At 37.8% G+C, this 72,089-nt stretch overlaps 3 protein-coding genes across 4 annotated transcripts; 1 reads left to right on the top strand and 2 right to left on the bottom strand.

Moving 5' to 3' along the window:
• The first annotated feature begins 3,159 nt into the window (after nucleotides 1-3,159).
• LOC139317778 (tubulin alpha-3 chain) lies at nucleotides 3,160-6,403 on the top strand. The gene is made up of 4 exons (XM_070944832.1): nucleotides 3,160-3,371; nucleotides 4,028-4,176; nucleotides 4,510-5,190; nucleotides 6,107-6,403. Exons 1-4 carry the CDS (start codon nucleotides 3,251-3,253, stop codon nucleotides 6,401-6,403), a joined length of 1,248 nt encoding a protein of 415 aa, XP_070800933.1. The 5' UTR covers nucleotides 3,160-3,250.
• A 2,335-nt stretch (nucleotides 6,404-8,738) lies between these two features.
• On the bottom strand, nucleotides 8,739-22,801 carry LOC139318089 (integral membrane protein 2C-like). Its single transcript, XM_070945351.1, has 6 exons — nucleotides 22,615-22,801; nucleotides 16,455-16,622; nucleotides 13,800-13,988; nucleotides 11,294-11,404; nucleotides 10,654-10,804; nucleotides 8,739-9,622 (listed from the first exon to the last, which is right to left on the bottom strand). The coding sequence occupies exons 1-6, from the start codon at nucleotides 22,726-22,728 to the stop codon at nucleotides 9,531-9,533; spliced, it is 825 nt and encodes a 274-aa protein (XP_070801452.1). The 5' UTR covers nucleotides 22,729-22,801; the 3' UTR covers nucleotides 8,739-9,530.
• A 6,783-nt stretch (nucleotides 22,802-29,584) lies between these two features.
• CAB39 (calcium binding protein 39) lies at nucleotides 29,585-65,783 on the bottom strand. Of its 2 annotated transcripts, none has more exons than XM_070945766.1 (9): nucleotides 65,548-65,783; nucleotides 52,916-53,074; nucleotides 48,170-48,334; nucleotides 39,738-39,856; nucleotides 35,339-35,507; nucleotides 34,421-34,480; nucleotides 33,741-33,806; nucleotides 33,019-33,162; nucleotides 29,585-32,301 (listed from the first exon to the last, which is right to left on the bottom strand). In XM_070945766.1, exons 2-9 carry the CDS (start codon nucleotides 53,027-53,029, stop codon nucleotides 32,113-32,115), a joined length of 1,026 nt encoding a protein of 341 aa, XP_070801867.1. In that variant the 5' UTR covers nucleotides 53,030-53,074; nucleotides 65,548-65,783; the 3' UTR covers nucleotides 29,585-32,112. The 2 variants fall into 2 exon arrangements, with proteins under 2 accessions (XP_070801867.1, XP_070801868.1); XM_070945767.1 differs by having other exon boundaries at nucleotides 65,552-65,783.
• Nucleotides 65,784-72,089: the final 6,306 nt, after the last annotated feature.

Here is a 72,089-nt window from a genome sequence, read left to right as displayed (position 1 = left end):
AACTTTGAAAGAAATATGTATATATTCTAAACAAAATCTGCTAAAGATATGGATACATCCATATATGAGTGTGAACACAAATTTCAGCTGAATTGTAATATTATATAAATGCCTATATAATATAGATCAGGTTCTTTGGAAAACATGGGACAAATATTTTAGATCTGATCTTAGTGAATCAATTTGAAACTGTTTATCAAACAAAATTCCATTTAACTTTTTTTTAACATTTCATAAAAATGGACCATAATACAACCACCTTTTAAATTAATATTATATTGATCAACATTTTTCTACATTGTTGGTACTCAACTATTTTCGATGGTAATTACTATAAAAACAAATGTTTTTAACTTAGTTGAAAAACAAGTCAAGAATATTTTGTAATTCATTCTACTCTTTAATTTATTTTTTCTGGTAACAGTCATATTCACATCTTTATTAGAAACAGTAGTATTTAAAAATATAGGAAATAACATATATGTAATATTACCTACTGGCCAGTAGGAGCTGTCTTTGTCTTCAGATTAAGCATAAAGCCCAGAGCAATAAAAATCAGAAAATTCGATACATGACAGTATATTCAAAAAGGAACGTATTGTGTAGCTTCTAAAATAAGTCATAAAAATAAAAAATAAAAAAAACCTGGAAAAAACCTTCAATGAATGAAGGTTTTATTCACATTTCTTATAAACAGAGTTAAAAGATACCACTGAGATCATCCACTAAAACACTATTCAGTGATCACCCTTTTTAAATTTAATTTAATGTTTAATTAGTCTAATTCTAGACTAATTCCTAAGAGATTGTTCCTCCGTAAAATATTTTCCTGGGCAAAAAATTTGAATATGTATATTTAAAAGTATATTTTTTCTTTAAAATTATGTTATTACCAAATAATTTTTGTGGATTTTTTTACATTGTTTTTTTAAAAATTATTTCATTTTTCTTATCTTCAATGTTTAACAAATTCTTCATAAAAATACATAAAATGTTGAAATGACATGTAGGAGTAACGTTATCCACATCCTCCCAAAACAAAAGCCTAGTATAGTGAAGGAATGAGAATTTCTGCTTATATCATTACTGTTTCTTAAACAATGAAGTTATTTCTTTATGCAATTTACAGTTTACACCTGAGCTATATTTATTTTCAGTGAAAATTATTCATTTTTTCATTTTATAATGTACAATTCTGCCTTGTGTTTAACAGCATTGCATAATTTATGGGTTCCAAAAATATGATACATGAATCCAACACATTTTGTCAGTTGGGCCACAAGTAAAAGTAAATCTAAGTAAATAAATAAAAAGTAATTTAAAAGATAATTGTAAAATGTTGATTGGCTGAGAATGACAACATGAAGTTTCCAAACAGTGACTTATAACCATAAACAAATGGAGTTAATTATTTTCTTTTCAGGTGTTAGTGGTTAGTGTAGACAAACTTCCAAGATTGAAAAGCAATGGCATTTAAACATTTAAAGTATTAAAACATTTTAAATGCAAAGACCCAATTCTATTCTGATTGGAATATATAATGCATTGTTACATACAAAAACACACATATCAACAATAACCTTAAAGAATAACAAATATAGTCATATTTACTGATTTTCTACAGAAATTCACCATATACTTGAAAAAGCACCTTTCGGATATTTGACTGAATGTTATTCAGGAAAAAATACTTCTATTTCTCTTTTAACATGCCATTATCTGTCTATTGCCTGCCTATCTATCTATCTATCTATCTATCTATCATCTCTGTCTTTCTCTGTCATTCATTCATTCAGTTACCTATCTACAATATTTATTTTAGTGTTGAGGCTACAGACAGAAGTAGCCTCTCACTAACTACAACATGTGAATTCCGGGTCTCAGGAAACTGTGAAAAATATAACAATGAAATAATATCTCAGAAAGTAGCAAGAATCACACCGCAAGGAATTCCACTTTATTTATTTTTTTAATTGAGGCTTGCGGCAGGAGAATTCATGAAATCTCGATCCTAACAGACGCCAATCTATCCTTCAGCGGAGAACCCATTTCCCGCTCAAAATTCCACCGATCTCCGATTCTTCATCACCAGAGGTTCATCCCAGACTAAAAAAAAAAAAACCCACCTTGTTCAACCAATCAGCTTCCAGGACCTGAACACCCTCCACCAATGGAGAGTAGGGAGTTCGCGGTCGGAAACCGTTGCTCTAACGGTCGACAGTTGAGGCCACCTTCAAACGGGAGTTGAACGTCGAACCTTCGAGGGAAAGCATTGAACCTCGTCATCTTCGTGAGGCACCATGGTGGGAAGTGGGACTTAGGTGGCTGGGCTTTGTTCAGTGGGGAGCTGGGACACGGCAGCTCTTTAAGCCTCTTGGCGTAGTAATGCTATGAGGGAATCGCGAGCGTAGGGTACGAGAATGATATGCTCGTGGAGGAATGTTTGTCGCCTCATGCGAGTTTTCCCGCGCGAGCTTAGCCTCAGTCGAGTCTTCATGCCTCAGAAAGGCGTGATTCGGTCGAGGACATGGGTTGCCTCGCGCTGTATTGTCTTGTATTTGGCTAGGCACGAGGGCTGAAAGGCCCTCCGCTTAGAATTTGCCACGGTGCGAAGCGGAAAAGGGGATGGAGGGTGGGGGGAGAATATAATAGTCTTGGTGCTGAAGAACTGTGAACCAACAAGAAACGAGAGAGAGATCTGTTGCATAGATTTAGAGTCCATTGATTTGGCATTACAAAAGGCCGGTAAAAGAGCTGAATAATAAAGAGTCCAGTGTGAAGTAGTGGCGAAGAGTGAGACATGGGAGGGGTTGAAGTATGAGGTATAGCATAATTAAAGTTGAGACAAAAGAGATTTTATAAAATCGCATAGTAGGTACAGTGTAAGTGGGCTGTAGAGAAAGCGTACTCTTTAGCATTATTAAACAGTTTTCAAAGACCTTTTCTTTTTAACTTGGGTGTCCTAAGGGCAATTGATCATTAAAATAGTGCATATTTTAAAATAGACATTAGAAATCAAATGGGTACATTATCAAAATACAGAACTGGGTCAATATACATTTTTGTGGTGCTTCATTATTAGGCATATACTTTCAAAAATAAGCATTAATCATGCCTTTTTTAAAAAAATACAATTTTTTTTTAATAGCGTGAATGTATCTCTATCCACGTTGGACAAGCTGGAGTTCAGATTGGTAATGCTTGTTGGGAATTGTATTGTCTTGAACATGGAATTCAGCCAGATGGTCAGATGCCCAGTGACAAAACCATAGGAGGTGGAGATGATTCCTTTAACACATTTTTTAGTGAAACCGGTGCTGGCAAGCATGTACCTAGAGCTGTTTTTGTGGACCTTGAGCCAACTGTTGTTGGTATGTATAAGGGCTTGGAAATGTGGGATCAACATGTGGATGATCAGAAATAATTTACATTTATAAAATATTTGTTTTCATTATTTAGAAGTGATAAAAGTAGGGTTTTTTCCTACATAAACTTGAATTTTGATGAAAGCAATTGTAAAATAATCCCCCACTAAGTTAAGATTGCCTTTACACATTATGAAATGAAATCCAATTGTTATTTCATTTATCCTCTCGTAAGAATAATAGGATAGAAGTACACAGTTTACTGTTTTATAACAGTTCTTTTCTTAACAAGAAAAAACACCTTGATGTAGCCATATAGTCATCAGAAGTGAACTAACACATCTTTTCATGCTGAGAGTCCTCTGTCTGTCTATGGTTTATTTTAATTCCTGCAAAAAGAAATCCTATCTTTTGTTCAGAAATATTAGCCAGAATTGATCTCATAAGTATCTGAAGTATTCTCAAGTTTGTAATGTTTTTGGATAATGTAAAAACATAATACATATGCTTAACAATAATTAGAACAGCTGAATCCCTTCCAACTCTGTTATTCTATTAAATACATTATTTCTGAGTTTGTGGAATATTATTAGAAATAATAAAACAATGGATTTTGAATTAGAATTAATCAAAGTTTTGGGGGTTTTTTTTAATCTTCAAAGATGAGGTGCGTACAGGTACTTACAGACAGTTATTTCATCCTGAGCAACTCATTACTGGAAAAGAAGATGCTGCTAACAATTATGCTAGAGGCCATTATACCATAGGAAAAGAGATTGTGGATCTAGTCCTGGATCGCATTCGAAAATTGGTGAGTCATTATAAGATGTGAATTAGAAAATACTTGCAAATAAAACTGAAATTTTAAAATTTACCATTTTAAAGTCATACAAATTCTAGTTTTTTATTCAAAAGTACCATGTTTAAAAAATATTTGATCTATTTAAGTAAGGAATGCATTTTTAGAACTATGTATACTATACTGACTTTTTAAATTTAATTTTAATTGACTGAAGGGTATTGCAAATATTTTAATTGAATATAGTAGCAAAATAATATCTGCATGTTAAATTTATACTGTTGAAATTAAGTATTCTGTTCAATGACCTCACTTTTTATTGGGTTTTGGGGGTTGTCTTTGTAGGCTGATCTGTGTACTGGTCTACAGGGTTTCCTTATTTTCCATAGTTTTGGTGGAGGTACTGGCTCTGGATTTGCATCTTTGCTAATGGAAAGGCTCTCAGTTGACTATGGGAAAAAATCCAAACTGGAATTTGCAATATACCCAGCTCCACAAGTATCTACTGCTGTGGTGGAGCCTTACAATTCTATCCTTACCACACATACCACATTGGAACATTCTGACTGTGCATTCATGGTGGATAATGAAGCTATTTATGATATATGTCGACGCAATCTTGACATTGAACGTCCTACTTACACCAACCTCAATCGTCTCATTGGTCAAATTGTATCTTCTATCACAGCTTCACTACGTTTTGATGGTGCTCTGAATGTAGATTTGACAGAATTTCAAACAAATCTTGTTCCTTACCCACGAATCCATTTCCCCTTGGCAACGTATGCTCCTGTCATTTCAGCTGAAAAGGCATACCATGAGCAGTTGTCAGTGGCTGAAATTACTAATGCTTGTTTTGAGCCAGCTAATCAGATGGTAAAATGTGATCCTCGGCATGGTAAATATATGGCATGTTGCATGCTATACAGAGGTGATGTAGTGCCAAAAGATGTCAATGCAGCTATTGCAACAATCAAGACAAAACGCACAATTCAGTTTGTGGATTGGTGTCCAACTGGATTCAAGGTACTATATTGTCGAATGTAAATAAACATGGGGTAAATCTTAGTGAATTCCAATGATTTGGGTGGAAACTTCCTAATATAAAAGTAATAAAAGCAGGATAAAAATATAATCTAATAATATATGAATAAGATTGCATTTACCTGATAACTGTTTCCAAATGGAGGGATTTTGTGGCAGATGTGAATACAGCAGTAATATTTTTCTTGCCCAGATCAGATGATATATTTCGCAATTCTGAAAATGTTGATCAGCATTTATTTTATTAATGTTTGTGGTGCCAAATTTAGAGTTTCCTATGATACTTGAGTCGACTTTTTAAATTCTTTTATGATTTTTAAAATAACTGGAGGTGGCAAACATGTGAGAGAGTGACTAACCAAAATCATCCAGCTGGCTTTCGGTGAAGTAAATCATATCCTTACATGAAGAGTCATTTCATTATGAGATGGGTGGCCAATAAATTCAATAAATAAGTGCTACACACCAAATTGCCTTTTTTCAGTTATTAGGCTGGTACAATCATACAGGATAAATAAATAATCTATTCTAAATGAAAGCTAGTCTGCTTATTAGAGCTTTAGTATATTTAAGAGAATTAAACCTTAATTCCATTTATTATATATAAATTATGTATAAATTCCATTTATTAATTCCATTTATTATGTATCTCATGATAAAAGTGAGGCAATTTGCATAGATTAGGGGTTTTCTTTTTCTTTATGAGGTATATGTGAATACATTCTCTGTCTCCAGCTCCCATTCTGATTCAAAGATTCATGTCTAATTTTTTGTTTCCCATTATGCTTTTATTCACAAAATTCTTGGGGAGGAGGAAAGGCAGGGAGAGAAAAAGTTCGGATTTGAAAATTCCTTGCACTATTGAGGGAAATGTAATGAATTTTTTGCCTTCTTTTAGGTAGGCATCAATTATCAGCCACCCACTGTGGTACCAGGAGGAGATTTGGCTAAGGTGCAACGTGCTGTATGTATGCTGAGTAACACTACTGCAATTGCAGAAGCTTGGGCTCGCCTTGATCATAAATTTGATTTAATGTATGCTAAGAGAGCCTTCGTGCATTGGTATGTAGGGGAAGGAATGGAAGAAGGAGAATTTTCTGAAGCCCGAGAGGATCTCGCTGCACTTGAAAAAGATTATGAAGAAGTTGGTGTTGATTCTGTGGAAGCTGAAGCTGAAGAAGGAGAAGAATATTAAACTATGATATATATTTCAATATTTTGTACTTTCAGGTTCACTTGTTCAGTTCCAAATAAACATTTAAGTGTTCTAAGAAGTTTAATAGCTATTATTTAAAATAGCTTTAAAATCATCCCTTGAAACAGTTTCTATAAACTTTGAGCAAAGCATAAAATAAAAGTTTTCTGTAAAACTGTCTCAGAAACATATTTATCCATTCTTTATTTCTCCCTTTCATTCTTACAGGATCTTTTAAAAACTTATAAAGTATTCTGAAATAGTCCTTAAAGTTATTGCATCTTAGAATGTATGTACATAATAAAAATGATACTGGGGATGTCATTGATTATGTATATGGAATTTTATGTTAATTAAAGTAATGTGAATAAGAAAATCTTGTTGCAATTTTATCAGTGGATTTTGTCTACTCTGGTTTCATCTTCACTTTTATGTATTGAATTTTTAGAACTGGCTGGAAATAAAATAGTTTGGGAGATTATAAAATGAAGATAGTATTGCAGCTTTACTGATCTTTAGTATGGAAATGAAATGGATGAATATTTTACATAATCAACTAAGCATATTGATCCTAAGATACTAGCACAAACTTGATTTACATTAAAAAACATTTTGGTTCTTACATTCTGCTAGCTGATAAACAGCTTAGTTTATCAGCTAGGTTTAGGTGCTGCAGTAACAAATTTTATGATAAACTCCGCTATATCAGATTTCAAACTTTTCTATCACTAGCTAGTAAAGGCTTGAAAATAGAATAGCATTAAGTGATATCTACTTAATTGAATTATGAAAATGAGATGGATGGGCTTGATCAGTTGCATGGTGTAAAAAAGTAATGTGCATGTGATTATCTTAAATTACAGTAACATAGTTTGACATTTATTGAGAAGCCTATTCAGTTCATTGGCCTTTATTTTCAAATCAAGGAATTGTATTATTTCTGTCCTAGCCCTTCAGATGCAAAAACCTTGATTGCATTATCTCTTATCACTTAAATTATTTTTGAAAACTCAGATCTTGTCCTGCTTTCATTTGAGGTGATGATTTGGAATAGAAAATGTCAACCTTTTAAGTATACTAAAGCAATAAAAGGCTCAGGAAGACTACAGCTGAACTTAATGAAGTGTGCTATATATTCTTGCTAGTCTGATTGCTCTCCCCACCTCCAAATAACCAAGTGAATCAGGGAGGGTCAGTAGAGTTCATAATATCACTTTTCCAGGACTGAAGTAATGTTTCTGTTTATGCAGTGAGGCCTTTGTCAAGCAAATATATTTCTGGAATATTGCCACATAAAGTTATCAGTGATAGCATTCATCTTTTTAATCTGCATATTTTATACATTTAAGGTTTGGTAGACGATCTTTAAACTACTGGAAACTGGAGGGACTGAACAATTAAATAAATATATAGCTGGTTTAATTACATTTGTTCTCAACAAATTGTCATTAGTTCCTCATTAAATTGGAAACTTGAGACATGCTTATCAAATTTGTAGATGAAATTAAATTTGGTGTAATAGGGTAGGGTTTTCACATTCTTTTAGGTTATGGAATTTTTCTAATTCTCTGGAATCCCTGATCAACAGGCAAAGCTTTAGAGATTCAAAATAGGTTATATTTCACTGAATCTTTTCCTCCCTTTAGTCTCAGAATCCTATTAGCTATATATTCCTGATATGATTTTTGAAACTCTTATCGCAATTGTTTTTCCAAGTAACATGCCTGCCCATTCCACAACATTGGTCTGCAAGGGTTGTCATGACAAGTCAGTTTTGCATTTCTTTCAATAGCATAGCTGTATTGTGTCATTTGGAAAATGTGATACTATATATAAATCCTTTATATTATTAATGTGCTTTTCCTGTTAAGGCTATAGCACAGTACTGTATGTTTTAATTTACACTGTTTATCTTTCATGACCTCAAGTTCAGTGCTTTATGTGGCAATAGCTGAATATTCAAACTAAAAAAAAATAAGACTACTAAAGAATGAAAAAAAACCCTCAATTACCACAATTATGTGCCCTCAAGTCTCATCTCTTACCCACCAAATAAATCTCCAAGATGATCTGAGCCAATTTGAGCCTTTTTTTTATATAACTGCACTCATTACTGCTGAGATTGAATCCATCCAGTTTCCTGCTAGCCATTCTTTTCCTCTTTCCTTTCACCTTTTGCAGGGTTATAAACTCAAGAGAACTAGGTCTTTAAATAGTACACCCAAAAATATAATTTGAGGCTGATAACAAGCACACAACTAGGAAAATTGAAAAACATTCCGACATTTGTTTCTATAAAAACTTCAAAATAAAAAAGTCCTCCAGAAAAACAGAATAATTTAGTAAACTATTTTATTCACATTTTTTTGTAGATAAAATAGACACAGCATTAAATGTTTTCTTTCATTCCAGAGCAGCTTTTCCCAACCAGATGTCCATCCTTCAAAAGGCACTTCAATTTGAAAAGCTCCCAAGCAGGTTGGAGATGGCTATCCCACAGTAGTGATGTTTTGACTTAAAATCTACTCCAGATTTTAAAAAAATAAAATAAAACAAAATATAGCATTATCATGGTTTGGGTTTTCCACAATTTATTAAGATTAATGACCAAAGAAAATTACTGGTTTAAGAAAAGTTTGAGTTCTTAAAAGTTTTAACTTGAGATCAAATTAGTAGAAAATAGTATCAAAGCAAGGTTTAAATATTAAGTTAGAAAAAACTTTTTATTAATATTATGCTCTTGCATTTTTTTTATACTCAGCGGATGTCTTTACAAAGAAATAGCTCATACAATATTGTCTGAAAAGGGCCAAAAGACACAAAAACAATCTATGTCGAAGTTTTCTATTCCAGTTTTTCTTGTGTTTTTTTCTTTATCTTCCTGCTCCCAACTCTAGACTTAAAGAACATCATGTACTCTGAAAAGGCTATATTACTATATTATGTTTTATTATCAGTCTACAAAAAATTAATGAGGATTAATATATAAAATATTGATCCAGTATCAAACACCAGTGACGTAACAATTTAGTAATGGATTATGGTAGGCATATTTTTTTTCTTAGAATTTTTTTTTACAAAAAAAAAGAAGCAAAGCCCAGAATAGAAAAAATCTGAGTGGCAGTTCTCACAATGACTGGCAAATTGCTGTGTCAACCACAAAAGTATTTGCAAAATGGCGGATGTGATGACACTTCTCAGTAGCTCGTTGATAGATATCTGGAAAAAAGAACCAGAAAAGAAAGTCAAATTAAGTTTCTTGGATCTTTAAAGACACACCACAAAAAAAATGCAACCATTTAATTTCTAAATTAAAGTACGTAGAAATAAGAGCACAAAAACAATACAAATCACAGAAAGGGACACAAACATTACTGGCATTGTCATGTATTAATAAACCCAACTCTCAAAAGCTGTTTTCTCACCTTAAGTGATTTACATAGAATAAGGTGCTCTGATCCAAAAATACTATCAAAATATAACAATTTATTACAGAAACAGCATCTAGACAAACGTTTGAAATGTTTGTTTTTTTAAACACTAAATTTTAAACTGTCAGTGAAGAACAAATTTCTTTTTCCTTAATCTCTGAACATTTGCAATTTATAGCTGGCTTTATTTAAACAATATAGACAGCTGCCCATCTTACTGAGGTAACTCTAGATGGTGCATACAACAAAATACAAACACTAATTCACCAAGTGCCTGGAGTTGGGGGAAAATATCTACTATCACTAAATAACCGGCCAGCAGAGTTAGAAGCTCGTTTGGATGGTGTGGTCTTGTAGAGGGCCAAGTGGAGCTCATCAGGTCACTGATCTCTTAGAATGCCTGAATGGGAGATTTTTTTCTAATTTCCAAAAGGAAACATTGCTTTCAAGATGGTGTATCTTGGATTGGCTTCAACCTTGTTCAACCCTGGGATGCTATTAGATGGAGGTACAACTATGAGGATAGATATTCAGCAAGTTTTAAATAAGGTACCTTCAAGCCAGGGCAAGGAAGTTGTGTGGATGAGCCAATTATCATATATACAACAATTCATTAATGAGGTATTAATATCATATATGCAAAAACATTAATTTAGAGTTACTGGAGATACTATTTTAAAAATAGCTTCACTCTACCAGTATATTCTTTTGCCAATATCACATGTTGAATTGAAAAATAATAACTGCTGTAAAGTTACAGTCCATTAAAGAATCACAATATAAAATTCAGCAAAAGAAATAAAATGATGTTCCCCTTACGTCCTCTTGCTATCCTATGGCCCAATCTGAAGGTTTCTTTCCCTTGGCAGAGTTTATGAATATAGGAGCCAAACAGATCTGGGTCAGTGGCATGTTGTGTCACCATCCTCTCTTCCTGGATCATGTTGGTTTGTGGCAAATATTCCCCTTTCTGCAATCCAAAAATTTACAATTCACTGACAAATTGCTTGTTTTAACATCTGGAAAGAAACATCTCTTCAACAAGTCCAAAACTATTATTTTCACTGTTCAGGAATTTTTGATCCATGCTTCAGAATATCACTTCAAGCAACAATAAGTCATTTTTCTCATCTCAACCTATACGCTGAAGTAACAATGGTATTAGTGCTACAAAATGATCACTATTTTGTATTTTTCTGATGATAATTTATCGATGCTCTACAATAATTTCTCAATTCATAACATTCATTCAAAAGTCAAAACCTAAATACTACAGAGACTGGGAGTCCTACTTTCTTTTAAGTCAAATATCAGGGTTCCATCAACCTACTACAGCTTTTCAAAGCTGGTTACTATTATTGGAACCACAAGTGAAAGCATTATCAGTTCCAAGGGAGGGTGCAATGGTTATAGAATATAGCTGTAATCAAATATAGAATAAAAAGGATTATTTACTGACCTTTATATTAAGTGTTAACTCCCAGAAATGCTTAAGTGGCATAACAATAGTAGCATTTAGCTCTCCAATGTAGCATTTATTTACTACCCAATCATAATAAGCTGTGAATCCCTGAAATTGCACCAAATAAAATCAGGTTAAAAACAGGTTGAATGCGCTCAAAACAGATTCAAGAACCCTCACAGAAGAATCTGGGATTTGGTAAAGGTGACTGCTTGAATTGGACTGAAAATATAACGTTTCACGTCCCCACTTAATCTCAGTGCTCACTGGGTGATGTATTGTCTCAGGACAAATTAAGGCATCAGGAGTAGACACCCAGAGACCACGAGTTCAAGTTCTGATTTAGGCACAAAGCTAGCTAGGTGACCTTGGTCCAGTTATTCTCTCTCAGCCCAAGGAAGGCAAACCACTTCCAAAAAATTCTACTAAGAAAACTGTAGGAACTAGTCTAGGCAGTTACCAAGAATCAATGCTGACATGAAGATATCCACACACAGCCCACCTTCACAAGTTTATTGTTGCAAATCTTGAATTAGGAGACAAACCAATGTCAGTCACTTTGACACTCAAGAGAAAAGGGTACTAGAATCATATGATTTAACCTTTTATACCCTTTTCATAGGAAGCTGCTTTCCAATTCCAGGCAACTGTCAAGAGCCAGAACAGTATAGGAACACAAACCCCCACAAAAGCGCACACACACACTAAAAGGCTATAAATGAGACTAAACTGATCAAAATTTCTAGTAGCACATATCCAATTGAGGCCAAAAATTAAATAAAATCAAAAAAAGGTTATTAAGGTACATTGTTCTCTTTACAGTACCATCCCATTATATACTTGTGATGGGAGATATCGAACAGGGGATATATAAAAACTAAGAAACTCAGGTTTCACAAACTCACAATGATATACTTCTTTTCACCAGTGGGAGACTAGGTACCCTACTCTATCCCAGTAGTCCCTACAAAGATGCAAATGTCAAGCTAATGTACACCAAGAATAATATATATGACTCCATCGATTTTCATTATTAGTACACTTCTTAATAAAACTATTGAGGTGGCTGATGTGCTGGCTAAACAATTATCTTATCAGGAGGGAATGAAACATACTGTATTTTCTAAATGAAGACAAAGGAGATCCTAAAATATGCTAGCAAGCTATTTGACACACTGTTAAAAGAGTTATGGGGAAAGCTGCAACAGTAATTATTATACATTTAAATCCATACACCTTGCATGATGAACACAAATTCAACTGTACGAATTATGGCTGAGGAGAATGAATAAGGCAGTTCAGACACAAGTTTAGGGAATCAATAAAACTACAGGTAATTTTTTGATTAATGATCTGGCAAGATTATCACCCTCCTAAACATTTCCACATCTCTGATATGGTTCTCAGAAATATGGGCATATTAAGTATTTAAGTCTTAGAATTACAGATGAATTACAGGATTACAAAATTACATTTTCACATTCTTGTTAATAAGGAAGATTGGAAGCAGCAGTCTGTGGACATGTGTGATTGATGTAAAGATACCTGGATATCTTTTATTTGGAAGTTACATAGAACTTTGCATTTTATAGGGTAAGTAAAGAATTTTGTAACAGAGAAACCATTATGTTTGAGATGCCTTATTCATTGAGCATTCCTATTCTGACCAGTCAGTTTGAAAGATTCCACTGATGAGTGATGCCATGGCTATTATCAGTGAATATATGCCCATATTAAAACCACACTACCTCCCAATGAAAGAAGCAGGATCTGGATCAATTTTGTTTGTTTCTCCATGTCTTATAAAACTGTAAGATCATCAAAGGAAAATAAGTTTGATATCATGGCATTCCAACCCATTATATGCCTAGCCCATCAGGTTCTTTAAAATGCTTAGAATTGGTACTAGGGTCTCCAAAATGATTATTTCATATTATTACTGAACTACATTTCAGATACATCACCTCAGAAAGGCAATGTGATCCACTGATGGCCAACGTGAATCACCAGACTATCAAATCTCAAAAGGTAATCCCATGTACTATGTGGTTTAGAATATGGATGTCCAACCTTTTGCCTTGCCTAAACTGCATTGAGCAAAGAGGAATTGTCTTGGGTCACATATAAAATATATAATATAGTTAATATGCATAAATCACATAATAATGTTAAAAGTTTATTATGATCTTGCCAGGTTGCATTACTAGCTGTCCAGGGCTGCATGCGGTTTAGAATGTTAGATGTCAATGTCATCTGGTTTAGAATGTTAGATGTCAGATGGTGAGACACATTCAGTTCCCACTCAACAATAAAATCTCTGGTTGGTTTTGCCCAGTTATCTCTGAAATTTGTTATGAAAATATATTGAAAGAAGAGTATTATATATGATATGAATTCCTGGAAAATGTGCTGAAAGAAATAACTTCCAAAAAAGTATTTTCTATATCTTTCTTTATTTCTGTCTTAGACATTCTTTCAAAGCATGTGCAGCCTAATTTCTTACCTGCTGAAAATCATGGATAATGTCTGCAGGATGCCCAACATTGGGCCTTGGGATGCTGATCTCCTCATAATCCTCTCCAAGGTAAATCTTCACATCCTCATACACTGTCCTGATTTCAGATGAATCATCGAATTCAAAGTAGTCACACTCCAAACCTCCTTCTTCATAATTGTAATACTCCGTCCTTTGCTACAATAGTTTAATAAAAAGTTCTCAAGCATAATTGACTGTTATTACCTCATTTTTAAACTTTTTAAATATACAAATTAATTTTGGATTACAGAATATGAAACAGACTTAAAACTAAGTGATATTTCTTTCCTACTGACCAGTGGGACAGTGTAAGAAATTTGTAACCAAGTATTGATCTTATGTCCTGTTTGGTCTATCATTCTGTCTTCTTTGTATCTATGAAATTGCTAATCTGAGATCACTTCTTTCTGTCTATCTACCCTGGTTCATACTTCTGAGTATACTACCTGGTGGGATGCAGTTAGCTAGGTACTAGGCTTTTCCTAGCTCTGTAATGTATTTCCTCCAAATAAATCTCCCTTTACTGGAGCATGTTCCAAAACCTGCTCCAGTAAACTTCCAGAGAATAATCCATCATTTCTAAGATTTAAAAAAAAACCACAAGATGGTACAATGAGATAACGTTTAACTCATTGCTGAATGTACATATATTTGCAGTCTAAATCTGGTAACTCTAACACACGAGTGGAGTTTTTGTCACAAAAAAGCAGTCTTAATTCTTTTTCTACCAGTTTTTTGTTTTGTTTTGTTTTTGCTGCTTGTTAAAAGCAGTTTTTTCTATCTTTTATTCAGAATTCAGTTTAATCTTTTAGTTAAGGCATCAGAATAGAAACCACGAGACTGTGAGTTCTAAATGTGCCCTTAGGCATGAAAACCAGCTGGCAGCCTTAGATCAGTCACTTTCTCAGTCCAACCTACCTCACAGGGTTGTTGTTGTGGGGAAAACAGGAGGAGGAACTGTGTTGGTTATGTTTGCCACCTTCAGTTACTTATAAAAATAATAAAGGCAGAATAAAAACAAATATTCCCACATATAATTCTTGTAAACATGATTGTAAATAACAACTTGCAATTGGTTGTAATTGTCTAAATAGATCCATATCCCTTCTCAGTGGAGCAGCTTCCTAAAGCAGCTTTTCTGCAATTTTTCCAAAATGCTGATGGGATTCATTACATTTGTACATATCATGCAGATTACAAAAGCCTCATCTGATATTCTGTATACCGTATTTACTCAAAGGGTCAATTATACTTTTTAAGTGACGGGATCATCTTGGGTCCAAATATAGTAACATTGAATGCTTGTTTTTACTGCTAGATTCAAGCATATTTTCCCATTGAGCAAGAAATAGACAAGATAGGGAAGGCATTTTGTTGCTCTCTTATTAAATGAAATTACCATATTTTTCAGAGTATAAGATGCATCTTTTCCCCCCCCCAAAAAAGGGTGAAAAACTGGGTGCGTCTTATACTCCGAATGTAGCCCTGCCCAGATTCTCAAACGGAGGTTTCAGAGGCTGAAAAAAGCATCAGAAAAGAAGCTTCAGAAAAGAAGGCTCCAAACAGAGCTTCAGAGGCTTTTTTTCTGAAGCTCTGATTCGGAGGCTTTCAGAGGCAGGAAAAAAAGTTTTTTCTGAAACAGTGTTTCAGAAGTTGGAAAAAAAGCAAAAAAGAAACAAGGTACAGAGCTCACAACTAAGGAACCTGTTGCTAAAATTCACCTCTGGGAACAGCTGATTGGGGGTATTCTGGGAGGCTGATCCACCTGCCAATCAGCTTTTTTCTTATTTTCCTCCCCAAAAACTAAGGTGCGTCTTATACTCCAGTGCGTCTTATACTCCGTAAAATACGGTAAGTGGCTGAGTGGGGTGAAGTAGTGAAGCAGTATTACACCCTCATGTATGTCAAAAAAGAGAGTAAACGGAATGTGAAAAGCAAGTTGGTATGGACAGGAATAGCATGTTTTACAGGTACAAGGAGCAGTTACCATGCGAAGCGTGTTCATAATAGAACTATAGAAAGAGAAAATCCTCAAGCCAGGATGAGTCTCCAGGAAAGGTAATGGGGAAAGGTTGAAACTATCAAAACAAGTCTCTGTTTACTAAAGCCCTATGGAAATTATTCAGTGGACATACGGCAAAAGGCTTTCTCAATGTGAAATCACAAACGTCCATTCACAGAAAGAGGATAGAAAACCAATTTTGCAGGTATTAAAGGGCATAAATTCATGATCAGTTATGGCTGATGAATATGAATTATACTGTCGAGATATACCTTAATAGAAGAATATTATCTGCTATCACTAAAGACAAGAATGTCATTTTAGTAATGTTTCTCTTCTGGCTATACTGGGAATGATATGCTTGTAAGAATCTGTCATATATGAGACATAATCTATCAAATATTGGGTTAGAAAATATATAAAAGGAAAGCTTATGCTGAAACTACTTTGGCTATCTGAAATGGGAAGCTCAGTTGTCTCAGATTATTGTGTAGCTCTTGGCTCCGTCTCTCATCTGTCTCTCATCTGAAGCAGACCAGTGGAGCAACTACTTTATAAATTTTAAAGTGGAAATGTTAATCCTCCAATTGTGTGATTAGTTTGAACCAAATCATACATACCATATCCATGCCCACGTGAGCAACTGAGTGAGTGAGAGATAAATATTTGTAGATATACATCGATGTTGAGATCAAGACGAGCAGTAACAACAAAAATCCCAAGGCCAAAAAGAAGAGGCAAGTAAGAGATCGCCAGCTCTGCTGTGGCAAAGATAAGGGCTGCTTCTCCTGTTTAAATAAAAGGGACAAGTCATTTATTAATGGACAGCATAGTAAATGCGGAATATCCTGAGCAAGATAGTTCTATGCCAAGCTTCCTTTTTCCATGTTGTGTACATCTGTTTTCTTTTACAACAGGCTTCCTAAGAAGGAAAATAATGTCTTAAAAGGTAATAAAAGATAGAAATACTGTATGCTTAACTCGACATGACTTGCTGATCACTTTCTCCTTGGAAAGTGGAAGGAACACAATAGGATAAGATAACTTATTTTGATACTAAGAAATAGTTACCATATTTTTCGGACTATAAGACGCACATTAGCTTTAGAGGAGGAAAACAAGAAAAAAAAATCTGCCTCTGCCCCTCAGCATCATCCGGTATTCATTTGGCTAGTGTCCTTGCAGCAAACAGCCTGGTCAACTTCAGCACATTATCACGGCCCCAGCACATGACTCGCAGGGCTCTGCTCCACTGCGCCCACCACCGGTCAACTGAGTTGAACTGCCACCACCACCAGGGAACATTGGAACCTTTGCTGCCAAGCAGCTGATTGGTGTTTGAATTTGCCTCCTGGAATACCGCTGATCAGCTGTTCTAGGCAGCGGGAATCGCTGTGGCCCATTCGCTGCACCCTGTTTGCTGCTGCCCATTCGTCAATGTCACAACCCATTCGCCACTGCCCGTTCACCACCGTGTCCATTTCATTGTCACCGCGGCCCGTTCAATAAGCAATAGGTGGTGGCAGTAGGAGACGGCAATCCCTGTCACCTAGAACAGCTGACCAGCACCGCACCAACCGCCCTCCCCTGCCACAATATTTGCTCTGTAAGACACACTGACATTTCCACCCACTTTTGGGGAGGGGGGGAGAAGTGTATCTTATAGTCCAAAAAATATGATAAGTCAAGAAACTGGAAGTAACAAATATTGGGAAAAGTCATTAATACTTGAATTCTTGATTGGAAAGGAAACTAAGGTACATGCAGTCAGACATGAATCTTGAATTAAAAAATAAGTTTTTAATAAACTTGTAGCACTGATAAGTAGGAAGGAGAAGATACTGTAAGAAGAAAAAGGAGCTCCATTTCTAGGTGACTTAAATTGCAGGAAAATATTGACTAAATGTTAAGGAAAACTTCCTAAGAGTAAGACTAGATTGACAGCAGAACTAATTACTAGAGGAATCTTTACTAGATGTATTAAAGCAAAGGCTAAGCAGCCTTATGATGGTGGTATTTCATTTGGATTTCTGGAAAAGGTTGGAGGGAATGGCTTAATTAGAATAATCTAATAGATTATCTTATTCTATTGATGTAGCATGTTTACAAATGTACATGAAATTTTCCTAAGTAACCTAAACAAACAACAATCAACTGCCATTTCACATTCTGGTTCCTTAAACCATCTCTTCTAATTTAACTTTGCAGACACATTTGTGCAAGGGTATGAAGAACATAAATTTCAAACAAACAAATGATATCACTGTGTGTTCCAATGTCCATGAGATCAGCCTACCCAATGATAATACTAATTCAACATTGTAACAGCAAACTACAGTCAAGTAATACAAAGAAGGATGTCTCATTGATAGCTAATCTCCCATCAAAAATAATTAAAGTAGGCAGTTTATGGATCATATATTTAATTTGTATGTACTGATATATATATGTGTGTGTATTTTAATATGTGTGTGTGTGTGTGTGTGTGTGTGTGTGTGTGTGTGTGTGTGCATGCACACACATTCACACACTGCAATATAAAGAAAGGGGGGGAATCATACATTTCAACAGATGAAATTACTTCTCGCTTCTGATCTTTTTCAGAATTGTTTTAATCAATACTGCCTACCACTTTTTTTTCCTCTAGGCACATAAGCACATTTCGAACAAAGCTACTTATATACTGGATGCGTCTAGAGCATTTTCATACACAACAACTGCATAAAGAAATACTTGCTTGAAGATGTCACTTGTTTTGCAGCATGCTACTTTTAAATAAATAAATACATAAAATAAATTAAAAACAGAACTTATTGAGCATCAGAGAAACTGTGGTCATACAGATACACTTGAGTGCCATAACTCCAATGCCCAGTCTTTCCAGAAAGCAGGAAAAAGAAATTAAAGAGAGTGGTAAAATAAATATCAAGATATCAAATAGCCAAAATTTCCTCAGAGCATCATACACTAGTTTTTCCTGATTATGAAACACATCTAGGCCATATTAAATTAATACAGTTTAGACAGGTTTTAATCTCTTCTCCATGTCATCTCTCTTTAAAAAGATGGTACTTCCTATAGTTCTAGAAGAAAACCCTGAGAGAACCATCTTTGTTGCTAATGTGATACAGGCCTACAGTGTCAAGCCAACTGTCAGGTTGAAAAACAAAATATGAATTTTGTGTGGTGCTAATCCAGTTAATGTGTCAATATTCTACTTAAAGTTATTTCCATTAAGTACAGTGGTGGGTTTCAAAAATTTTTACTACTGGTTCTGTGGGTGTGGAAGGGGAAGAATACTGTAAAATCTCCATTCCCACCCCACTCCAGAGGAAGGATACTGTAAAATCTCCATCCCCTCCCTAATCCAGGGGAAGGTTACTGCAAAATCCCCTTTTCCCCCAATCAGCTGGGATTTGGGAGGCAGAGAATAAATGAAGGTGGAGCCAGTCAGAATTTTTATTACCGGTTCTCCGAACTACTCAAAATTTCCGGGTACCGGTTCTCTAGAACTGGTCAGAATCTGCTGAAACCCACCTCTGATTAGATAGCTCTATGAATAAGAACAATTTCCAGTGAATATTGTACTAAAACAGCAATATGAAACTCTTTATAATAAAATGTGTTACAGGTATGGATTTGAAAATTATGCTGCCTGGATTGAGAGACTTATGTGCAGGAGTATATTTGAGAGATTTAGTGAGATTTGCATATCTACGAGACCGCCTTCTGCCACCAATAGCCTCCCACCGGCCAATACGTCGCACAGAGAGGGCCTCCTCAGGGTGCCGTCCGCCAGACAATGTCGGCTGGCGACCCCCAGGGGGAGACTTCTCTGTGGCGGCTGTGGAACAACCTCCCCCCAGAGTTACGCACAATACCAGACCTCTGGACTTTTCGTCGGGCCCTGAAAACTTATTTATTTCACCTAGCCGGGCTGACTTGATCCCACTGTTTCGGTTAAATTGAATTGATTTTAATTGGGTTGTTTTAAATTGTGGCCAAAAATATTTAATTATTTTTAAACTGTTTTTAAATTTTGTATGTTCTGTTTTATTCTAGCTGTTCACCGCCCTGAGTCCTGCTGGAGAAGGGCGGTATACAAATTAAAACAAATATAAAATATAAAATAAAAAAATATATAAATGAAAGCAAAAAAAAAAAGTCTTAGGGAACAGAAAAAAGCTTAATATTATAAAAATAAACCTTTTAAATTGAATTTCACTTCCTTTTTAGTCTCCAGTGACAATCTCCTTCAAGTCTTTTTAACTCTGCAGAACTCGTGTAAGCAGTGTAGGCCTACAACTCATCTCCCAACTACAGGGGAACAAATAGCAGAAAATGTTACCTTCTCCATGTGTAGGTTGTGGTACCACATATTTTGCCTCAATGTGAAATAACTCTAAATACCACAGGTGTAATTTTGGGTACCAAAAATCCATCCATATATGGTCTAGCCATAATGTGCCTCTTAAAAATAAGATTAGTAGAGCTGGTTATATCTTTTAATCTCACCTACTAATGCAACCATAGTTCATAGCACAAGGCAACCACAAGGCTTGAAAAAAGCCATCAACATGGTCACATGCAAATTACAGAAGATGGAAAAATTACCTCTGCTATTTTAGATTACAGATCACAAGAACTAGAAATATTCTTAACTTGATTTCAGCTTAAATAGAGAGATGTTCTGCAATTATTGGAATTTGTGGAAGACAAAAATAAGTCCCCAACATGATAACAGTAGAGATATTATATAACAACACAAACAACAAAGAATGAAGTCAAGTTCTGATTATTTTTAAAAAAAGAACACAGGAGCAGCAGAACAATCCCTCAGAAGGCCTGATAGAGAACGTTCCCATGGTAACAAACAGACTTGCTTGCCCAGAAATTTTTGGCTTTTTTCCCTTGGTTTTATAACTGGAGATATTCAAGACTCTAAGAAGAACACTAGCCATTCATCTTGTCAAAGAAACAGGAATAATTTGAAACATATATCAAATTTGCCAATCCAATCCTAGAGTAGGAATAGAGAATCCATTTAGAAGCTCATAGCATTACTCAAGGCAAGGATATGGCTTTCACTCTACCAGGTGAAATAACTAAAAACCACCTTCTCTACCTTGGTGCCTTCTGAAATGCAACTCACATGAATTCAAACAACATGAAACTGTACAGGAATTGGAGTCGCAAACATGCAGAATAAAAGAGTGTTGGGGGAAGACTGGACCAGAACAGAGGGGAGACGGTCCAAACTTCTGCTGGAGCTTCATTTGACTTATTATTTAAATGAAACGTAATTGTTTTAAGTACCAAACAATTCATATCCTACAAATTTGGCACTGAGACACCAGGCTCTGAGCATGATCCTTTAAAATAATTTCACATGTATACGTTCAGAAGTACAACAACAGGGGGTAAATGTTTGGAAGATAGGGATTTAATAAACCCCTTTCAAGCAAAAGTTGCTTGTGGTATGGAAGTTAAAAGATCCTTTAGGGCTGGGAAACAGTTGTCTAAATCCAGAAAGTTGCAACTGACTGTATATGGGCCTGGTTGCCAATTGTGGCACCGCAGACGTAATTTGTAGAGCAGTGTTTCTCAACCTTGGAAGCTTGAAGGTGGGTGGACTTCAACTCCCAGAATCCCCCAGCTGAAGTCCACCCATCTTCAAGCTACCACGGTTGAGAAACACTGTTGTAGAGGATGTGGAGTGGAACCTTGTCCAACTTGATGCACATTGACTTCATAAGCGTCCCTTATACCCCAGCCACACAGCAGCACATTTTCCATTCTTTTTTTTTTTTAATTTGATTTATATGCCGCCCTTCTCCGGAGACTCAGGGCGGCTTACAATGCGTTAAGCAATAGCCTTCATACTTTTGTATATTTTTATACAAAGTCATCTTATTGCCCCCACAAACTGGGTCCTCAATTTATCTACCTTAGAAAGGATGGAAGGCTGAGTCAACCTCGAGCCTGGGAGATTCGAACTTGCAGTAATTGCAGGCAGCTGAATGTTAATAACAGGCTATTAGTCTGCTGCGCCACCAGGCACTCTGCTGGCAGAAGGAATGGAAACAGATCAGCACACGTGGTGCCAGAGTTGAAGGTAGGGGATTTTTAATTTGGTTTGCTTGGTTAGTAGCTGAAACCAACAGCAGGCACTTCTGGTTTTCTGGCATCCGTGTGGAAAGGAGAAAAAATACTCACGATCCAGTCGCCCTAGCCCAGTGTTTCTCAACCTTGGTAGCTTGAAGATGGGTGGACTTCAACTCCCAGAATCCCCCAGCCAGCAGCGCTGGCTGGGGGATTCTGGGAGTTGAAGTCCACCCATCTTCAAGCTACCAAGGTTGAGAAACACTGCCCTAGCCAGAGACAAGCCCTACAACAGTAACACTTTTAAAGAGCCACCACTCTTTCCCTCTATGAAGGGAATTTCTGTTCTGACCCCGGGCTCGAATCGCTTGCGATGAAAGCGCTGTTCTTCACTCCTAGCGTCCGCCGGACCTACTTCGATCTTACCTGTTTTACTCAAACACCGCAAAACCATATTGCGCCATGCAACAGCTCCATCCTCGGAAAGATTTACCCAATCGTCCAGAAACGCATCTATGCTTAGCGCGACTTCAGTAAATGTATTAAAGGTTTTTTTGTTTTTGTTTTTTTTTAAATAACCACCACAATCTCGTGGGCCCCTGAGAGCGTTCATGTATTCATCCTCATTAACTGAAATGCAAACCCGATCTGATAAACGCCACCTACGTAACAACTCACCGCATCCTGAGAAAGGACGAGGCCTTTCGCTGGGGCCCCGTGGCGCGTTGCAGCTGCCGCCTCTTTCTCCGGCTTGAGGTCAGCTGTAACCGGCTGGAAGCCGATCTTCACCATGGCTCGACTGCAAATCCCCCACAGCGAGCCCCGCTGACCGTTTCGTGCCACCCGCGCAAGCGTCTCCCGCGAAGATCGGGGCTTTTGAGATCCCGCCTCCGCGAACGGCCCACCCAGGCAGCTCCGTTTCGCCTCCGGTTTTCATTGGCGAAGCCTGACGCTCTCTTTGCAGAAGCCCAGCCTTTTTGATTGCAAGTGGGCCGACTGTGGAAGGCTCACCTCGCACGTGCTAAAAAAAAAACTCAGGACTTTTTGCACGTGGGTCACAAATCTCTCCTTAATTTTACCCGGAATGAATCTGTAGAGATTCTCAAGTCATCCAGGACATGGTTGTCCCAAAGGTGCTTTTTTTCAGGAGGCAACTGAACTTCCTTGTTTTTTTTTTCTTTTGAAGAACGTTTAGCTTCTCATCCAAGAAGCTTCTTCAGCTCTGATAGGATAGTGGGGAATGGAAGGATTTATATTCCTTGCAGACCGCTGGTCCTTTGCATCCTTTTAGGGGGTCTTTGAAGCACTTGGAGGTTTATCTGCGTACTCAGGGTCGCCCAAGTATTTCCATTCCCCACTATCCTGAAGAAGTTTCTTGGATCTTCAAAAGAAAAAAGAAAGTCCAGTTGCCTCCTGAAAAAAGCACCTTTGGGACAACCATGACCTGGATGACTGAGAATTTCTACAGACTTTTAGCTATACAATTTGGGATGAACACCTGTGGAATGGCGTGGGAGTAGGAGTGGATTTCCAGAGAAAAAAATTGCACACTACAGGAACCAGGAGCACTACTCAGGTGACCCTGAGGACCCAGATAAACCTCCAAGCATTTATCTGTGTCCTCAGGGTCCTAAAAAGATGCAGGCAAAGAGCCTGTACTACAGTGGACTAAAGCACTGTTATTAACATCTGCTGCTTGCAATTACTGCAAGTTCAAATCTCACCAGGCTCAAGGTTGACTCAGCCTTCCATCCTTTCAAAGGTAGGTGAAATGAGGACCCAGATTGTGGGGGCAATAAGCTGACTTTGTATAAATATGCAAAAGTATGAAGGCTATTGCTTAACGCATTGTAAGCCGCCCTGAGTCTCCGGAGAAGGGCGGCATATAACTTAAAGCAAAAATAAAAAATGACCAGCTATCTGCAAGGAATATCAATCCTTCCATTCCCTACTATCCTGTCAGAGCTGAAGAAGTTTCACGTCTACCTGGAATGTTTGAACACAGGGTGGAATCTCTCGTGAGTAAAAGCTACTTGAAATCTGACAATCCACCTATAAGAGGATTAATAAAATCCAGTAAAATTTATTTCGGGATAAAAACCAGCTATCTAGAAACTCAGTCTAATTGACAGTCGGAATTCCAGAACATAAAAAGGCCAGCCTGTTCTTTTTATTAAAACACTATTATTTTTTTGCTGCTTGTATACTCACCAGTCATCTATATATTACTAAACTGCTATTATTACTACTTACTAGCTTAATGGAAGGGGAGGGGGGAATTGGAATTGATGGCTAACTATTTATTTCCTTACCAATTTCATATGCTGCTCATCTTGCAGTTCAAGGAGACTGAGCAGTTTACAATGTAATAAAACGTATGGATGTTAAAAACCATTATAAATGAAAACAGGTTAAAATTACAGAAGTTTAAAACAAAAAAAATCAAGGGTGGAGTGGAGAGGTGGTAGTGACTTCTCTGTTATTATATTACCCACCTCCAACCAAGAGCTTTTTCAGGGCCCCATGCCAACCAACCAGCATAGCCAAGTTTTAATGCATTTACTGAAGGCCAGAAAGGTGGGGGGTAGCCTTCACTTCCCGTGGCAAGATGTTCCAAAGGTTGGGGGGATTTTAACAGAAAGGATTCTTCACCAGGACCCCTCCAGCTGCAATTTCTTGGCTGATGGGATCAGCAGCAAATCTCTTGCCAGCATTAGTGGGTGGGCCAGTCCCATTTAGGCAAGACAGCTCCTCAGGTATCCTGGACCTATGCCATAAAGGGCTTTAAAGGTAATGACCAAATATCTTGAATTGGACCCAGAAGCAAAGCTGCAGCCAGGGCAGTCCGTGTAACAATGGTGTTATACATGCCACCCTAGGGATTCCAAAAGTGTTCATGCTGCTGCATTCTGGACCAATTGTGGCTTCTGAATACTCTTCAAAGGGATGCAGTGGCTCAGTGGCTAAGATGCTGAGTTTGTCGATCAGGTCGGCAGTTCAGTGGTTCGAATCCCTAGTGCCACGTAATGGGGTGAGCTCCCGTTACTTGTCCCAGCTTCTGTCAACCTAGCAGTTAAAAAGCACGTAAAAATTTTAAGTAGAAAAATAGGGATTACTTTGATGGGAAGATAACAGTGCTCCGTGCACCTTCGGCATTTAGTCATGCCGGCCACATGACCACAGAAACATCTTCGGACAGCGCTGGCTCTTCGGTTTAGAAACGGAGATGAGCACCGCCCCTACAGCCGGAAACAACAGGCTAAGGAACATAGCCAGGTTTTTAGGGCCTTACAAAAGGTTAATAAGATTGGAGCCATTCTAATCTTGAATGAGAGAATATTTCCATACTGATGGTTAAGAAAGATGTCCGATGAAAACCATTTTAATACTCAATAATAATTCATTTCAGCATTATTGAATTCAACATTCAGATTTTCTGAACATTCTGAACATTTTCAACATTCATATTTTAATTTGCACATAATTATTTTCAATGTTTGTATAACAATGATTCATGTAATAGCCATGGGCATCAATAATCAGGATTCAATGAGGAAACTTGAGGAAATATGCATATGAAATATGGGACATAAGTACATATATAGTTGGTATTGTGTCTTTATTGCAAAAGTGTCATTTTTCTATTATTATGACTTGCTGGAGAGAAAGCAAATACAAATCCGTAATCCATTATTTTAAATCTGAAATAGTTTTTAATTCTGAACAGTTATCCTGTTTGTTGTCTCCTCAGTTGCAATATTGGCAACTACTGAGTATCCCGTTTGTGTCAAAATCAGTTGCTACATCTGCTAATATTGATTGCAGATGTCTATGGAAATTCTCAATCATCCAGATCATGATTGTGCCAAAGGTGCTTGAATGAAAAGCAAAACGTTTTTCAAGGAAAAAACAAAGTCCAGTTGCCCTTTGAAAAGCACTTTTGGGACATTGATTGCAGATATAATCTCAGCTCTTCTGCTCACAAAAAACTTTCATTATATACCAGTTAAATCTACTTTCTATTGGGTCTTTATTCAAATTATTACTAGGTCTCATATAAATAACTCTTTTTTTCAAAGCTTGAATTAAAAAAAAGTTTATTAATTTTTAGTCATTGCTGATTTCTACAGTTGTTAAGAGACTTTAAAGGAATCAACTTAAGACTCTTGAACCTGTAGCCTACTTTGATATTTAAAAAATCAAAACTGTTTTCCTACGTATTTATGAGAACTTTGGGACAACATGCAGGAATGGGTGCTTTTGTAAATCAAGAGGTCACCTTTAAAAAAATCTGCAATTACCCCAGTTGCATCTTAGAAAAATAATATAACAGACAATTCTATCTATTGGGACACTTCGGGGAATGTTTAATAAGATTGTGGGCCACATCTTGCTATTAGAAATGTAAGTCAAAAGTTGAACATGGCTTGGATTTGTCCAGTTACCATATTTTGGAGTAAAGCTATAGAAGTATTAATATGACTTCTAAATCATTGTTGCTGATTAAGAACGCACATGTATTGCTTTACTATATCTCCAGCATTTAGAATATGTAGTGGACTAAAAGTGTACAGAAACTGGACAAACGTACTAAGTTATGCAACACTGGAAGAACAAATTTACCCCTGACTTCTATCAATAGAATGCTAATGTATGTGGTCTGTCAGTATTTGAACTGGGTTTGTGGTTCTTTTTTTAAAAAACAATGAGCAATAAAGAACAATCAAGCAATCTGCTCACTTTGTTTGGAGTGTTTTCTTATGAGAAAATTTTCCAGACTCTTATTCCCCTTTCTTTTCTTTGTATGTATGCGTGGCTAGGAATAAAATTTTATTGTACATTATTTAGTAAACTCTATATATCTTAATTTTTTTCTCAATGATTTTTTTTAAATGTAAGGGTTCAAGATATTCTTCAGCTGATCAATCAATTAACAAGTTCTAGTTTATTACTAGTTGCTCAATTTACAAAGCAAGAGCTCCTCTAGTGATGAGATACTTGCACTGGAATCTGTATTTTTATTTTTGTAGGATTGCAATTCTGTGCACACATATACCAGAATAATTCTCACTGAATACAGTGGTTTTTGCTTCAGAGTAAACAAGCAGACTGAATCACTAACAGTGTGGTCTACTCTGAGAATTCTAGAGAGGAGCATGAAAATAAACTTAATTTTTGGAGAAAACAGTTCAACACGTCCTTCAAATGTGGTGGCTCAACCACATGTTCTTCGGCTGGGATAAAATCTAGTTGGTGAGAAATGACACATTCCAGTTTCTATGGCAGCCAGTTTCATTGTCTAGGTGACAAATCAAATATATAAAGGCAACTGAACTACCAGGCAATAAATTCAACAAAGTTTGCTAAAATGTTTCAAAATACAAAGTTCATTTCTGGACTTAATATGTAAAATACTATAATTAAAAACAGATATTTCTGGTTAACTTGGAATAACTCCTGTGGAAAATCTAATTTTGCTACTATACTAACTTCACATTATTGCCTTTATTTGTTCTCAAATATCCTCAGCTTAGAGCCTTAGATACGTATGCACAAGACTAGTATTTATTATTATTCATTTCATTCATTTCATTCATTTCATTCATTTCATTCATTTCATTCATTTCATTCATTTCATTCAATTCAATTCAGTCAAATCAAATCAGTCAAAATCAAGTGACTCTAGGCGACTTACAATTCTAAAATTATAAAACAATAAAAACATCCAAAAAGTAAATTAAGTACAAAAAGCACCAATGACGATGAATCAACTAATAGTAAAGCCAAGCAATAGGGTCCTTAACACTCTCTGAGCTCCAGGCCCTTCTAAAAAGTTTTTAAAACTTTGCAAAAAGCCAAAGGGGCCATTCTACTTTCTGAGGGGAGAATATTTATTTATTTATTTATTGGTTCGATTTATATGCTGCCCTTCTCCGGAGACTCAGGCGGCTTACAATGCGTTAAGCAATAGCCTTCATACTTTTGTATATGCCTGCTTAGTAGGGCTTTCGGCCCCCCCCCAAGCGGTGTTCTTTTTTATACACAGTCAGCTTATTGCCCCACAATCCGGGTCCTCATTTTACCTACCTCGGAAGGATGGAAGGCTGAGTCAACCTTGAGCCTGGTGAGATTTGAACTCGCAGTAATTGCAGGAAGCTGGCAGTTAAGTGCTATTTAACAGCACTTTAGTCCACTGCTCCACCATAGTCCATAAGGCAAAGGCCTTATGGCAGGAGCAACAGCAGGCTAGCATAAAATATGGTTATCATTGTCTCTGATAGACCTACAGCAGCTGGACCAGAGTTCCAAATCTTTCTATGCTGAAAACATGGCTGTTCTGATAAAATGACTGCTTCAGTACCACTTCATTTAGCCTTCCAGATGTTTCTCTACTAGAATTTTTTAGCATTTAGCATTTAGTTTTATATACCACTTTACAGTGCTTTACAGCCCTCTCTAAGCAGTTTACAGAGTCAGCATATTGCCCCAAACAATCTGGTCCTCATTTTACCAACCTTGGAAGGATGGAAGATTGAGTCAACCTTCAGCCTGGTGAGATTCGAACTGCCAAATTGCAGGCAGCCAGCAGTCAGCAGAAGTAGCTTGCAGTACTGCATTCTAACCACTGCATCACTACGCTTTTTCCTGGTCAGGGAAACATATTAAGAAAAACATTGCACTGTAGACCCCTTTTTCAGAATGCCTTCAAAATTTAGTGTCATTGTAACTTCAAACAGTCAGTCAAGGACTACCTGTAATTTAATAGATAGTGGTAAAGCATGAATTGGTTATTTTATGGTAGATTTGGTTTCAATGGTAAAACTGATACAATCATATATCCATTGCATGTCTTATCTATTCACCTCATTCTGATTTAAGTTTATAACTAGAAGCTCTGCCAGCTTCTAGTTATAATGCATTTTATTTTGATTCTACTGGGAGCAGCGACAAAAGAAGATTCAAGACTAGATCAAGAATCTTGCAAAAATTAGGGAATGTTATTTTTATAAATATGATATTTTAAGATGTACGAAAGTCTGTATTCTAACATTTCAGTTGTTTCAAAGACAAAAATGTGTGTGATGAACAAGAGTAATATCATAATTTTAATACACTTTTGTATAAGATCCAGCAGAAAGTTTTTGGGGGTGGGGAGGGAACAAGGACTTTTATTAGTGCTACAGATCTACGTTTTTTTTTTAAATTGCATAAAGCTTTTTAACAGTGAGTATATCTTTAGGAGGAAGGAAGTACTACTCTTACAGAAAATTGATATATGGAGTCTGCCTAAGTAATTGTTAATGAATTCCAAAACCATTTATGATATGGCATAGATTTATATATAATATTCAATGGCAATTCTACTCTAAATAGTGATAATCTCTTCAAGGAAATTTAGTAGCAGGAAAATTGCTGATGCCTTACTATTCTCAACATCTTCACCTATAAATAGTTGTTTGGATACTTTAGAGAAAACAATGACAGTAAAACAGATATAACCGCAAATTTGTCCTATAAAAAATAGTTTTTTAAAAAACTTACAAATACATTTGACCATTTTTATTAGCAAGATCAAAATTTAACCTAAGATAGTTTTTAAGAACTCTAACAACATTGTAGACCATGAATAGAACAGCTGGTAAATATGTCTGGTTGAATATTATTTATTTACTTGTATGAAAATTTTAAATACATGGCCAATGTTTTACAAGAAGCAGAATACTTCTTAGGAAAAATACTCATTTTTGGGTGAACCTTCTTCTTGATACATATTATAGCACGCAATTTGTGTTTCTTCAAAATTTTATTTCAATTTAAATTAAGGGGCCAGCCAGATCTTCTAATAAGAAATGCATTCATTTGAAGAAATGCTTTCATGGAAGTAAATTTACAATTGTACAGAGTTAGAAAAAAACCCCAAAAATCACATTAAATAACTTTTAGTAATATCTTTAAGCCTTCACACAGATAAGAAACCATTTCCAGTACAATAGTTTTTAATATGAATAGCACATCAAATGGTCTTAAATACAACTTTTTTTTGAAAGCCAACACTTCAAGGATTAATGTTTTTTTAAAGTATAGCCTTTTGTCCCATGCCAAATAATAGAGAAGCAAAATCAATATCCAGATCCACCTTTTAACTTTCATATATCTATTTTGATAGATGTGTGTGTACACACACACATACACACACATATATAGATATATAGATATACACACACACAGATATACAACTTTTAGCATGTCTATATTTTTTTTTTCTAAAAGTGGAAGCCTTATGCATAATGGAGAATAACTTGCCACCTAATATTTCCTTGTCTTAGCTATACTAAACCAAAATATAAAAAAGGACAGAGTACTGTACTGATCTATAATATTATCACCTCCATGGTTGTTTTTGCTTGTCTATATAAATGATTCAATAGAGGATTATGATTTTTTTCAGTAGATATTACAGACCATTTTGGAAAAGACAAATGGCTTATGACTGCTGAAAGAAACATAGGTATATATATCCAACATTATCAGAATCCTATTTGCTGGACTTTATTCCAACTTCCATCATGAAGGCTTTGAAAATTAGCTAAAATGTCAATCAGCAAATTAATCATTTGTAAAATAATTTAATCATATAGATGCTAGAAAACAATAAATAATTGTATAGCATTTTCAGCCAGATTCAATCATGCGGAATTTGAACTTTCATACTCCCAATTCAAAAAGTTGGCTGGTTGTGATCTCAGTTCTACTATTATGAATAGATAAGATTTTGATAACATACTTTAGATATATCTAGCATTTTGTTATGATCACAGTAACAAAAAGTGGTGCAAAATCAGTCTTTAAAAAAAATAAATACTGATAGTTTGCAGCATTAAGGAACAGGATATTGACACTAGGACAGTTATGAAAATTATGGTTGTTGAAGGGAAAATATAAGTTAAATACAACACAACTATTATACTAACGATATGAAAAGAGAGATTCTCTTTATACCCACATGAAAAACAAATCTGAATTAATTTAGCATAATCTTTATAATTTACAATTGGCCAAACACAGCACTAATATAAATGGAGAAGGCCAACATTGAGGAATACAGGTTTAGTGGGCTCCAGAGCTATATTTTAGTCTACTTTAACTGATGGCACTGCATTATACTTGCAAATACAGAAAAATGGATTCTTTTTAATGCTGCAGTATTTAAGAAGTGTGAAATCAGTATTTTCATGTGATCCAAAGTATCATTTTACATGAGCTTTCATTTTTCAAAACTCAGTATCAGTATCAGATAAAAGTTACAGACTAATACATTAACATTCCTCTGCTGTACAAATTAAATCATTTTTAAAGAAATGAGCAGCGTAGGAGTTATATACAGAAGAAAACAAGCATTGTTGAAATGAAACACAAAGTGTCACTGCTAAGCTCTATTGTCTGAAACACAATTTGAAGTAAAATTAACAAAAATTCTTATAATGTATTTCCAAGTCTACATCTCAATTCTCAGAAAATCACTCTCAAAAACAAACTATAAAGCAACGAAAGGCATATATACATTTTCCTCATGAACTCTGAGATGTCATTCTTAGAAGTTGCTAAGTTTCAGTATCAATTTTATTTGCAAGACAACTGTTCATCCCAGAAAGCTCACATCTTAGATACATTTCCCCTTTGATTACAATTAAAGCACTGCACATTTTTTTAAAAAAATCAAGGCATATAATCTTATACTATGGTGCCAAATATGCACAGATCACATTGTGCTCGCATCTCATACAAGGTTAAGTGCAAACATGGATTGAATCAGATTTTCTAGCATGCACCCTGTCATAAACTAGTCTAATACCTTCTCTCCTATCTCAAACTATCTTATATGTTTGTTTCATGAACCAATAATCTTTCCCATCCCACCCCCACCCTGGACTTCTAAAAACAAGCGGTGTGCTTGAATTCAGACACAAATATCAAGAAAGTCCACATTGTGCAAGAAAGCAGCAGCTAGGTTTGTCAACTCGGACTAAAAAAATAAAGAGAAGAAAAAACAAACAAACTGTTCACTGAACAGCGGTTAGCAGTAATGTTCCTCATGAAGTGATAAGAGTGCCTGATGCTGAATATCTAACAGCAAATGCTGAATTTGGATTTAATATTTTAGGGGTTTATAGAAGATTAGGCTTCTTGTTGTGCTGGTCTTTTCAAATCCCTGATCTGTTTAACTAAATAGGTCTTCTCATCGTTAAATTGTTCATCCTCGGTCCTGTCGTTCTGAAACTTGCTGAGAAACTCAATAAGTTTGGTCTGGTTCTTTAAGAGAATATCTAATATAGGTTGCGTCTTGTTAGGATTGGCTACAAACACCTGCAATACAATTTTCAGAAAAATTAAAATCAGATTGTATTAGAAAATATTAACAGAAGAATAAGTTTTTCTCTATATAATGCATGAAATTTACAAGCAATGTACCATATGTAATCCATGCATAAGAATTTGTCAGAATCACAATTACACTATGTAGGCAGTGTTTCCATTTTTTTTTCTTTTAATGACCCTGTAATCTCTTGCATTGGGTGGGGAGCTGAGCGTTTACTGACCCTACACGGTGTTGGGAGCAGATATTTTCTCTTTGAGGCCAGAGAGTGAAATATCTGCTGCTACTTAGGATCAATTTCACAGCTTTCTGATTGTGAGGCAAGAGCTCTACCTCTAGACCACCTGCTGCTCTTTAGGCAGTGTTTCCAATGATTTTTCCAAATTGGGAAGTAGATCAAATATCCACAAAAAGCCTAGCAAAATACAAAAAAACTCCATTTAAAAGTTCTATAAATAGGCTGAATTTAAGAAACTAAAATCAGCATTTAGGTATTTATTTTCACAAGCAATAAATGTATTCATACCATAGTTTAGATCTGTGATGCTGAATTAAAAAAAAATAAGAATAATTACATGGATTTATTAATTGCTGACTATGTGTATACTATGATTCTGAAAAAAATATCCCTGGCTCCCTCCCTTTCCCATTTATTCAAATCTTACTAGACAACTTTGTATTATACGGTGATTGTAAATCAGCATTACCTTAAAGACGTGGAAGGCCTCAAACTGAATGTTGCGACTTTTGTCCCTTAAAAGATTCATCATTAGCTTGAGATTTTCAGGTTTACTGATGTATTTTGTCATAATTGTGAAGTTGTGTCTATCCAGTAGCAATTCACCAAGTAGCTACAGCAATAAACAAACAGGATTGTTTTTTCACAAGGACTATAAAGCACAGAAGTTTCAATAGTTAACAGAGCTAATGGTTGTATTTCCCCTTGCACAATTGTTATTTTCAAAAGATTAGTGATATTAGACTAATTTACTATTATACCCTATTCTCTGCCATGTAAACTGTTAAAATTATCTGGATTCATTCCAAAAATCTTTTAAAAAATGGAGGTCACCATAGCCTTATGGACCATAATTGTCAAATGGAAGGACAAAGAACAAATATGGAAGCCTTCTTCCAGATTAGACCAGAGATGCAAGAAGTGGGAGAAAATGGCAAAACAATCTTTTTAGTACTTCTGCTACCAATTAAAAAAAATGAGTAGTGTTTATAGTAAAAAGGAGAAATGTATATTATATCCTTAAAGCTTTAGTTATTATTTGCTGGCAAAGAATACTTGTAGAATTGGTATTAACAAGTTACATATATAACTACAAATTGCCTAAAATTCAGAATTCTCCTGACACTTTTTATTTTAATGTAGAAGAACAGAATAACTAAATCATCTTATAGCAGTGATTTTTTTTTTTACCTTAAGTGACTGTCGTTTTGTTACATAATTTTCTGAGTGGAGCAATTTTTCATATTCACTGAAGAACTGGATAGAAAAAAATAATAATCATGGCTTTTCCAATCAACAGAATGATCCCAAGTGACCCATTTAATTAGAAATAATAAAAACAAAGAGAACTGGATGCGAATCATAGAAATTGAATTCCAATGCATTTAGACTGTTCTAATTGTTTTTTTAGCATTTTTCTTGTACTACCTACACAAAACATCTGAATAAGTATTCTGCAGCTGACAGAATGGAGTTTTCAGTTAATTCTTTAGGCATACTTGAGTTTATAAACAACCAACTTTATATTTTTATCATTAGCTATGGCCAGTAGATGGAGCAAGGTTGTCATATATACTTCTCTGATTAGCATGACTACCAGGAATGGCAACATAGTGAGAGTATGTTGTTTGCTTCTTACAAAAACAATTTTATTCTTAGCATTTTTAAAACAACTACAAAAAATTCCTGTCCAAGTTTAAGAAAAACCCTTACATCACAGGTTCAACTTGTATTGCTACAATAAACCAGAAAATGCTGAAAATAAAAATATTTGACTAGACAGGAACTGTTTCATTGTTTTTCACTCTCTTATTTTGTGATTATTCTGATAGTTGAAAAAAAAATTATAACAAAGAAATAAAAATACATACCCTATCATAATGCTGTTCCAAAAATTCTGCACTCAGCAATTTGTGCCTTGTAAGTAAATCCTTAAAATAAGAAAATATACTGTTACTTAAAGATATTCCCTCTCCTTTTCTATAATTTCAGGATGTCTGAAAGCAATTTTTAACATACAGGTAGTCCTCAACTTATGACCACAATTGAGCCCAAAATTTATATTGCTAAGCGAGACATTTGTTAAGTGAGTTTTGCCCCATTTTACAATCTTTTTTGTCACAATTGTTAAGTGAATCACTGCAGTTGCTAAGTTAGGGACATGATTATTAAGTGAACCTGGCTTCCCCACTGACTTGTGAGATGATCACATGATCCCAGGACACTGCAGGAGTCATAAATATGAAATAGTTGCCAATCGCCTGAATTTTGATCATCTAACTATGGGGATGCTGCAACAATCCTAAGTGCGAAAAATGGTCATAAGTCACTGTCTACAGTGTCGTCGTAAATTTGAATGGTCACTAAAAAACTGTTGTAAGAAAGACTATCTGAATTCTTTTCCGTTTAGTTAATTATTTATATGCCTCATAACTCAGTTGAAGCTTTCATCTATTTTGAAGAAAATTAGTACAGCCATAATTTCTGTGCCATTTTTACTTGAGCAGGGATGGAGAACCTGAAGTCACTCCCGCCTCAATATTACCAAGTTGGTAATTCCTATTAAACTTCATTATTATGTTGCTGGAATTCAACAGCTGAAATGCTGCATGTTGTTGTTTATCTCTTTTTTTTAAAGAGTGGTGTACATTTTAATATTGGTTTTATTTTTGCAATTTTAATAATGTTATTTTGTGGCTGTCTGGTTGATTCTTTGATATATTTTCCAAAATGAACTACAGCAGTTATGATATAAATTTTTAAATGTTGTCGAATATAAACAATACAACCTTGAAAGTGGCAAATGCATCTGAAGCAATGTCAAATGTTGACATTTCCACATATCTGAAGAAGTCGTAAAACTGTTCTGACCACAAGATTATTTTCGCTAGTGGTTCATGTCTGATGCATTCTCTTAACATGATTCCACAATTCAGAGCAATTTCTGGAGATTCATACCTGTTTAAGTAAAAAATATAGTATCAATAAAACAGGCATACAGTCAGAGCAGATTATTAATGTATGTTCTAAATCACCTACTAAAAACGTAAGTTCATATTTACTGGAACAACACTTCTGTTGCATGAATGTCTGTATGTTCAGACAGATATCCCTCCTAGTTTTTCATTTATCTTGTAAATGGACAGGCTTCATACATGGAAACAGTACCAGATAAATGCTATGAAAACAGCAAGCAAGTTGTCAATGTTCAAATATTATAAAGGGGCAACAGCAATTGAAAAAAATAGTCATGAAAGTTTATTGTGGCACCTTGTACAGCTTCTAACTCGGTTTTTTTTAATCTTTGATGATAGGGATTTACAAGCAAAAACTCTTGATTTTTTAAGATAATTTTTCTGAAAAAGTACAATCTGATTTTCTGAGTGAAGTTCATTATCATAAATGTTGATAGGTATGTTAGCATAAAACTAAGACTGAAGCCATGGTCAGGGATGTCTTTACCAATTTCACATTATTAGAGATAATAATTGAGAGCAAGTTAGGTGTCGTGGTTTAAGGTGCTGGTCTAGAAACTGGGATATTGTGAATTCTGGTCCCACCTTAGGCATGAAAGCCAGCTGAGTGGCTTTGAGTCAGTCATTCTCTCTTAACCCAACACACCTCACAAGATTGTTATTGAGAAAATAGGAGGAGGGAAGAATATTGGATATGTTTGCTGCCTTGAGTTATTTATAAAAATAATAAAGGTGGATGAATAGCAAATACAAAATATAAAGAAATAAAATTAGCAGGCTAATCATCTTTGTCATTCCTGCCTTCAGAATCCATTGTTAAACAATAAGTTTTCAATATTTGGGAGGCTATGGATACAACTGGAGCTTGGAAGAAAAAACCATTCTGAGTAGAAAATGTTTTATGTAACCCTTTTTATACAGGTTATGTGTACTTTTTTTCCTTTTCTCTTTTTCATCTTTTGCTAGCTTACTCTCCTCGATCACTGCTTTTGCCAAGGTATTTTTTTTTTTAGCAAAGCTCTGTCATGTAGCTATGTCAACCATACCACTCAGTCATTTAGCAAAGAAAGACTCCTGGCCATTTGTTTTTGCCAAGATTATACTTTACTGAAGCTTAAGTGGTTACAAAAGTAGAGTAACCTGAATCTGAGGTTTTCTGTGGAAATAATACAAAGTAAATTTTCCTCTCCTCGTCTTTGGCCATCCCCCAGTTATCTTAAATGTCCAATTAGATGCTTGTATATTGTTTAGGACAGGGGTCACCAACCTTTCGGACCTCAGGACCACTAAATTCATAATTTTAAATCCTGCGGACCACTAATATGATCTGCCTAATGACCGGCTAGGTGGGGGTGGCTAGGTGGTTATGTGACTGGGTGGGCGTAGCCAACTCGATGTCACTCACATCGAGGGATGCTTCACCAGCGTCTACTCGCCCCTCCCCTCCCAGCCACTCCTTGCTTCCCTGCCTGGGCTCCTTAGCGCTCCAACAGGAAGACGTTGTTGGAGCTAAGCAGCCACCACAAAAAAGAGTTGGCAAAACAGTTCAGTTCAAATTGGATCTGACCGAGGAGGTGGCTCAGTAGAAGCACCTCACTGAGGACTACGAGCATAGGCCTTCAAAGCAGAGCGAAGACCTGCAGGAGTGCAAGGCCAGGTACCGGCGCCTGGAGGCTCAGCGGGCTGAGATTGTCAGCCAGTTCCAGGCCATGATCCAGTCCCACTGGAACAAGGTCCTCTGGCTCTTTGCCACCAGAGGCACTTCCCTCCAGCCTTTACCCAAAGCCCTGGCACCAGGAGGCCAAAGCAGACCCCAAGTTGGAATTTCTGCTCCCCTCCGACCCATATAAAAAGACCCTGAAGGGGGAGATTCTCTGCAGCAACACAAACGTTCACTGCAGGTATTCATCCCAGGGGCCTTGGTTTGAGGACCCCTGATTTAGTGCAACATAAAAAATACAAATAATTTTTCTGCGGACCACCAAAATTTTCTCACAGACCACCAGTGATCCACAGACCACCAGTTGGTGACCGCTAGTTTAGGAAACAGGTTTTCAATTCCCAGCTCTGTATATTGATAGTTGACCTTGGCTGGCTGAAACTTCTCACAAAGTTCAGCTGGGCTTCCACCCCTCCCTTTTTCCTTACATTCCAATCTTTCCCTCTCCATCATCCCCCACCCCCATTGCTAATGTCAGGCTCATGAAGCTTAGATAGGAGTGATGTAGCCATGACAACTTCACCTTTCTCTTTTTTTCAAAGAATATTCTGGGTGTACATAAAGTTCAAGGGATTCTGGGCAAGGGAAGGGATTTGCCAACTGCTAGGGGCTTCAGTGTAAATTCAAAGAAGAACCAAGGGACACAATGGAGTCCAAACATTTGCTATTTTTACATTCATATTAGAAGTCCCTATAGAGTGAGATTTCAAAATGCATTCATGAATGGAATTCCAAGAATACAATCATACTCCAAATAATATCCAGACTTCCATTACACATGTGCTGGTTTCACTGGCAAAGTCCTAAGTAATTTACAGCTTAATTATATGACCTTAAAATTTGGTGGAATTTTGGTGTATTATTTATTTGCTATGTTTGAATGAAAAAGCAACATTTTGTAAGTTTTGAATGCATCGTGTTTGTTGCTTATGTGTTGAGTAAGAAGCAAACGATGGTCAAAAGAAATAAGTACTTTTCTGTTTACAAATTATTCTGTTATTTCTCACATTGCTTAACTGTTTTTTAAATGACAGGAAGAGATTTCATTTCCCCCAGACGTGGGGAAAAACAATTATAAATATCCCTCTGTGCTAAACAGCAACAATACTTCACTGTTCATTAATTTGTTGAAAGGTTTCACATTTGTTTGTGACTGCGAACACAAATGAAGCATGATGCTCCAATATATTAATGCACATGATATAAGCAGAGGAAATAGCAATCTGGTGGGGAACATACACAATGAGTTGTTCTTTATTTGAGAAAACTGAACCAATAATTCATCATTACTACAAGGCTATGAATTGTGTATCAAGAAACACAGAGCGCATTGTGTGGGAAGACTTCGGTCTACTTTGTGAATGATAAGCAAATGTTCAATGTTTAAGAGCCAATTTGCATACCAAGGTGACAAAATATGCAAACCCACAGACAAACTAATGAGAACAATTCCATACATCAAGACTACTTATGAAGATACATACTGAAAGAAAGTGAAGCTTATCTTTAAAATAAGACACTTTTGAGTATTCCTCTGCAGGGATATTTGACTCACGTCTTTTAAAGAAATCTTAAATCTACCTTCCATAAAATATGGTATGGAAGTTTTGTTTCTAAAACACTGACTATATTTTAAAAAAACAATGCTAAGCTACAGTTTAATGTGGTAAGAATTTCATAGAAGTACAGATTCAATTACTGCAAGTTCAAATCTCACCAGGCTCAAGGTTGACTCAGCCTTCCATCCTTTCGAGGTAGGTAAAATGAGGACCCGGTTTGTGGGGGCAATAAGCTGACTTTATATAAAAAAGAACACCGCTGGGGGGGGGCGAAAGCCCTACTAAGCAGGTATATACAAAAGTATGAAGGCTATTGCTTAACACATTGTAAGCCGCCTTGAGTCTCTGGAAAAGGGTGGCATATAAATCGAACCAATAAATAAATGAATAAATAAATTCTTCTATCTTGTCTTGCAGGAAAACTGAAAGTTTAAGTTGAAAACATATTGCCAGTATGTCTGCATTTCTCATTAATTTTAATTTAATATAATACCCCATTCTTTCATTATGGTTTATGGAAACAAGCCTCATTTCCACTAATCAGACTTAATAATATAGTTTACCCAGAGGTAAGATGACATAATAAATTGTGATTAACGACCAACAGATGCAAAAGTTTCCAAACTTCTCATTGTTATGCTTACAAGACTATTGGGAGAGTCCAATTTGGCAGAAACGGGCTTTTGTGTATAGTATGTTGGGAAGAAGGAGGTCCTTTAAGAAGTAATTGAAGTTCAGAATTTTCCAGCCACTGCAGATAATTACAGGAATACCAGCAGCTCTTTAGGTCTCTAAACTAGTTGACAGCAACCTTTATAATTACAACTAATTATTAAGGTAGAGATATTACAGCCCTACCCAGGTAGAAAATTAAATGTAAACTAGTTTACATGAGAAAAAAAAAATCATCTCATATTTACAATATAATACATACCCTTTTAACAGCATGAACAATATATTTTGCTGAGTGCAGATATATTCAACTGTGGGTGTTCTAGTACCAATTTGTCTTCTCAGAATATTGTTAAATATTTGAGCCACATCCTTTTTGCCCTATCAAAAATACAAAGTAGGATGTTATGTTGGTATATTACATAAAATGCAGTAATAACACTAAAAATATATAACTTCACTTTGTGTTTTAAACTAATTGATACTATTTTTATAAAATATATATTTTATAAATTAAATATATATTTTTATTCAATACTGAATAGCCAATATAATTAGTTTACAGCTACAAAGCTATATCAACTTTTTATTGCCTAATTTTTACCAAAACTAATTTCTGTATGCAGGATTTTATTTTCTCCAACAATAAAAAGCTTTAGCTATTGCTTTCAACTACAAAAGGAGCAATACCATCTGTGATTGTATGTGCTATAGAAGAATATTTCTATTTGCCATCAAGAATCCAACTTTTCCAATCATCATAGTTTACCCCATGTTCATCTTGACTAGCTCTAAATTTATTATTGGCACATCAAAATGGACGTTGTCTTACCTGAACGTCCCTTTTCTGGGCGCTGCGTACACTATCCATGCATGGGTTAATCCTTCAGTGCTTGGCAAACAACTGAGTGAAAACAAAAGACTTTTCCTCCCCTTTCCGGCTCCCAAGCCACGCCTCTGGTCCCATGATCCCCCAGTCTGAACGAAGGCGCAGCAGACAAGAATCCACACTATGAGTAACTTATAAACTCAACTTTATTAACTCAAATTAACGTAATGGAAAAAGAAACTAGTCTCAGTCATAAACAGGGGGCAGGCAGCCCTGACGGGCGGGATATGGATAGTGTACGCAGCGCCCAGAAAAGGGACGTTCAGGTAAGACAACGTCCATTTTCCTGTGCGCTGCTCCCACTATCCATGCATGGGATATACCCAAGCTTAAACTCCCTGGGTGGGAAGCTGACTGCCTCCAGAGTCCTCCTCCGTCAACACTTTCTGCAGTACTCTGCGGCCAAACGATGCCTCAGCCGAGTTGAATGCATCGATCTTGTAGTGGCGGATGAACGGTGTGAGGGACGACCACGTCGCAGCTCTGCAGATGTCCACGACCGAGGCTTGGGTGGCCCAGGCCGCCGTGGTGGCCGCGCTGCGAGTCGAGTGCGGTAGAATTCTGCCGGGGCCCGGTTTGGAGTTCAGGTCATATGCCAGGGCGATGCAGGCCTTGATCCATCTGCTGACCGTAGCTGCTGATATCTTCTGACCCCTGGACTTCGGGTTGAAGGAGACCAGGAGACCCTCAGTACGGCGGAAGGGAGCGGTCCGTCGGATGTAAGTGCGAATGGCGCGTCAAACGTCTAGGGTGTGCCACCTCTTTTCTCTGGGGTCATGAGGTGAGGGGCAGAAATCTGGCAGAATGAGCTCCTGGGCTCGGTGGAACCACGAGTTGACCTTCGGGATAAAGGCAGGATCCAGGCGTAGTGTCACGGTGGAGTCGTGGAAAATACACAAATCTTTGCGGACTGAAAGGGCCGCTAGCTCTGAGACTCTCCTCGCCGAGGTGATCGCCAGCAGGAAGGTCACCTTAAATGATAGGTACTTAAGAGAGCTCGAGTTTGGGGGCTCGAATGGGGGCCTGGTCAGCGCCCGTAAATCAAGAGGTAGATCCCATGAAGGGTAACGGTGTACTGTGGGGGGTCACAGGTTGGTGGCCCCATGCAGAAACTCCTTGATGCGCGGGTGGTGCGCGAGGGATTGGTACGGAGCGCATGCGATGACTGTTGACAACGCCGCTGTCTGTCTTTGTAGGGTTGCCGGGGCCAGGCCTTTGTCTAGGCCAGCTTGTAGGAACCGCAGAATGTCCCGAATAGTAGCTGATGTGGGGCCGATATGCTGGTGGGCGCTCCAGCGACAGAACCCCTGCCATGATGACTCGTAGATGCGGGTCGTAGACGGACGCCTAGCCGCCTGGATAGTGGCAACTACCTCGTCTGGCAGGTTATCCTTCTTCAGGATGACCCGTTCAAATGCCAAACAGCTAATTGCAGCCACTGGGGCTCTGGATGCGTGACTGCTCCTTGGCACAGAACGAGCTGCTGTGGTGGGATCACCCATGGCTGTTCCACGGACAGTGCCACCAGGTCGGCGAACCATGGTCTCCGGGGCCTGTTCGGGGCTACCAGGAGTAGGTCTGCTTTTTCTGCCAGTAGCTTTCGGATGAGACGCGGGAGCTGTGGGACTGCGTACAGGAGACCCTCAGGCCACCTGCAGCGCAGCGCATCATGGTCCTCCGCTTGCGGTGTCGGGTAGCGAGATATGAAGCGGGGGAGTTGAGCGTTGGCCGGGGTTGCGAAGAGGTCTACCACCGGGTTTCCGAAGCGCGAAGCGAGTTCTCGAAACAGCTGAGGGTGGAGCTGCCATTCCGCTTGATCTATTGTTTCGCGGCTGAGCCAGTCCGCCCTCACATTGGTTGCCCCCGAAATGTGGTCTGCTCTGATAGAGAGAAGGTGTCTCTCTGCCCAGCTGAACAACTCCGCGGCCTCCCGCATCAGGGCACGGGACCTTGTGCCCCCCTCTCTGTTGACGTGCGCCTTGGCCGAGATGTTATCGGTCAGGATTAAGATGTGATGCCCCTGCACTGTCGGCTGGAAGTTGCGCAGTGCCAGTCTGATCGCCCGAAGCTCTACAAGATTGATGCTGCATTGCCGTTCTTGAAGCGACCACTGTCCTTGCGTGACTAGGTTGTGGAGATGGGCTCCCCACCCCCGAAGGCTGGCGTCGGTGGTGAGTATCAAACGGTCCGGCTCTAGGAAGCTGGACCCCTTGAGGAGCGCTGGCGATGTCCACCACCTGAGGGACCGGTGGACCTGGAGAGTGAGGCGAACTTCCTTTTGGGAGTTGGCCCTTCCCGTTCGCTGGAAGGGAAGGAGGAACCACTGCAGGGGTCTCGAATGTCTGCGTGCCCACGGTACGATGCCAAAGCAGGATACCATCTTCCCGAGGAGGCTTGAGAGGTGGATCAGGGCAACTCTCCTCCTCGTCAGGATCTGCAGGATCAGAGTTCGGATGCTCTGGACTCTGTCCGGTGATAAGAATACTTGGCCGCTGGACGAATCTATCACCGCCCCTAGGTGAAGAAGCCTGGTGGTGGGCTGAAGTTGACTCTTTGCAAGGTTTATGGTGAAACCGTGATCCTGGAAGATCTTCATCACCATCTTCATGTCTCTGGAGGCCTGGTCGGGTGTGGACGACAGGACCAGAATGTCGTCCAGGTAACAGAGCACCCGGATCAGGACAGCTCGGAGCCTGGCCGCCACCACCGCTACCAGTTTGGTAAAGGTGCAGGGGGCCGACGAGAGTCCAAATGGCATCGCACGGTATTGGTAATGCCGGCCCGCATACTCGAACCTCAGGTACCGACGGTGATGCGGGTAAATGGGCACGTGCAGATAAGCCTCCCGGAGGTTGACCAACTGAAGGAAGTCGCCCTGTCTCACCCCCGCTATGATGGACTTGAGGGAGTGCATTTTGAACCTGCGGTATTGAACGGACAGGTTCAGACGCTTTAGATTGAGTATAGCCCTCCAGCCCCCGGAGTTCTTGGGTACCAAGAAGAGGGTTGAGTAGAAACCTGAGCCCCGCTGGCTGTGCGGGACCGGCTCTATGGCTTCGACCTCCAGGAGGTGGGCAATCTCCTGTGACATTAGGTCCTGAAGCTCCGAGGATCGAGGGGTTGGGCAACGGACGAACCGGTGGGGCGGCTGACCAGAAAATTCGATGGATAATCCTGAAGAGATCGTACGCCTTACCCAAGAGTCCGAAGTCGAGCTGGCCCATTGTAGATGGAAGAGGGTGAGCCTTCCCCCTATGGGTCCCGTGGGCCTGGAGTCATTTCCCCCTTCTGGCGGGCTTAGGGCCGGCTCCACGGAAGTTGCGCTTAGGCTGCTGTTGTCGTCCTCAGTCTCGGAACTGCTGCCTGTCGTGAAATCTGTCTCCCCCCTGGTATTGGGAGCGATGAGAGGAGGACCCCCTGGGTCTGGCGCCGGCACGAAAGGGCTACTAGAGCGGGTAAGGTGTGTATCTGCGTTCCTGGCGCCGATATGTTGAGGGGAGGATCTTCCTCTTGTCCTTCCCCTCGATCAGCATGGGCTCCAGCGCGGCTCCGAACAGCTCTGGTGCCTTGTATGGCACGGCTGCCAACTTCCACTTGGCTTTGAAGTCGGCCTTCCAGGGCCGGAGCCAGAAGAGCCTCCTAGCTGTCAGGGTTGAAGCCAGAGCTCTTGAGGCAAATTTGGCTGCGTTCAAAGAACCGTCGGCTGTGTATTCTGTAGCAGCTATTATCTTATTTAGATCTTGATGTAGTCTGGTGTCCTCAGGGGGAAGCCTGTCCTGTAGATGCCGGAGCCAAATGAGTGACACTCTGTTGAAGAAGGAAGTTGCCGTTGCCGATCTGATCGCCCAGCCTGCAGCCTGATGTGCTTTGCGGAAGGCCCACTCCATTCTCTTCTCCTCCGCCTTAAGCGTGTCCAGAGGGTCAGTGGAGATCAGCGAGCTGGAGGCTAACGCTGCCACGGGCTGGTCTACTGAAGGGAGCGCCAGAAGGTCCTCTAACTCTGGGGCTGAGCAGTAGAGTTTTTTTATCTAGGTTGCTAGGTGTTGCCAGCGAGGCCGGCTGGCCCCAGGGATTCTGGATCACATCCGCAAACAGCTGAGGGCAAGGAATGTAGTCCTTTTGCGGTTTTGAGGATTTGAAGAGCGCGTCGTGAGGGCCCACCGTTGAGGGGGTAGCGGCTGTGACGTCCCCTGGCACTCCCAGGTTCGTTGTAAGTCTAGCCTTGTGGAGTAGGGACATGAATAGGGCCGGGCGAAAGAGGCCTGTGAATGCCGGTGTTTCCGGTGCTAGGCCCTCATCCTCTGATAACTCCATCTCCTCAGGGGCCTCCTCCGCTTGGTCTGATTCCTCAGACGAGGGTTCTTGGCCCTGTACTGGGAGAGGATGGGACTGGAGCTGGTGTTGCCGTGCCTGGGCAGGTGCGGCCTGTCAGGTGTCTGAGTTGCCTGCTGCAGGGTTGCAGAGAAGAATGACGACAGTGCAGCCGAGAACATGGCCTGAAAGTCCATTGGGGCTGCTATTCCTGGCCCCCCCTGAAGCCGAGGGTCTGCCCTTGATGGCGTTGAACTTGCTTCAATGGCCCGATATATGATGAGCTGGTGAGGGGCCCCTTGGAGTCTCTGGTCCGGCCCCTGAGCCTGCCTCGAAGCGGGGTGTGATGAGGCCCGCCCTGGGGAAATCAGGAGTTCTTGGGGTCACTGCAATGTCTGACACACTTGCAACTCCTGGCTCTGCCTCTCTCGGAGGGGCGTGTGTGGCCTCCAAAGGCGCAGGCTCTCTGGATGAGGACTCTGAGGCTGCCTTGTGCGCCTTCTCCCACTGTCATTCCAGAGCATTGTATCTCCTTAGGGCGTCTCTATTCTGGAACGGTAGGGAGCCCTCTGAAGCCGCCCTGCTGGCAGAGCTCTCATGCCTCTTCTTTGATTTATTTCCCCCCCCCCCTTTTGACTCCTTGCGCGGGGGGGGGTGAGCTCTAGCTCCATATCTGAGGATGGAGGGGAGCGAGACATAACTGCAGCCGCTAGGTTCTTCGGGCAGGCCCCTTGCCCTGTAGCTCCACAAGCCGAGGGGTAATCTCTTCAAAAAGAGCCTCGAGCTAGGCCAGAACCACTCCTCAGAAGGTGGGGGCGAGGTGGATTGATTGCCCCCTGCGGGCGTGGGGCGGAGTCTGCGGCCGCCCCGATGGCCGATGGGGGCGTAGGCTGATGAGTCTGGCCAATCTGGCGGCCCGAAGGTCCCCCAATATGGCGCTGGCACGTGAGGAGGCCTGTGCCCGACTCAGGCAACGGACTTACAATGGCGGCCCGAGGGTCCGACCAAACGCCGCGCGACTGCCTTGGTGGGAGCTCGTTCCTGGAATTTGCCCTTCCTAGCACAGGGGGGGGGGGCTGCCGAGCTCTCTGGCGCTCCGCTGCGCCTTGCGCTGATGCCCCGAAGCCGGTGAGGCGAAATCACTCCTGGGGGGGGGTGTTGTTTAGGCGAGCCGAGCAGTTTGAAATAGGCGGGTTGCTCAAAGCCCGCCGGCCAGCTGGAGGGGCGCAGCTCGATCGCTGCAGCAGCGCCGCGGGAAGATATGCCGGTTTAAAATTCAGGAGGTGGCCAAGCGAGCGGCGTGGGCGCAATGCTCTGCTCCCCCCCCTTCCAGCTGGTGATTGCTATTCACTCCGAGAGCAAAGTAAACCGCGAAAGGGAATCTATTCAAAATTAACAAAAAAGCCTAATCGCCCTAAGGAAAGGGAAGAAAGAAATTGGAAGAGTAATAAAGAAAAAAAGGAGGAAAACCCCACAGACTACTGTACCTTTAAGAAACCTGTGGAGCTCCAAAAATCACTACAGTGTTTGCCAGCAACTGAGTGAAGACTGGGGGATCATGGGACCAGAGGCGTGGCTTGGGAGCCGGAAAGGGGAGGAAAAGTCTTTTGTTTTCACTCAGTTGTTTGCCAAGCACTGAAGGATTAACCCATGCATGGATAGTGGGAGCAGCGCACAGGAAAATAGAATTTTTAAAATTCCTTTGAAAGAATAAGCCAATCACAATTGTTTGTATTTACCACAATTCTCTATTCTATACACATAGGCAAATACACAGCTAATGAATCATTTTCTTAAATATTGTTGGTTATATTACTAAGGGAGCAGAGATGAGACTACAGGAATAAATGTTGCAAAATATAATTCTGTAGGAAGACAGGAGGCGCTGACTGACTACAGTCCAAATACAAATATTTGTAATTCCATTGTAAACTGACCCAAAAACAGGAATAGTTTTTCCCTTTGACTAATGTTTCTAGAAACTACTTCATTCAAAGTGCATATCACAATAATCAAACATTACTCAATAGCCCTGCCAACTCTACCTCAAGTCTTGTGATTTTTTTTTCTGGATTTATCACTAATGCCAGCAGTTGTCATAAGAAACTTGATTATGAACAACAGTAACACTTTATATGTTTGAACTATTTTCTACTTCTAAATGATACAACTTCGTCATGATAATGATAATTACATATATTATATTGGCAGTGCTGAAAAAGAAAAGTTCCATGTTTTTGATGCACACAGCAAAAATTGGGTCAGCTAGGTGCGTCAGATCGAGTCTGAAAGCTGGGAAGCAGCAACAGGAGGAGGAGCTTCTCAACTGTCAGACTCGATCCGGCAAGATCAGAGGTCTTAACCCATACCAGACCACTGGCCCCTCGCTCACTTAGAAAACACTGTTTTTAAAAAGTATATATGCACATCTCTAAAGATATATTCCATTACTAGGTTATACAAATGTAATTCATTCTATAAAAATAGTAGGATAAAGGCAAGGCTTCAAAGATTAGCCAACAAGTTCTGCACTCTCCCATTTAACAACTGTTTTTGAACTTGTGTTCCTCATAAAATCGTAGGGTTGGTAAGGGCTTTGGAGGTCTTCTAGTCCAACCCCTTGCCCAAGGCAGGAATCTTTATACCATCCCGGACAAATGGTTGTCCAATCTTTTCTTGAAAATCTCCAGCGATGGAGCACCCACAATTCCGGGAGGTAAGCTGTTCCATTGATTAATTGTTCTCACTGTCAGGAAATTCCTCGTTTCCAGATTGAACCTCTCTGACATGTTCCAGTTTTTACTGCTTCTGAAACACAGGGAGCCTTCAGATACAAGTCACTTATGATACAGAGAGGGGAATGTGGTTTGCTTCTCAAAAAACTCTAATTGCCTTTAACTTTTTTCATCCTGCCCTAAAGGCAGAGTTCATAGCTTGTTATATAAAAATCACATATAACTAATAATGTAGATAATGAGAGAGAAACCACATTCCCACAATGGGAGCTTATCGAGCAGTTTTTATTTTCTCATTAATAGAATAGCCAAATGGAATTAATGGGCATATTCAAGTTCTGGGAAAAAGATTCATTCATCTTATTGCTGGAGTTTCTTTTTTTTTTTTTTAATGAATCCCTCAGCTTGTCCATGGGCCTCAATGAGTACCCAACTATGCAAATTACTTGTCAGCTCTGGAATGTTCTAGGGCACTTTCAGTTCTTGTTGACAAAAAGTGTGTGTTTCATAATCTTATACAATTATATTTACGAAGAAATCTTTTTATACCTAAAAAGACACCAGTGTGGGTTTTTTTCTGCTGTCATGAATTAGTTTAGTTTTCAAAAGGCCTGAAAATAGATACAAGGAATCATCCATAAATCCAGTAGGAACCCAGTTTCTCCCCACATTCTATGCATGGAGATTTCAAAAAAATAATTTACTCTGGTCTTTGATGAGATTCAAAAGTGAAATTAACATTAGTACATATTTTCCCACCTCAAAATCAATGAGTTGGAGATCAGCTACTAGGGTGCTAAGAAGACCGCTGTTGTATAGTTCTTGAGCAAGCTGAGCTACAGCTTCTGTCTGAGGTTCCTTTTCATTGGTGCCATATAAGATTTCTTTCATGGCAACTAGATTTTTTGAAACTTCTTCGGTAGCCTGCACAAGGAAAAAAGCCTAGTTATTTTTAAAGCTGAAAATCTTTTGCTTACTAATTTTACTGCTTTTTTTCATTTGTTTTGAATACAATAAGATACAAAGAAAAAAGAAAATCATGTGAACAAAACAAAAACTGGCAAGCAACTTAACAAAAAACCAACAAAAGAGGAAATCTGTAATATATTCATCAAATTGTGAAAGGGGTTCTCATTCTGCATTTAAAAAGATGGTTCTCTAACATTACAAAATATCATAAAATCAATGCCAAAGAACATATTTAGTCATTAAATAATAGTATTATTAATAGATAAGACTGTCTTTCAAAAACAATTAAGTTACTTATGTCTTGAATCAAATCTTACTACTTTTCCAATTTTTCAAAATTAATTCACTCAGCAATACCCAAAACTCAATATGACCTTATTATTGCAAAAAATAATCAGATTCCAAAGTTATGGGATATAATTTATCATAACAGTAACATCTTTTATCATTGTAAAAACATCTCCCAGATGTCTATGGAGATTTTCAATCATCAGAACTGAAGAAGCTTCTTAGATGAGAAGTGAAATGTTTTCAAGGAAAAATAAAACAAGAAATTCCAATTGCCTTTTGGAAAAACACCTCTGATCTCCCAAATATTAACCTGAACAATTCAGGAATTGAAGATATCTCATTTAGGCCACCTTACTTTTCCGAAAATCCATAAAATACTTCCAAATCACACCTTCATTTTTATTATAAAGTCTCCTATTTTGAGGCTTAAAAAAGACTTCTCTGGACAAGTAGAATATCCCTACTTGCTTGTAATTTTTTTTTGGCTATTATAGTCTGTAAAAAGACGGGTGCCCAAGCTATTTTGTACACTTAAATACATTTAGTTTTTGAAACATTATCATACATATGTCACCAAATGGTCACCTTGGAAAGGCCTGCATATTCCCAGCTGTTATGCTGGATATATCCAGTCGCAAAACTCAATACTCGAGAAAAGAAAGAGAAAGGGAAAAATATGAGTATTTAGAAATGAACAAGGCAATTACTGAAAGCCATCATGGGTTTGTTAAAAACAGATCATGCCAGACAAACCTGATTAGCTTCTTTAATAAAGTTATTAAATTAGTGAACCAGGGAAATGTTTGTGCTGTCCCACTCGCTCACTCACTCACTCACTCACACACACCTAACAGTGGTTTTGTGGGTATTAATATTCCCCAGCAATTCTTTTCACCAAAATCCCAGAACTGTCCAGCCATTAAGTCCAGCGAAAAGCAGACGGTTGCTAGTCCACAGAGCAATGGCCAATTAGTCCACAAGGCACTTGAAAGTTTCCCAATCAAGATAAACCCATCAGGGAAACCCAAATTCACAATACAAGAGGGTTCACGAGGCAAGAAAAATCCAGAGTTCACAAGGCGCAATCCACGTCAAGGCACAGTATCAATCCAAAGCAAGGTAGGAATCACAACGTCTAGGAAACACACAGCTAGAAAATGAACACATTGTTCCCAGCATCGCCTCCATCTGTCTGCTGTGCTAACTAGCCAGCTTCACTGTTCCTGCCTTTTCTCTGTCCTATGTGTTCTCAGATCAAATGTAGAAGTGTTCCTTTTCCTCCTCGCTGACCATCTTGCAGCTGCATGCTTTCCCCACCTGAAGTCTCAGGGCTGTCCTGCTGCAGCTGTGCTTCAACCCAATCCCTTTCAGACAGCTGCTCGGAGCTGTTGACCAACACTTCTCCAGGTATACCCGGAACTGGTTCATCCTCCTCCAAGCTGACTTCTGGAGAGGTATCTGGGAAAGCGTCTGGGGGAGTCATCACTATGCCGTGGATATAGTATCCTTAAACATCAGTAGGGCATTTGACAAAGTAGACCACAGCGTACTTCTTGGCAGATAGAACAATGTAAAATAGACAGTTTTCAATGGAACTATATGTATGTGAAAGAAGCATGAAGTGGGGTACCTCAAAGTTATGTTTTGGGCCCAGTGCTCTTCAACATCTTCATAAATGATGTAAATGAGGGGATAAAACTCATTAAATTTTCAGGTGACACCAAGCTGGGAAGAATTGCCAAATTTTCAGGTGACACCAAGATAGACTCACGATTCAAAAGGACCAAGACAGATTGATCATTGGGCCCTATCCAAGAAGATACAGTTCAGTGGTGAGAAAATAACACAGGAAGTGATAGTACTGTTCTATACTGCAATAGTGAGGCCACATTTGGAATACTATGTCCAATTCTGGTCAGCATAACACAAAAAAAGATATTGAGGCCCTAGAAAGAGTGCAGAAGAAAGCAACAAAGATAATAAGGGGTCTGAAGTCTAAATTATACAATGAACAGTTGTGAGAACTAGGTACGTTTAGGCTAGTGAACAAAAGGCTCAATGGAGACATGATAGCAGTCTTCCAATATCTGAAGGGCTGTCACAGGGAAGAGGATATCGATTTTCCATAGCACTGAGGGTAGCATAAGAAGCAATGGATGAAAGCTCATCAGAGGGAGATTTAACCTGGAAATAAGAAGGAATTTCCTGACACTGAGAATGATTAATCAAGGGAACAGCTTGCCTCCCAGAGTTATGGATGCTTCATCACTGAAGTTTTTCAAGACATTTGTCAGGATAGTATAAGAACACTTGCCTTGGACAGGGGATTGAACTAAAAGACCTCCATTCTATGAAAGGGAAAGGAAACCAGATAGATTGGTAGGAGCAGTGGGCATTATTTTAGGGACATTAGGGTGGTTTAGTAATGAGATGTTGAATGTCTGAAGAATGCAAAAAATCAGTTATCATTTAAACATAATCTCCTGGAAGGATAAAAAAATATCAGGCAGAAAGAGGAGACAGACTGTTAATTAAGCTCACACACTTGACTATTTATAGCATCAAGAGCAATTATACACACCACAAGCACACTGCCCATTTAAAAATAAATGCTGAGGTTAACCAAAAAGATAGAATTAGATCAACATATATTCAGAAGCAAATGAAAAATCACCCTAATATACCAGCCACACTTGTATTCAACTATTTAGGATTCTGCTCCCAAAATCCCAAAAAAGATTTCTCTCCTTCGAAGGATATAACTGAAACCAAAAACAAAAAGACCTTGTCTTTTGCTTATTATGTTCAAGTCAGGATACCAGTTTTTCTCTAAGCCAGACTCAAATTACAGTTTGTTCTTGGCTTCTGTTCAAAAAATTTTGAGGAAAACTGCCTAAGAAATTACACTGCGTAAGAAATTACACTGCATAAAAATTGTATACATGCATCCTTTGTATACCTTTTTAAACTGTGAATTACCATGAGAAAGTCAGGGGAGTGCAATATTGTTATATGACTACATTCTGAATTATAAATTTGAAAAAGTAAAATGATCACTGCTCATTTCATATATGCAGGAAAAATATGCTTAATCATTTAAATTGTTTTTCCATTCTTTATAAAGCGCATATATTCTATGCGCTTAAGTGGTCATACTGGAATACTTTTCATAATAGGAAAATGAGAATATAAATTTTCTCTGCTTTCCAAAACTGAAGCAGGAAATGGAGGAAAATTCTGTGCTCAGATTGTGGAGAAACAAAATTAGTTAAGGAGAAGCCAGAAAGACTAGTTTCTTCTTTTAATCAACCAGTCCTAATTCTGAAAAGTGAAAGAGGATACAGGTAGTCCTTGACTTATGACCACAAATGGGATCAAATTTTGGTTGTTAATTGTTGTGGTCATAAGTCAAGGGACCCACATGACTGGACCCAATTTATGGTTTTAATGGCAGTTATTATGTAAATCATGCAATCATAAATCTGAACCATACTGCATTCATTATGCATTATGCAAATCCATTCTTCCAAAAGTCATGTGACTGCAGGTAGGGCAGAAAGGTTAGGAGTCCTTTATGGGCTGTAAAGTACCCTTCCTAGGCTGTTGTAACTTCAAATGGTCAATAAATGACTATTCATAAGCTGAGGACTACTTTTATTGTAGAAAGATATTTTAAGCAAGAACCGCATGTGAAGGATTCTAGGCCTAACTTAAAAGTATTGCAATTTAAATATTGCATTATGACAATGTAATCTTCCTTTTTCACTACTACTTCTAGGCATTTAGTCCAGGGAAATGTTTTGTGAACATAAAGTTACCATTTCAACTGAGAAGTAGATTAGTTGGACAAGGATTCTGGTAGATTATTAGACTAGTGATAGATTAATAATAGTGGAGTATAAACTAGAAAAAAATCAGGTGACAGTGAAAACGCATATAGGAAAGTAAGGAAAGTTTTTGTTGAAATTTTTTTTTTTGATGTTTGTTTATCTGGAAACATAGAAAATTTTTGAAGAGAAAATATAAATGCTATTAAAATAGTGCTGATAACAAATTAGTAAGGGTTGGAAAAGCTTCAAGAGCAGTACATTTCCCATATAATGTCCAGAAAATAATGCTATAATCATTATTTGCCAAAATAAAACAACAGGATGATGCTGAGGATTAACAAAAATGCTTGGGAAAATTTGTACTGTTAAACAACCCCTCTGGGATAGGTCCATAAAAAGAAAATGTAAACTTTACCTTTTCTACCTTCTTGTCAGAAATATCTTGTTTTTCTAGAACTGCCATGCTTTCTTTCAAATTCTTCACTATGTCTGCAGGAGACTTGTGTGATTTGCCAAAGGGAAATGGCATGCTTGCAAACTACAAGGGTCTTTTCTTCTAGAAGTCTTCTTTTATCTGAAAAGTAAGAAGGAAGAGAGTTAAAAGTAGTAAAGAAAGCATATAACATCTAGATACAAAAAATAGACATCATAACATTTGTTAGAATTGAGCCTGAGATTTTCAGCTTCAAATTAAAGCAGAACACTGAAGTAAATGTATGGAGTATATCAGTGTAACTTTAGTTCTACGGAAGTTAGCATTCGTGAGCAAAACCACATCTTCCTGGCCTACAGAAAAACCACCCTTCATGGAACCAGTCCCTGACACCCCAAAGGCTGGGACAGCTGGTCTAGAGCACTTCCACACAATTTTTGCAGTTTTCTTTTTCAATTTTATAAAATATACAGGTGGTAGCTCCTGCCCAAAATGTATCTGCTTTAGAAACTAAGCAGGATCAGGCTTCATTAGTAGCTGAGCAAGACAGTTCCAGAGAATACCATGTCTGGAGGCATGACTGGTAAGTCAAAAAAGACATCTTGGAAGAAGGCAATGGAAAGTCACTTCCATATTGTTGCTGAAAAGATACATTATCTGTAAGGTTATCAGCACAGGAATCAAGTTTAACCTGAATTTATTTAATTAGTTTTTCAGCATCCAAGTAGGTGAAAGTGCTATTTAATAATTAATCCCTTAAGTGACTGGCCTTGCAGAGGAATCTGTTGGATAAAAAGGAACAAAACAGGGCTGTTTACAAAAAAAGTTTGGTGAAGCTAAGGTTACATAGCTGCCCTATGAAATGTAGTCAGAAAGAAAAACATAATTGCCTAATTACCCCTCACAAATCTCAACCAACATGGTTAAGGCTGGCTGGGAACTTTTGGAGGTGGAATTTGAACATTTCCAGGGAAATTAAGTTTCGTGGGCTGCCCCATTCCATGGAGCAACTTAAATGATATAATAATGTAGAGTAGAAGAAATAATTATTAGAAACAAATGTAAAACAATTAAATGTTAAGAAACATCATTTTAAATGAAGGCTAAATGAATGGGAAATTGACAAGCAGAGATATTTGAATGTAGAAAAACATTCTTGAACATTAGAACATTGGATTCATAGCATTAGATTATTGGGTACATAGCAAAATGAATATTAACATATTCTAATTAAATAATATAATTAAAACAATATTTTTAATACTGGAAAAATACCTGTTCCAAGCCATCTGTTACTAGCTATTTCTCAAATACTATGAGACAAGCCAATACCACACATAATGATTTGTATTTGAAAATATTTTTCATTAATTATTAAGCAACTAGTTTTAGATTCCTTGTTTTTATGAATGGCAGAATAAAAAGAAACCTATTTAGCAAACAGCTGTATTTTTTTGTCAGCTGATGAGAAGTGCCAAATCAAAAACATGCACGGAGGTGCATAATATTCAAGAAGCTGTAAAAAAATATCTCTCCTTAAATCTATTTTATAGAAAAGAGAAACAGATAAGAAGAATTAGGAGCTATGTGATATTTATGAATACAGGAAAGTTAAATAACACCCTGCACAACTGTACTTCTCAGCAGCAGCAGCTGTGCTGGCGCTGAAGTACAGGCCTGGGGTCTTCAGTTTCAGCTGTCTGCTCCTGCACCTCAGCTTCACGCCCAGTGGCGGTACACCAGCATCACAAAGCAACAGTCCCATCGCCTCCACTACCCTGCATTCCAAGATCCTGCTAGGTCCAGCTGACCATAGCTGTCTTCTGCTGCTGAGGCCAGCCCAGGCCTATCCCAAGGCAGCTGTTGGCCGCACCAGGCCTTCTTCCCAAATCTGACTGCACCATTTTCCAAATAGTACACCCTCATTTTTATGATGCTTCAGAAGACCTCAGAAGCTTTCCAAAGGTTTTCTGTAAAGCAATGGCAACCAGCTAAGGGCCAAGGGGTTCTTCTGTACAGGAAGGCAAAAAGGGCAAAGATGAGGTTGTGGGTGGGGGAAGATAGGTGGAAAGGGGAAGTCGAAGCATCCCTGAGCCGTAAACCGTAAGTGCAGGTGCACTGCCAAGCACTCAAATGTTGATTGTGGTGGCAATGCAAGAACTGAAACTACGAAGACTAGGCATAAGTAAACATTATTCAGCACTTTTGAACAAATGGTATTCTCTCAAAGACTACTTGTATGTGATAGCCACAATTAATTAAGAAGTTTTTAAAAATAAACATATACAAGAGTCTAAATTTTAATCATGTTCAAATAGTGGGTGGCTGTTTTGGTTAATACTCAGATCTTAAAAGCATAATAGCTGGGATTTTAAAATAAATGGTACACTAATTCCCTACTTCTTTGTCATATGTAGAGCAATTCTGAAAAGGAAGAGTTAAGGTAAATTTGTTTCCTGTCCTTTTCCAGTTCTCCAACTAAAATTTAAAGCAAGTCCTGACTGCAGGCTATAATGTTTTTAGTATGATTTCATCCGGGAGGCAAGTCAGGAGTGACTAATCATTCTGAAAGCTAAAAAGTACAAAACTCAATGAACTCTTATCATACATACTAAGTAGGTATTTAATCGCTTTATATCCCCCATCTTACTCCAAGAGATAGCTAATATCAAACTTCATGTAGCTTTTCTTGGTGACATAAAACCTTTAAAGCCTGCTTATTTTCAGAAAGGTAGCTCTGCTGTGTGCTATCATATAATGTTGAGAGGTCAAGAAGAATTAATTTTGCAGTTTTAACACATCTCATAATCACCAATAATTTAACAGTTGAAAAATACTTAAAAATACCAACAAAAGCTTTATTCTAACAAAAGTAACGTAATTTCACAGACGCCTACCCAAATTCCCACCTTCCCTGAAGTCATGATTCTAGAACAGTGTTTCTCAACCTTGGAAGCTTGAAGATGGGTGGACTTCAACTTCCAGGATCCCCCAGCCAGCTGGCTGGGGGATTCTGGGAGTTGAAGTCCACCCATCTTCAAGTCCACCCATCTTCAAGCTTCCAAGGTTGAGAAACACTGTTCTAGAACTTCTGCTGCTGAACTTTATTCAGAAAGGAGGAGATCTATACCTTCTTTCTTTTAAATTAAGGCTGCTATTCATTACTTAGGGGTGAGCAAATGAACACATTTAAGAGAATAGACATACAGGACTGTACTATCAACTAGTTTCTTCCAATCCAAGATTAAAAATTAAAGTGTACTTTTTCTAAAGAATGACTGCATTTGGATTTGTATGACAGTTGTGTCTTAAGGTCACATGATCACGATTCATTACTTTCCCAACTGGCTTCCAACAAGGAAAGTCAATCAGGGAAGCTGGATCAGCTTAACAACCATATGATTCGCTTAACAACCATTTGATTCACTTAACAACCAGTGTCACTTAACAACGATGGCAAAAAAGTTGTAAAATAGGGTGTAACTCACTTAACAATCACCTTGCTTAGCAACAAAAATTGTTGACCCAATTGTGGTTTAAGTCAAGGACTACCTGTACAACGTGTACTCGATGTTATGGTTACTGTAGAGCCCTGTGATCATGTGATGAAAATTCAGGAACTTAGCCAGTCCTTATAACCAATGACAGGGATACTGCAACTGTCCTCGCTCATCTATCTTTCCCACTCAACTCACTCCACTGGGTCCTTTGGGCCTGGCTAGGTACCCACAGATCTTAGGCCTGCCTCCTGCCCAGATGAATTGGGAGAATTAATAAAATCTGTTAAAAGCCCAAAGTCATCATTTTAAGAGCTGAAGAGTATACCACCCTTTTTAATTGATTTTCAAACACAATACAATTTATAATATATGCCTAAAATGAATTCATAATCAATATAACATTGAACTGAATATGCTTGGTTACATTTTAAAATCATGAAGGATATTACCTTCAATCTATGAATTCCCAGCTAATTATTTCTATTAGAAAATTTCCAAATTAGCATGCATCCAAGACACATGGTGTAATTAAACTATAAAGATGCCTAAAGGTGAAATGTTCTGACATTGATGGGCAGAAATGTACACACTATACCACTGAATAGCTAACAGCAGCTACTAATCTAGATTTAAATGTTAACTGGCAGATGGCAATGCTGACACAATGATAGTATTCATGGTGATCATGTGACAATACTGGCAAAGATACAGTTCCTTGCATTGTTTTTCATTCAGTAATACATGTAAACCCAAAACAAGTAACTTTGATCCCGAAACAAACATGCTGGGATATCAGTATAATGCACAATAAAGAAGAATAGAAGCTTTTTCATATATTCTCTACCTAATTTTTTATAATGAATACCAATAATATTCAACAAGACAAGAATTAAGCAGTTAGCCCTTATAGAAAGGCACAAGGTATAAGTCACTTTATTCAATAACTGCTCATTATCAAATGCCACCACACCAACATGGTTTGTTATGTATAATATACATAATTATAGAATAAAAGAAACCAGTTTATAGGATCAGAACTATAAGGGTCCATGTAAATTATAAAATTCAACTAACTGGATGCTACAGTCTGTTCCCAGATTACACAATCCATCTGTTCCATGAATCCTTTCATAAATTGGTTTTCGCGTATCCTTAATCATACATTGTGTGCATGCATGTTGGCTATTATTATTGTACCCCTTGTGCAATACAGTACCAGAATTAATAAGGACTTCCGGGGCGGGGGGGTGTGTGTCTTTTTTTTTTTATGCGTTCAAATCAGAGTTGACTCCTAGAGACTGCCTGGACAAATCCTTGCAATTTTCTTGACAAGGTTTTGGAAGTGGGTTTGCCACTGCTCCTTTCCAGGCTGAGAAAGAGTGTCTGGCTCAAGGACATCCACCTGACTTTGTGCCTAAGGCAGGACTAAAATTCACAATTAATACATTATTGTTACATAGATTAATGGCAATACACTCAATGTCCATTTTGTATTTGTCATACCAACCATTAAAAGTATTTCTATTAATTATTTCCACAAACATGCTGACATTTTTTATTATATTCATTAATCAAACAGTAACAATTTTAATTGTCATGTTACTCTTCTTTGGGTTCTCTTCTAGAGAACCCAAGAGTTATTAATATGACTCTGGGAAGCTTTAATTCAATGACAATTTGATTGAGTTATTCCTTCAACTTGAATCAACAAGGTAATTAAATATATGAAATTGTATCGAGTGCTTTCAAATCATTTCAACAATTCAACGAAGTAAAATAATTTTCTGCCTAATCAATGTGCTTGTCAAGTCTCTTTCACAATTTCATTCAAATCTTGAGTGACATGGAAAAACCTAGCAATTACCTACCATAATATAAGCATAACTTTATTATGTTATACTCCCCACCCTCATTTTAACTCATTTTAAAAATAAAAGTACTGTACAGTTCTAGGTGACATTAAAAGGAAATATATTATTTTTTATATTGCCTGAATTAATACAAGTTAACTTTGAACTATTTATTCACTTCACATAATTGAATGAAATCTCATTAGTAATATAACTAAATACTTTTGCTAATGAAAAAATTATGCATACATTGCAAGCTGATTGAAGAGGTTTTTTAAAATGTGAGGTGACCTTTACTCAACTTTTTTTATAACCTAACAATTTAATGACATATTTGTACATAAAAGAATTCCACGGTGTCTAAAAACCCTTTTCAAAACATGAAGCAGAACTACAAATACAGGTAGTCCTCAACTTACAAGCAATTCTTTAGCAAAGTTACAAAAGCACTGAAAGAAATGACTTACAAGTGGTCCTTGCACATATATGACTATTGCAGCATCACTACAGTCATGTGGTTACAGCATCCTGGCCTAATGTGATCATCATTTGCAACCTTCCCAGCTGGCTTCCCATAAGCAGAGTCAGTGGGGGAAAATTGCTTAAAGAGCATGCAATTCATTTTAACAGCTATAGTGATTCACTTAACCACCATGGCCAAAAAATATCATGTATGATTCATTTAATAACTGCCTTGCTTAGCAATGGAAATTCCAGTCCCAATTGGGGTCGTAAGTCAAGGACCTGTATTTTTAAATTGTACTGCTTCATAACTGGGAAAATTTAATTTCCACTAGCAATGTAAAATATTTTCTGCATATTTCAATCCTGAAAATGATAAAGCAAAGGAATGTTTCTTATTTGCATGTTTAGTATCAGAGACTGTGGAGAAAAAATGAACGATGTAAAGTCTCTATAACTGCACATTATTCCAATGCTCACAGTGCAATACGAAAAGACTATTCTATAAATTGTGGACATTATACAATTATTTAATTCATATTTAGCGTGGAGGTGAAGAAGAATATAAGGCAACAGCTCCGTACCAAATGCAGATGGAATTTATATACTATTTTAGCACACAAAAGGGCTACTTCAATCTTCTATGACAGAGAAGATGCCATAAATTCCACACTGTTCCAATATTTTGTTATTTTAAAGTGTATGTGCCTGAATTAGATAGATTGCTTCAAAAACACCCATTGTAACTGATTCACAAAGCACATCAGTTTAACTTCCCTAGACACCATGGAGCCAGACATATAAATTGCAAAAAGCACTAGTTTCAAAAGAAAATTATGCATGACAAAACTTCATTTGCAATCATGAAATCTAAACATACAAAATGTTTTGGTTGCCTGTGGCTAGTAGCTGCATCCTACTAATACAATATCACAACTATTGGCATCATAAATGGAATTGCTGCTGTGCAAAGAACAAAAGTGCTACCATGTTACATTGACAAATCTATCTCTGGATAACTTTACTGTACTAACAAACCAAACTGGGTAACATTTCGAACAGTCTCATAGGAGAAATATGTTGGGGGGAAAGCGGAGCAGAAAATCTAGACAATTGAGCTCTCTACCAATTTCTGGTCTATGTAAGTACAACTTTGCAAATTTTCAAACGCTTCCTAATAAATATTAAAATAATTCAGTTATTGAAATAGCTTTGTATTCCCATTGCATGTGGAACAATCATGCAGCTTTTGAAATTGATTGCGGTATAATGGACATTATAATTAATGTAACACATGGATAATTAGATCCTTTAGCAATTCTGAAGCAATTTTATAAGATGTAAATATCCTCATTTTCTCCACCTAAGGAATGGTTCTAATCAATAAACTACCTACAACTGATATCTAATACTTTATAATAATATTATATAAACTATGTTCAAATGCTTAACTATTGATGGCCAACATAAAGAGCCATAAGTGTACAGGTTTAAGACATTTAGAGAGGAACACAAAGGCTTACATGTAACTGCCTGATTTAGAGTATAGACAAAAATGAAAAAAAGTTATCAGTGTCACATTTGCCACATTTAGAATAAAGGATCTCCAGTATTATAATTCAAGTGCAGGAGTTATTTCTATCCAAAGATTTGAAAATTTACTGCATAAAACATCTGTGAGAATAGTCATGACCCTAAAACCAATCTTTAACTCTCTGGTTATATGCCATCAACTCAGTGTTAACTCTTAGCAATGACATAGGTAGTTTTCATTAGGATATGTCCCTAATCTGGTCCTTCAAGTCTTCCAACTGTGTACCTATCATCATAATAACTCAATATATCCCCTTTGCTGTTTATCATCTTCTTCTTTTTCCTTATATCTTTTCCAGCATTCCCTTCTCGAGAGAGCTAGATCTTAATCAGTCAAAGTAAGATAATTTGTGCCTTGATTGCTGTGATTGCTTTGCTTGATGATCCATTGATTTGTTTCCTTGGCTGTCCATAAGAGTTTCAGAAGACTTCACAACACTAAAAATTCAGAAGAGTCAATATTCTTTTTATCCTACTTCTTCACATTCCAGTTTTTGCTTCCCTAGAGTGTCATCGGAAATACCACTGTTTGAACTGCTTGCACTACTCTGATCTTTTTGACCTCTAGACTGCCAAGGTGCAGGATAGAGTGCAGGGTGGTGGGGCAGTGATGGGGGAGATAGGAAGATAAGGAGAATTGAAGTGGAGACAGGGCAGGAGAAGTGTGAGGTCCTGGCCTAATGACAACAACCAGGACTACTGAAACTGGTACTGCAAAGCAGTGCAGTCATCTGATGTTTACCTAATAACATCACTTAGCCACCAAAATTCTGGTGCCAATTAGGGTTATTAAGTGAGGACCATCTGTAAAGGGGTTCTTTTGGCTTTTTTATATGTAATATAAATATGTAAGTATGCATTAGAAATGTGTGTTTACATAGCACCTCTCAAAATAAAGCTACTATTACTTTTCTTGGGATTGGATAACTGTCCAGAACTTCAATATGATCTCATAAAAAGATATTTGATTTAAGGTGACAGGTATTACATGTATGCCCATGCCCACCCCCCATCCCACTAAAATACCTTGTTCACTTTCCCCATCTAAAGTACTACCTACCATAAAAATAACCCTAACCTCAACAATTTACTTTAGTTTGGAATGATTTAAGAATCTGTAAATCAGATTGGGATTGTTTGCAAGGATAACTAATATACAAATAATTTAATACAGAAACTACCGCATTTTGAAAGGTTATATAAGCACTAAATTGTGTTACAAATTAAGTTGTGTCAACAAACAAAACCTAGCAGCAAAAGTGCCATCCTTTCTGTAACATTAGAAAAATGTTGTGTAGAAGATAATGTCACAAATTTACACTACTGTGATTCAGTCCAGCCCCATGAAGCAGCCCTAATATGACTGGAATTTTGTTTCTTACAAGCAAAACCAGGAAAGAGATGCCAGAATTCAGTAACTACCAGGTGTTGTTTAAATACTCAACAAGAGAGTATTTATTTGTACAAGGAAGTGAAAGGGCCGCTAGATACCTCACCTGTAATTGGAACTCTTCCCTGCCAGATAATTAAATTTGATTACAAAATTGTCAACTTGATCCTAAAAATCTATACTGATTCAACAGTTATATACTGAATTTAAATCACAATATTGCCTGATTTTACACTACCTAAATTGCTATGAAAAATAACTATGACTGAATTCATCAGTGTCATGGATCTAATATTTATGCTGTAAATATTTCCTGAAATAAAGATGCTTTACTTTGAAAGCAAGTTGTAAATCTTACTATACTTATCTTGATGTGCTTTTAACTGCTGGATTTTCACTTAGAATAGAAATTGTAAAAGTAGATTATTTCTGGCTGGTTTCAATTATTAATCTAAAAAATGGGTGCCCATTCAATGAAAAGACTAGCACACGTACTATTAACACTTCAGAACATTTTTTTTTCATGAAATATGATTTAGAAATTGATCCTGGAATACCAACCAGTCAAATTTACTATCATTTCAAACAAATAGCAAAGAAGCATTACAGTGTTTCATTTTTTTAAAAAATCAGAGGTATGGCTACATAAGACTACATAAATCAATGTAAATTGCAATAATGAAAAGGGAAACCAGCATTCTTTACTTTCTTAAACTTCCTATATTTCTGGCAAAATGCCAAACAAAATTCTGCTACTTGCCACATGATTTAAGAGTTTTGATTTGCACGTAAACAGCATTCATAAAATCATCATGACCCCCTAAATTTTACCTATTAAGCTATCGTGAGTTTTTTAAATCAGTCAATTATATAAGACACTGAAAATTCAGTTAGACTTTAATTGTGGAAAATCTAATTTGTCTTCAAATATACTGCAAATAATTACCATATTAAGGTAATGTACACACTAAGGCTAATTAAATATTTTAAAAATCTAGTTCCAATATGATTAAATACATCTGTGATTAGTAAGATGACTTTCAATTTAAAGAAATGCCTTGAAATTGTTCTCAAAGGAACAAGCTATAATGGAAATATATTTTAGGAGCTATATGTTTTAATTAATGTTAGTGATGTTATTTTCACTGGACTTTAATTTTGCAGATATTAGTCTGATCCTCATGAATTCATGACATTACAATGCCATTATTTATAAGAACTATAGAACTAGACAAGATACTAAGTAGCCTTTATTAAAATAAAACTATAGTAAGAATACAATTTTAAAAATGAATATTAAAAAGTGTCAATCATATCAGAATCAGTAGCATTCTTCCTCTCCTGAACAAACATTTTATCTTAGGAATCTAGACATTTCAGGGAGGTAGAGCATTCTTGACATAACTTTGCAGAACCAGTCATTGGCCTGTAACTAACAGTAATACATGATATAATCTCTTAAGAGTCTTTTAACACTGAAACAGTCAGTAGGCATGCATATACAGTAAGCTGTTATGTGATTTCCAAAATGCATGTAATTGCAATGAATATTTACAAGGCTAGTGGAAACAATGGCCAATATCTAAAAAGACATATCAGGGAGGGTTTCTCAAATACTCCATTCTAAGTGCATCTTTCAAGCCCCATTAAAAGCTGTCCCAAATGTCACTAGACAGGTATCAAGAAAGAGAGACACAGAAGAAACACTAATACTGAGAGAAAATAAATGCAAACTTAATTTAAGAAACTATGATTGTTAAATTTATCAAATATTTAGAACTGTTATCAAAGTATTTGATTTATGTTATTAAGCAACAATAGTGCTTTGTTGGAAGTTATTAGGATTCAATGAAGAGAAACTATATCAACTAATTTCTTACATAGTTGGACTATATTATATACATTTCTTTGTTCTATGAAAAGAAATGACACTTTTATTAAATAACAATCAACAATTTTGGAAGTTACATTATCTTTGTCTTAAATAATAAAAAATTATCATGCATCAGATAATATTTCAACAGCTTTGCTATAATGGTTAATATTTTTAAAATGATACATCTTTTGAGGATAAAGAATAAAACTTAAGCAACTTAAGTGTATGTGTGTATGCATATTAAGTCTAGAGACAATTATATTTTCTATACAATATAGCACTGTAACTTCTTAAAAATATAGCACTGGAGAAATAAGATAAATGAATGACAACTTGAATGCTAAGTATAAAAAATATTCCTATTCAATTTTCTACCATTTTCTTAATACCTACAAATAAATTTAGAATTTAATTATTTTCATATATATCCAATAATTTATTAACCTTATCTACAGCACATGTCAAATAAAATCTTATCAAAGCAATCTAAACTTTTCTTGGAATGTGTTACAAGGACATTTTATCAGAAAACGTAATTCAAAATGGTCAGATACTTTTGTTTATACTTTAAGACTATTCTACTTTTAGAAACAGAAAGAAAATAGTTTACACTTTTAATCTTCTATTTTACATCCACTAATCAGCATGGAAAGTTTTATTATCAGCTTTTCCACTGAAAAAGAGGAACTCATTTGATCAAGACTTATTCAGATCTTACCCCTCTCTCTCTCAGGGAGAGAGACAGATTCATTTCTCAGCTTTTAGAATCAGCTTGTCTATAGGCCATGTTTGTAACTTCTGTATGATTTGAAACATATTCATTAAACTTTATTTAAAGAAGCAATTCCATTAAGTAACACATTTTGTGAAGACCTTGATCTACAATTTCCAAACAAAAATCGACGTTGCCTTTTATTCCCTCTGCTATTCTTCATACATTACCAGGAACTGAAAAAATAAATCCCACCTCTATGAAAACCAATACAGAAGCATGTATTTTTATAAACATTAGGAAGTCAAAATTATCTAGCTTTAGAGTGTGATGAATACCCACACCAGCAGGTCAAACCAATTAACTCAAGAGAGGAAACCACCGAGAATAACTTATACAGTAAATCACTGGTAACATCAGTAATAACTAGTACTACGCTTAAATATTTAAACATACATCCCAGGCTTAGAACATTTACCAAACGAATCTAGCAATTAAAATGTGCTGCTTTTATCGATGTAGATATGTTTACCTAAACTGGGCCTCTCTGCGCGCAATGGTTTTGCAAGAGAAAAGCAAATAACTTTTCATTTCTAAAGCACCACTAAACTGGACGAACAAACCTGACGAGAATCTCTCTGCCTTTCGGTTTTAAAGGCCGCGTATATATATTTTTTTAAAACCTAACATTTCCGGATTGAACAAGGTCTCTCCTTCCCTAAACACGGAGAGACGTGAGGCCAATGGGCAAAGAAAGTTTTCCTGGATCTGGCTTACGTAGCTAACAATGCTCGGCTCTCCCAGCACTAAAGGGCAAGGAGAGGTCCGGGGTCGCCCAGGAGCGCCTCTCTCTTTCGCACCCCAATTAACAGTGAATCAGGCACCGATTCCCACCTCGCGGTTCCCCGGTGACGATCACGAAGGCGGCTTAGAAGCCCCAGCTGTGGGAAACGCCGGGAAGGAGAAACCTGCTTCTCTTCCCTCCGCCGAAAGGGGTTAAGAGGCCATCCGCAGAGCACGCCCCGCCGCCCAAGACGCGCTTCCCTCGCCCACTCCACGACCAGGCGGCTGGGAAGGCAGACAGCCCTTGCCCCGCCCGGCCAGGCTAGGCCTCGAAAAAGCAAAGAGGAGCGAAGGATGCTCTCTCGAGACGGGCCTCCTCCCCAGGCTCCGCTCCGCGCTGGGCTTGGTCAGCTGCGGCCCGCAAGGCCCGAACAGACCCGGCGCTTACCTACTTTCTTCCCGCGGCGAAGAGGCGACGGGCGGCCTCGGCCTGCTGTCGCTGGAAGGTCGGCTCGCTTTCAGACCAGGCCTCAGCCGACTAGTCGTCGGCCTCGCTGGCCCCTCCCTCGCCCCGCGGTCCTGGCTGTGCAGCGACCCGACCCCCTTTTCTCTCTCTCCTCGCTCGCTCGCTCGCTCTCTGCTCCTCTTTTCGCCTTCTCTTCCCTTCCCAGCCCGGCGGCGGATACTAACGACAGACGAGCAGTGGCGGGAAGGGAAAGGAAGCTCGAGCCTTCGTCGGAACTCGAGCTCGCTGCTTCCCTCTGCGGCGCGGAGGGATCAGAGCGGCCACAAGTGCCGCCCGGCCGCTCTTCACGGCCGGCCCGGCGGCATTCTTGACCATTCAATGGCAAGCAAGCCGGAAGGGAAAGGCGCCGCACCTGGGCAAAGTCCTTTCTTCGGTAGCGCCAGTCACGGTCTGACCTGCAATTCAAATGTTTCTCAGTTTTATCGAGGCATTTAGCAAGCATGCGCTATTGAACCATTTAATCCTGCTTCGCTTTCTGACTAGGTGGCTCAGTGGCTAAGACACAGAGCTTGTTCATATCAGAAAGGTCGGCAGTTCGCTTGTTCGAATCCCTTAGTATGGTCTCCTGCGTGAGCAGGGGGTTGGACTAGATGACCTCCAAGGTCCCTTCCACAACTCTATTACTGTTACAAGATTTGCACAACATCCTGCACCATATATAACTGTATAGTCCGAGCTTTTTACAGCAAGCTGGGTTAAAATAGGGTTTGGCTAGTTTGTTCCTGGTATGTCATGAGACCGTAAACCAACACACCAAGATTGCAGAAAGAAGTCGTCTCTCGTCTCACAATTAATTGGGTTGTGCCCATGCGGATACCTTTATAGCCAAGGTTAATTTAACTGTGGTTTACCGAATTAAGGCAACTATATCTGTGATTATACAAGCAGTCACATAACATGCTAAGCAAACTGTGTTTAGCTAGTTTGCAATTTAGTATGGTGCAAATCAATATTTAATATTTGAGGAAGTGGTTCAGTGGGATTTCAGGAGGAGAAAAATTAAACTTTAATTGCAGTTTAGCCCATGTATCTTTTGTATCGTTGCTTTTTTTTTTTTTTTTTTTTTTGCTGATTGACTCAGCAGCATAAGGTGGGGTTTCAAAGCTGCACTTCTGAAGGTTTTTTTGCTTCTGAAGAACTAGGTGAGGTTATTTCCTTTTCACCTGGGTGGCAAACCTGCAAAAAGTGCCTTGAGCTACATGTAATTTACAAACTCAACAGGAAGATATAGGCTCCTGAGCATATTTAACTAAAGACCTAGTGCCACCACTGACTCTTTCTTTGATGATCCAAAAATATAGGATTGCACCGTTTCCTTTGTCTCAGTCTCATAGCTATCATTTTTATGAATACCTTTGCTAGAAGACAACTGGAGCATTCATTCTGTGACTTCAAAATACAGTGAAATTTGTGGTTTTCTATAAGGAAAGCTTTTTTAACCAGGCTTATTTTAGCTCCTTGGGACCAAGGCTGTGGTTTTTAATCTAACATTTTCTTCACTGTATTTGTGAGACTAGCAAATTTTCAAAGCCAATATATTAAGGCTGTGTATGCCTCATTTAAAATAATACTAAGTTGTAATTATATTAAAGCTTTCAAGTTTCAACAGATGGTTGTACCTGGAATTGAATGGAAACAGGTATGTACTGTGCTGTCTTTGCCAACTTCATCCTGTCTAAATGTGACAGGATTTTAACATAGAGATGCTGGGAATTGTAATCCTAGCCTATCTGGAAATCATTAAGTTGAAGAAGGGCATACTAGATTCAAAAGGAATTTGTAGGCATAATATGAATCTTCAGTGTTAATGTTCAAACTTAACCCCTAGATGTGCACTAGGTTTTTTTTTTAAGATTTAGACTATTGGTCGTATATTGATCTTGAAATTATAAGATCAAAAAGTTCAATCAGACAGAAGAATGTTATTTCTTCCATGATTTAGTTATGGTCCAGCATTTAGATTTTCTGAAGAAATTTGGAAACTTTCTGGATATATTTCTTGTAATAAACCACCATTGCTTTGCTTTAGAAGATAAACCATTAGAACAGTTATAGTGAATCAGTCTAAAGTTGTGTAGTCCAATATATTCTGCTCCCAAATGGCCCATCAAATGTTTATGAAAATCACCCACATTAACCAAGTGTTCCACTGTTAAAGTAACAACCCAATCTTCCACAAGGGGAACTGTGTAAGAACATTATTCAGACTGGCACAAATACAGTGCAGCAACCCAGAATGCCAGAAAAAAGAAACAGACCACTAGGACATTTTCCAACAAAATGAATGCTCATGCCCTTTATCAAAAAGTGCCTGACCACTCAACCATACATCAAAAACTTGTCAGAAACAACAGACTATTACAACCACATGGCACCATTGCAGTGGTGGGTTTCAAAAACTTTTACTACTGGTTCTGTGAGCGTGGCATGGTGGATGAGGCATGGCTTGGTGGGCGTGGCTTGGTGGGTATGGCAGGGGAGGGATACTGTAAAATCCCCATTTCCTCCCGATCTGCTGGGACTTGGGAAGCAGAGAATAGATGGGGGTGGGGCCAGTCAGAATTTTTACTACCGGTTCTCCGAACTACTCAAAATGTCTGCTACCGGTTCTCCAGAACTGGTCAGAACCTGCTGAAACCCATCTCTGCACCACTGTAATTGTGGTGCTACATGGCACCACAAATCAACTAAAGCCCCCTAAAACATCTTAAGTAAGACAAAAGACCCAGTAGCCCAAGAAGACAAAATACTGTTAACAACCACTGTAGGACAAACAGGCAAAAGCGTATCCATGAATACCAATCAGAACATACAATGAAAACTCCTTATTTCACAACATATAGATAGACTTAAACATAGGTTCAATTGAGAATCTTCACATTGGAAGCATCTTTAGGCCTCCATTAAAATTAAACTATTATTTTTAAAACCAAACAAATCATATCCTTAATAAAAATCTTGAATACCAATACAATCATTCACCATTGGTTTTTAAAAAAAAAATTTCTTTACTTATGACAGGGTGTTTCAACTGTTATAAAAACAGATTTTTAAAAAAGAAATTTTCTTTTGGATGTTAAATGACTGGATGTTTCAACTGTTATATAAACGTGAACAAGAATATGATCTCTTTGATTATGATTGGATGGATTATATCTAAAAATTATTTTAAGTAATGGATTAAATGAGAATTTTTTTGGGGGGGATGTTAAATTCAAGGCTATAGATTTTTCAATATATTTTCAAGGGCTTTAAATTGTTTGTTTATTGTTGAATTAATTGGGATTAACTACCTTTAAGCAAGAAAAGTTATATTTTGTTTTGAACAAGGAGAGTTAAAGTACAAGTGATAGATAAATCTATAGATAGTTAGTTTGTGGGGTTTTTCATTAAGGTTTGTTAAATGTTTTTACCCTGTACTTGTTCTGGGAAGTCCGAGGAGGGGGGTGGGGGTTGGGATGGGAGGGGGGAAGGCAGGGGGGGAAATATATGTATATATGTATATATATACATGATTGATTGATATATATATATATGATTGATTTTTTGTTTAAGATGTATGTTGACTGAAATAAAAGTTTTTTAAAAAAATAAAGACAAAAAAAAATTAAACTATTATTAACCATGCTACAAGCACTAAAAGGATGTAGTTTGAAAAGATTTAAATTGTAATTTCAAGTTATCCTTGCAAAGGAATATATGTAAAGATGTCAGAAGAGAGTCTCTTCCAGTGTACATTAGCTCATTATAAAAGACTAAAGAGGAATAACAAACCATGAGCTCTGCTGCATCTCACTTCTGATTGCATAGGCTGGTATCTAGTAAATTTACAGACAACGTATAAAGATACTATGGCATACAGTAATAATGTTACCCTTGGATGAAGATTACTAAGGTTTAAGTTCCCTCTCAGGAGCCCATGGGTGAATATTGGTAACTTATACTTTTGTTCCAATCTATTTTTCTAGAAATAGCATGAAATTATCCCACCTCTTAATGAGTACTACACTGTATTCCTACAGGAAAGGCAGGATACTAGAAATACAATATATTTTTTAAGAGTGCTCAAGTAGAGATCATAGATGCATAATAAACTAAAAGTGCAGCTTTTTTGCTCCTGTTGCATCCAACTTTGTTTCTCCATATTCACCGATTGGGACAGCGAGATTATTCACTGGCAGTTTTGTCTTTCGAAATGCAAGTGTATCCCATCTCAAGCATGATTTTTCTTTTGTCCCTTGCAGGGGTCCTAAGTGGCATTCTAACCAGTGGTGGGATTCAGCCAGTTTGCACCTATTCGGGAGAAGCGGTTGTTAATTTTCTAAGCAGTTCGGAGAACCGGTTGTTGGAAGAAATCTTATTTTATTTTTTTCCACTGTACAGGGCTAATCCTGTAAGGAAGGCAGGAAGGAAACATTCTGGTATTGTTTCTAGCCTAATCTTTATTGCCCTGCTTACAGAAACTGCCTCTCTGGTTAACCCTTATTACATTGTAACAGCTAAGGCGAAGCGCCCATTGACATGAGTGATGTTGAGTTGGCCATGGTCACATGACCACTGAGCCACACCTACCCAGCTGGTCATTAGAGCAGAAAACCAGTTGTTAAATTGTTTGAATCCCACCACTGATTCTAACCATATTGATACCACATAGTTAGTAGTTAATCTTTTTCTCTCTCAGTCATTTCTGACTCTTTGTGATCTGGTCAAAAACAATTCACTAGGTTTGCCTATCACTTAGATTAGGACCTGTTTAATGTAAACAAATGGGATGTCATGTTGCTGGCTTTAGCAAAAACAATGGCTTGGCTTTGCCACAGAAGTAGTAGATCTACATGTGGATTTTTAGTAAATAGCTATAGCAAAGTTGTAATAAATCTATGCATAGAATATTATGGAATAATTATAACATCTCAGAGCATTATCTCCTAAGAAATGATGTGCCATGTTCATTAAAGCTCTAAGATGAGTGCCATTTAACCTTATAGGCATCTCCAGTGCAATGATTTGCCACAGTCCTCAGATTCATTCTTCCTCATGTTGTTGATGGACAAGTTTATTTCAGTAATGCTTAGCAACCAGCTGAAGTCTTAAGAGTACTACTATTGTACTCACCACTCCAAGGAAATAGGAAAACAAGAAATCCCGCCTCAAACTATATGGAAAAGAAAGATGCAAAAGGCAGTCTAACAGGGATAATGCAATGCAAATGTATGCTAATTCCTCTGAGGTTTCAAAGGAAAAAGAAAAAAGGGAGGGAGCTTTTGTGGTTAGTCCAAAGAAGACAAAATGTGGACGAGAAGAAGGCATATAAAAGAGGGAAAGGAGATGCAGAGCAGCAAAAGAGAAGGTTCCAAGTACGAAGCTGAATTATATTACTGTACAGTTGCCTTTTTAAAAAATTCTTCTAAAACTTTTGACTTCAACTTATAAACATGTGCATGTAATATTTTAAAGAGAAAAAAAATAAGAATGACAAAAGTGGCAACAAAAGATTCATTGAGGGGAAAGCCACAACACAAAACTGCATTGTGAAGCTTATCAAAAGTCAAGTCACACTCACTATTTTGCCACTTCTTTTGCTTCTGTGAGGCTAACGAGAATCTAGGACTTTCTCATATCTCACATGCTGTTCTGTTGTTTTAAACCAGTTGTGTTTGTACCACTGGCACAAGCTGCATCATTTCTTTCAGAGAAGCTTGTGCTCACAAGATATAATCCACCCACACCCAGCAACAGTTAGCAATTCAAGGGAATCATTTCCTTTTAGAGTCTCCAATGGCTTTTTCAATGAACAGACTCTATGCTAGAAGTGGAAACAATGGAGCTGTACATGAGGCAGAAGGAAATCATTGTTGCTAGGATTGGTTCTAAACCTGAAAAAGCAATGCATTCAATATATGAAGAAGGTCATGGCATCTTAAAAACAAGTTCACAATAATAGAGTTGACAGGGAATTCAAAGATCATTTAATCTGACCCTATTGTAACAAAAAAGCTACTGCTAAGCATCCCTAATGTGCATATTTAATCGCTGCGGTAAAATATGTAAAAGAAGTTCCTTCATTTTATACTAATCCACTGGTGCTTAGCTACTCTTTGTTGCTTAAGTCACAATTGGCTCTCTCCACATAGTACACTGATTCACAGATCATGGGTTTCAAACCATAAATAGTTACTCATACATATTAAATCAAAATTACTTTTTGTTGGTTTTCAAGTAGAGTTTTGACTCCAGTGTATTGCCAGCCAAAGAATCCATAATCCTCTAAGGCAATCTAATTGTCTTCCCTGCTGAAGAAATTGTGTTTCTTCCTCCTGAGACACCTGTTCACCTGAGTGTTTTAGTCCAGCAGTATCACCCTGGACGGGAAACAAACAAAATACATTTTGAAACGAAAACCCAAGAGGAGGGAAAGAATATAATTGATTATAAAAACTCTTGCATTTTTTCTTTCTTCAAAA

This window comes from Pituophis catenifer, unplaced genomic scaffold (genome assembly GCF_029215685.1).
Source record: "Pituophis catenifer annectens isolate HBS135680 unplaced genomic scaffold, rPitCat1.0.hap2 SCAF_6, whole genome shotgun sequence".
Taxonomy (NCBI): domain Eukaryota; kingdom Metazoa; phylum Chordata; class Lepidosauria; order Squamata; family Colubridae; genus Pituophis; species Pituophis catenifer.
This window is presented reverse-complemented; position numbering and strand designations above follow the sequence as displayed.

Coding starts and splice junctions, on each gene's coding strand:
- LOC139317778 (XM_070944832.1), top strand. CDS start 3,251: ATGCCCAGTGACAAAACCATAGGAGGTGGAGATGATTCCTTTAACACA. Junction 3,372..4,027: donor CCTTGAGCCAACTGTTGTTG/GTATGTATAAGG, acceptor TAATCTTCAAAG/ATGAGGTGCGTACAGGTACT. Junction 4,177..4,509: donor TGGATCGCATTCGAAAATTG/GTGAGTCATTAT, acceptor TTGTCTTTGTAG/GCTGATCTGTGTACTGGTCT.
- LOC139318089 (XM_070945351.1), bottom strand. CDS start 22,728: ATGGTGAAGATCGGCTTCCAGCCGGTTACAGCTGACCTCAAGCCGGAG. Junction 10,805..11,293: donor AGTTAACACTTAATATAAAG/GTCAGTAAATAA, acceptor TTTGGATTGCAG/AAAGGGGAATATTTGCCACA. Junction 9,623..10,653: donor CCATAGGATAGCAAGAGGAC/GTAAGGGGAACA, acceptor TCTTTTTTCCAG/ATATCTATCAACGAGCTACT.
- CAB39 (XM_070945766.1), bottom strand. CDS start 53,029: ATGCCATTTCCCTTTGGCAAATCACACAAGTCTCCTGCAGACATAGTG. Junction 48,335..52,915: donor CTGACAAGAAGGTAGAAAAG/GTAAAGTTTACA, acceptor TTCCTTGTGCAG/GCTACCGAAGAAGTTTCAAA. Junction 34,481..35,338: donor ATGCATTTGCCACTTTCAAG/GTTGTATTGTTT, acceptor TCTTATTTTAAG/GATTTACTTACAAGGCACAA.